This window comes from Ranitomeya variabilis, chromosome 2 (assembly GCF_051348905.1).
Source record: "Ranitomeya variabilis isolate aRanVar5 chromosome 2, aRanVar5.hap1, whole genome shotgun sequence".
Taxonomy (NCBI): Eukaryota; Metazoa; Chordata; class Amphibia; order Anura; family Dendrobatidae; genus Ranitomeya; species Ranitomeya variabilis.
Genome location: NC_135233.1, coordinates 245,729,121 through 245,801,209, shown reverse-complemented (window position 1 = coordinate 245,801,209; position 72,089 = coordinate 245,729,121). Strand labels below are relative to the sequence as shown.

The 72,089-nt window shown below is 43.2% G+C and overlaps 3 protein-coding genes across 5 annotated transcripts; 2 read left to right on the top strand and 1 right to left on the bottom strand.

Moving 5' to 3' along the window:
* The first annotated feature begins 3,157 nt into the window (after window positions 1–3,157).
* On the top strand, window positions 3,158–10,834 carry LOC143805282 (torsin-1A-like). Its single transcript, XM_077284407.1, has 5 exons — window positions 3,158–3,419; window positions 5,725–5,990; window positions 6,351–6,526; window positions 8,528–8,652; window positions 9,177–10,834. The coding sequence occupies exons 1-5, from the start codon at window positions 3,221–3,223 to the stop codon at window positions 9,419–9,421; spliced, it is 1,011 nt and encodes a 336-aa protein (XP_077140522.1). The 5' UTR covers window positions 3,158–3,220; the 3' UTR covers window positions 9,422–10,834.
* A 17,608-nt stretch (window positions 10,835–28,442) lies between these two features.
* LOC143805279 (torsin-1B-like) lies at window positions 28,443–42,260 on the top strand. Of its 2 annotated transcripts, XM_077284404.1 has the most exons (6): window positions 28,443–28,753; window positions 34,442–34,707; window positions 37,268–37,443; window positions 38,135–38,262; window positions 38,568–38,665; window positions 40,345–42,260. In XM_077284404.1, the coding sequence occupies exons 1-6, from the start codon at window positions 28,465–28,467 to the stop codon at window positions 40,381–40,383; spliced, it is 996 nt and encodes a 331-aa protein (XP_077140519.1). In that variant the 5' UTR covers window positions 28,443–28,464; the 3' UTR covers window positions 40,384–42,260. The 2 variants fall into 2 exon arrangements, with proteins under 2 accessions (XP_077140519.1, XP_077140518.1); XM_077284403.1 differs by lacking the exon at window positions 38,568–38,665.
* A 2,330-nt stretch (window positions 42,261–44,590) lies between these two features.
* On the bottom strand, window positions 44,591–69,575 carry LOC143805280 (uncharacterized). Of its 2 annotated transcripts, none has more exons than XM_077284406.1 (6): window positions 69,389–69,575; window positions 67,295–67,333; window positions 66,943–66,996; window positions 65,503–65,602; window positions 65,303–65,421; window positions 44,591–45,268 (listed from the first exon to the last, which is right to left on the bottom strand). In XM_077284406.1, the coding sequence occupies exons 1-6, from the start codon at window positions 69,477–69,479 to the stop codon at window positions 44,679–44,681; spliced, it is 993 nt and encodes a 330-aa protein (XP_077140521.1). In that variant the 5' UTR covers window positions 69,480–69,575; the 3' UTR covers window positions 44,591–44,678. The 2 variants fall into 2 exon arrangements, with proteins under 2 accessions (XP_077140521.1, XP_077140520.1); XM_077284405.1 differs by having other exon boundaries at window positions 44,591–45,271; window positions 69,389–69,572.
* Window positions 69,576–72,089: the final 2,514 nt, after the last annotated feature.

Here is a 72,089-nt window from a genome sequence, read left to right as displayed (position 1 = left end):
AAAACATGACCTGTTTGCAGCCCTTGAGGAATGCAGTTTGACACCCCTGCTCTAATCTGAGCAAAGATCCTTGTACAGGAGGAGGAGATGAGCTGTGTCATCACATTGTGAATGATGGATCCTGTGTTATCAGTCAGTGTACAGGAGGGAGGAGGAGGTGAGCTGTGACATCAGTCAGTGTACAGGAGGGAGGAGGAGGTGAGCTGTGACATCACCTACTGTGACTGTTGGATGCTTTACTTTCTACTGTATACAGAGGAAACATTTTATTGTAATCCTGTCTGTGATTCTGTACAGAATAGAAGGTATGAATCTCATATAAGGACTAGTGGCAAGTGTGAAGATTGCAAGATATATTGCTGAAACTGCAACACCTTTCTAAAAATCTATACAACATACTTCTAATAAGTTGCCCCTATCTGAACATATCAGTGACCAGCTCAACAAAGGACAAGGTTTCCTGTGTCTATATATCATCAGAGCTGTGTGTGAAGGGGGCTGGCTGACCACGCTGATGTATAGCCAGAGAAAAGTGCTGGCTGACTGCACATTTAAATGGAATCTGTCAGCAGGTTTTGTTAAGCAATCTGAGAGCAGCATGATGTAGTGGGTGAGACCTTGATTCCATCATTCATTCAAGGTCATTTACTAGGCTGTGTTGGTGTATCATTATAATCTGAGTTTTATCAGCAGGAGATTATCACTACAGAACAAGGTGTCTCCTGATCCGACCACAGATTAGTAGAGTTCTGTATAATGCATACACAGGCTGCTTTCTGTGTACAATCAGTAGTATGAGTGGGGTTATAACCCGGCTCAGCATTCAGAGCTCTGCTGGAGCTGTAGCAGAGAAAATGGAGATTCTAGCAGAACTGCTGCACCCAGTAACCTAAGTGATACATTACTAGAATCAGGGTCTCTGCACCTCCATTATGTTGTCAGATTATATAGCAAAGCCTGCTGACAGATTTCCTTTAAATAGTAAGCCAACCTCCCATTAAGGCCATGTTTAGTATTTGGTCAGTATTTTACATTACGCTTTTTCCCTCTGATTGTTCCTCTCCTGGTTTTTGCTTACAGATGTTGATGATGTAAAATACTGAACGTGTGAACATGGCCTTAAGCTGATGCACAGATTTGAAGGTGGCTGGTTTAGTTAATAAAATGAGCTGTCAGCCAGCCCCCTTCACACACAGCTCTGATGATTCTCTGGCACATGAAAGGAATTGCCAAAATCCCTTAGCCTGCTTGCTGATTGTTTCCAGGAAGTATGTATGGTTAATAAACTGCAAAGAGGAAAACCAAAAATATTAGGTTAGTAGGTTGGCAGTCACCTTGTATCCGGTGTTCATTAAAGGTTGGGCACCATTACTTTCTCGGCTTACATATGTCCTTCCCTCCTTGCTTTCATATTATTTTTAAAAATATATATATTTTTTTTTTTAATTTCTCCAGACCTTTCCAGATTTTTGTTTTGTATGTTATAAAAATAATTAAAAAAAAAATCTTTAAAAAAATGTAAGCTGTGAGTGCAACACAGTGTAATAATTTATTTCTTGTGAATGGGAAATCTTATGACAGCCGATCTTGTTACTCGGCCATTACGTACAGCCAGGCTGGATACAATAATGTGTACTCTGGCTATTATAAGAGCATACGTGGGCCTAGCTATAGGGTGTGGCCCATCTGCCCCACAGGAGAGCAGTGCTGTATACAGTACATGGGGCCGGCAGATTTATTTTTTTATTTGGGGTTCAGGCCTCGGCATGCAACACAGTGAAGCAATCATGTGACACTTGACCGCGTTAAGTCCGCCAGTCCTTTGTAGTGGCTCCATTGGTGGATCCCCACTTTATGGAAAACTGAGGGTTCTTGTAGTTTCCATACGTTCCATTTGAAAAATAATGTGTATATCACACAGGCACCGCTAAAGGAGGTCCTCGATCCCATCATGTGGGGGTTTAGATCCATTCCTCAGATCTCTTCTCCTCTTCTCCGTATGTACTGTATATACAGTATGGGGAAAATGTATTGGGCTGCACAACTTCACGGAGTCTAACCTCCGGCCCCTTGCCCTCTGTATATAACCTCCGGCCCCTCATCACCCCCCAGTGTATAACCTCTGGCCCCCGCCATGATGTCTGCCTCTACTAATATGTCAATATAAACTGTGCAGGAGGTGTGGGTTAAATCTGCACTGCCTTATGATGAAGTTCCAAGGATAATAAATTTAAAAGGTGGTTTATTCAACGCGTTTCAAGGTCAGTGCGACCTCTTCTTCAGGAAATTCCACATACAACATGTTGTATGTGGAATTTCCTGAAGAAGAGGTCGCACTGACCTTGAAACGCGTTGAATAAACCACCTTTTAAATTTATTATCCTTGGAACTTCATCATAAGGCAGTGCAGATTTAACCCACACCTCCTTCACAGTTTATATTGTCATACGGCCGTTGTTCGGCTTGTGGATCTGCAGCAGCTGAAATCGCTACATGCTCTTCATTCAACAAAATCAGGTGAGCAATTCTAAGAAAGCTCTCTTGGTTATCTAAAGGATAAGACCCTATTTTGCGCTTTGTGTCTCCATTTTTTTTCCTATATCTACTAACATGTGACAGAGCGGCCAGTGTTGCAGCGCGGTCCTGTAATAGGAGCCACCGGGGTAGCAAGTCCGTTCATGACGTTTCTTCCTCCTAAATCTTCCCCATCACCTGTGATTAATATTATTGAGAAGTGCAAGGAACCGCAGCGACTCGCCACAAAGTGGAGACCCCGTGACGTTACAGAGTGGGGGGCCGAGTGCTGAGGAGCAGAGGGCAGAAAAGTCACTAACGCTCTGCTGACTCCATAACTGCAGAGTCCAGACCTCTGGTATAAACATCAGCACAAACACAGCGCCCCCACCGGGAGCTTTATGACCAAGAAGGTATTTGATGAAATCAGCAATAGATGACTCCAGAAGTGCACCCCAAAAAATCACATGAAATAGATTTGTTTTTTTCTTTTATTGAAGCAGTGTAATGGTTAACTTGGTGCCATGACTCACATCATGATATATCCAAAATCAAAACTGAAACCACATAGTTCAGATTTCCCTCCTTTTACGTCAGGACCATAAATGTCTGGAGGTGGAAAGACAGGATCTATAGTGGGTGAAGGTTTGTATAAATACCGCAGTGCGAGCCTCACCCGTCCACAGAGCTCACCCGCGCTGCTCCCATGGCTGCTGTCAGGAGGTCCTGGCCCGGGACGTGGTTCCTCTTCTTGCTTCTGGCGTCTCCGTTCCTCCATGTCGCCGTGTCCCTGGAGCCCATCACCATAGGTCTTGCTATAGCAGCCGCCTCCGCTCTTACAGGCTACCTCTACTGCGGGCATCTGGTGGAGTTCTGCCAGGTGGACAAGCCCTTCAATAGCACAGGTTAGATGGGAGTAATGATGGGTTACAAGGGCTGCAGCTGCTGATCTGCTGGGATTTATAGTCCTCCAGCATATGGCATGCTTCACTGCAAGAGCCATAGGTCTGATGTGCAACATGATGGGGTATCTCCACCCCAGGGCAACCATTAGCACCAACCTGGCACCATTGTAATCATGGAGCCTTATAGGCCAGATCTGGCCCTTTGTTAGGGAAATTGAGGGGTTGTCCTAACCTTATAAGACCCCCATTGAAATGAGCACATTGGGTCATTTTTTTATGGAGACACCTTCCTGTGGCTAATAGAGGGGAACCCCTGGGATTAAGGGGGTTACACTGTGACTCAGCCCTATGTGTGGTGTAAGCATAAAACATATCTACAGGGCTCTATTTTCTAGTCCAAGGTTACAAGTGGTTTTTGGTTTTTTTGCACTATACCTGTTATTGTGTTTTATACTATGCAAGAGCAGTAGCAAGGGTATATAACAATAGAGAATGCAGCAGCAAGAGTATGTAACAATAGATAATGCAGCAGCAATGGTATGTAACAATAGAGAATGCAGCAGCAATGGTACGTAACAATAGATAATGCAGCAGCAAGGGCACGCAACAATAGAGAATGCAGCAGCAAGGGCACGCAACAATAGCGAATGCAGCAGCAAGGGCACGCAACAATAGAGAATGCAGCAGCAAGGGCACGCAACAATAGAGAATGCAGCAGCAAGGGCACGCAACAATAGAGAGTGCAGCAGCAAGGGCACGCAACAATAGAGAATGCAGCAGCAAGGGCACGCAACAATAGAGAATGCAGCAGCAAGGGCACGCAACAATAGAGAGTGCAGCAGCAAGGGCACGCAACATTAGAGTGCAGCAGCAAGGGCACGCAACAATAGAGTGCAGCAGCAAGGGCACGCAACAATAGAGAGTGCAGCAGCAAGGGCACGCAACAATAGAGAGTGCAGCAGCAAGGGCACGCAACAATAGAGAGTGCAGCAGCAAGGGCACGCAACAATAGAGAGTGCAGCAGCAAGGGCACGCAACAATAGAGAGTGCAGCAGCAAGGGCACATAACAATAGAGAATGCAGCAGCAAGGGTATTTAACAATTCCACTACTTTTTGTATTCGCTACAGCTAAATTGGTAGATGCCAGTCTAGTACCAAGACCAACTATTATGGCTGTTCATACATATTTAAAAATTAACCTTTAATAAATCCATTAAAATGAGAGCACAATAGACCCCCCAAAAAAAAGCACATAACCCAAAATGGCTAAAATCATGCGAACACAAACCATCAAACTATTGTACTTTTGTAACTTGGATATTAATGTTGCTTTAATCTCTCTGTGCATACGAATCCTACCAGACCGATACTTGACACAAATAGGCAATTAGCTGACAGGTCTCCTTTCTAAAGCCTTGGCAGACAGTATATATTATTCCTATTAACGAGTTTGAACACTCTCCCCATATTGCTGGGTGCACCCCCTCTGACGGATCCATTCATGTGGGTAAATACTCACATTTTTGGTTTGAGGTTCCATACAACGGGTGCTCTCAATTCCTCTCAACGCGTTTCATCGTGATCGGAATCATCCGGCACAGCCATACAGGCGAAACGTACCAGAGGTTCTGGAAGGAGATATGGAACGCCTTCCCGTGACTAAATTCTCCTGATGATTCCGGGTGCACCCAGTAATATGGTGAGTGTTCCAATCATCGTTACTAGGAATAATATATGCTGTCTGCTAAGGTTTTAGAAAGGAGACCTGTTTGCCTATTTGTGTTACTTACTTCGCGGAAAAAAACGCGTCGTGCACAAAAATTGCAGAATGCATTCTAAATGATAGGATGCATATGTATGCGTTTTTATCGTGAAAAAACCTGAACGTGTGCACATAGCCTTAAGGTTAATTTTTAATTATGTATGAACAGCCATAATAGTTGGTCTGGGTACTAGATTGGCATCTACCAATTTAGCTGTAGCTAATACAAAAAGTAGTGGAATTGTTCCATGCTCTTGCTATGGCATTGTGCTTTATACTATACAAAAGTGCATTGGACCCTCTGAGTGCTGCATGCCCCTCACCCTGAATGCTTATATTGTGCAATGCATTGGGAAATCTTCCCCAAATATACTGCAGAGGGTCTGGTACAGACTACATTTCCCAGAATACAATTGATCTGCAAAATAGCAAGCTGCACTGAGAGATTTCAGCTCTGAAGCCTCAAATATTGTGAATGCTGTTCTAGAATATGGTACAGGCTGCAAGACGGGATAAATTTAGGATTTTTCTTCCTCTTTCAGCCTTAGAAGATGACTTGACAGAGAAACTTTTTGGACAGCATCTGGCACATGAGATTATCTACAAGTCAGTGACCAGTTATATGAGCAATGAGAACCCCAGGAAGCCCCTGGCATTACTCCTGTATGGCTCCACTGGAACCGGCAAGAACCTTGTTACCAAAATTATCACCGAGAATGTTTATGATTTAGGAGAGGAAAGTAAATTCGTCCATCTCTTTGTTTCCACCCTGCACTTTCCCCATGACAGCCTGATCGCCCTGTATAAGGTATGCACACCGATCCTCCAGTCAAGGGGCATTTGTGGGCACTCGTTTTACTGCCTATAATTGTGGGCACTCGTTTTACTGCCTATAAAGTAGTTTTTAATTAAAAGTTGTTGTTTTTAATTAATAGACAAGTCTGAGATGCTAATACCCCTCTACCACTCCATTAATTTCTTATTGGGCTGCTGTGCCCCGCTTTTTCTTGGCAGCCCCATAAATAATAAATGTATTAGTGTTTGTGCATCTGACTTGTTGGTCCACTTTAGAATTGGGAAATAATTATCCCTTTCAACTGATCGGTCCTGTGTAGAGGTGATAACTTGTTTTAACTGGACAGCCCGTTTATTTGACATTCTCCCTCAGGACCAGCTGCAGTCATGGATTCGAGGAAACACCAGTAAATGTGCTCGCTCCATATTTATATTTGATGAAATGGAAAAACTCCACCCTGGTCTTATCGACGCCGTCAAGCCTTTCCTGGACTACTATCGGCAAATAGATGGCGTCTCTTATCGCAAAGCCATCTTTATATTTATCAGGTGCCCACCTCCACATATCACAAGTGCCATAGAAACGGCTGCATTTTCACGCACAAATTTATATATACTATATATATATATATATATATATATATATATATATATATATATATATATATATATATATATATATATACAAAAAATTGGAACAGCATCCAAAAAATACCTTAACGTAGTGCAAAGCTCTCACAGCCAGTAGTCCAATGACTTCCAACAATAAGAACAAAATAAGAAAAGCAGCACAAAAAAATATATAAAAAGTGGACTTTATTGCATGAACGGCGTGGCAACGGATACAAAAAAGGCTTGAAAAAGGATTTTTGTATCCGAAACATTGCCATGCCGCTCTGGCAATAAAGTCCACTTTTTATATATTTTTTTGTGCTGCTTTTCTTATTTTGATATATACGCACATATATATATATATATATATATATACACACACATATATGTGTATAATATACATGGTGGTCCAAAAGTAGGTGGACAGTATGTGTACTAGGGTTATGAAGGGGGAGATTTATCAAACATGGTTTGTTGGCTTCAAAGTGCTCACCACATATCTAGATAAGTTCCTTGGGGGGTCTAGTTTCCAAAATGCGGGTCACTTGTGGGGGGTTTCTACTGTTTAGGCACATCAGGGGCTCTGCAAACACAACATGATGCCCGAAGACCATTCCACCAAAGTCTGCATTCCAAATCGTCACTACTTCTCTTCCGAGCCGTGTCGTGTACCCAGACAGTGGTTCGCCCTCACATATGGGGTATCGGCGTACTCAGAACAAATTGCACAACAACTTTTGGGTTCCAGTTTCTCCATTTACCCTTGGGAAAATAAAAAAAATTGTTGCTAAAAGATCATTTTTGTGACTAAAAAGTTAAATGTTAATTTTTTCCTTCCACGTTGCTTCTGCTGCTGTGAAGCAAAGCACTTGAAGGGTTAATAAACGTCTTGAATGTGGTTTTAAGCACCTTGAGGGGTGCAGTTTTTAGAATGGTGTAACTTTTGGGTATTTTCAGCCATATAGACCCCTCAAACTAACTTCAAATGTGAGGTGGTCCTTAAAAAAATATGGTTTTGTAAATTTAGCTGTAAACATGAGAAATTGCTGGTCAACTTTTAACCCTTATAACTCCCTAACAAAAAAAAAAATTTGTTTTCAAAATTGTGCTGATGTAAAGTAGACATGTGGGAAATGTTGTTTATTAAGTATTTTGTGTCACATAACTCTGGTTTAGCAGAATAAAAATTCAAAATAAATAATGATGATAATTTAATAAATCAAAATAAATGTTAATATTTTCTATCCACCTACTTTTGGACCACTGTGTGTGTGTGTGTGTGTGTGTGTGTGTGTGTGTGTGTATATATACATAGATAGAGATATATATATCTATATATATCCCTGTCCCTCAAAGCAACCAATCAGATTGCAGCTTTGATGTGCTAAACTGCTCTGAAAAAATCAAAGCCGTGCTGTGATTGGTTGCTATGGGCAACAAGGCCTATCCCAAATTTGTAGTAAATAATGCCCCTGCACGGAGTCGATATCATGATGTGGGCACGTCATCGGCTGCTGTCTAGGAGCAGCATTTTTTTTCTTCACGCTCCTCCACTTCATTTAAAACAAGGCTTAATGGTTAAGGGGTAATTTGTAGTTTTGGTAAAACCAGTAAAAGTATTTTTTTTTTCTTCACCGTGTGGATTTTGGTGTGTATTCTGCACCAAATTCTGTGTGGAAAGAGCCTCCTATTGTTTGCAATGGCAAATCCACTTTTCTATTTTACTGGAAATGGTATCACCTGCGGACTGAGGTGTCTCCTGTTCTGTAATATGCCCCCACAGCCACTTCTTGTTTTGTATTATATCACGTACCTGATGATTGGTATTATTCTAGAACAGAGTGCCTCTATAACAGGGAGGTTTATGTAGATTTCAGCTTGGAATATAACCCCTATTGGACAATTTGTCAGTGTATGATCTGTGTTGTTTTCCCTCAGCAATGCTGGTGCTCACCTGATTGAGAGACTCATGCCGCTACTTATGCATAAGGGAAAAAGGAGAGAAGAACTGGAGCTGCAGGATGTGGAGGACGTGATGTCTGACGACCTGTATAATAGAAACGGTGAGAAACATTACCCCTTAGACCCACCTGTGAGACGCCTCTCACCCAGCCAAATCTGATCTCCTGTTTTGCACTGAGGAGAGGCAAACGCCACGAAACATGTCTGAAAATAATGTTTGGTTTGGCTTCATATGCAAAGTCATATGCCAAGGCTCGTGAAAGGGTTGATATTAATTCTTAGGTAGCATTAACACGCATTAGGTGGCTCTGGAGTTCCAGTTCTTTATCGGTTTAAAAAGACTAATTGCACATTTAAATTCTCAGAGGCATTGCCTATTAGTCTCCTTACACGAACTTGGTGCTCTCCACAAGGAGAAACCGTACCTCTTACTATATGCTATGTAGAAACTCTGTTTATGAAACTTGACCAACCACCTACATGTTACACTGTACAAGAGATCAGACATAATGGGGCGGCCCTGTTATTGAATCACAGTGATGCCCATATCCTGCATGGGCACATATTTTCACTGTACCGGGGTATCAGCGGGACTAATTATGTGTTTTCCTTCTTCCTTGCCCAGGTGGCTTTTGGCATAGTGGCCTCATTGAGAAGAACCTGATAGATTACTTTGTCCCGTTTCTGCCACTGGAGTTCCGTCATGTGAAGAAATGTGTCTTGGCGGAGCTCAGACATAGGGGCTTTTACGAAGATGAAACGTTGGCATTACAGGTCGCTAATGAAATGACGTATGTGCCAAAAGACACAAAGATCTTTTCAGACAAAGGCTGTAAAACTGTGGCTGCCAAGCTGGATCTTTTTCTGTAGCTGCACCGACATGATGTGGTGCCACAAACTGTGTGGACATTGACTGCGCCCCAGGACTTCTTCTCCTTCCTTTCCATTTATGGCAGGAATTAAGGAGCTTTCTTTTCACACCCACCAAATGACATTTATGAGTTATTGCATGACTTTAGGTGTCACTCCAATGGGATCATGTTATACTAAAATTATGATCGTTATTTGTGTTGATCAAATAGCTTTGGATAAGCAGTTATTCGAATAGCAGCCTTGGATACCTGGAGCGCTCCCTATAATCAGCTGTTCTGCGCCGAAGCTGCATGTGTCACGGCTGTGTGACAATCACGCTCTCCATGCATGTGTTGTGACAGTGACACCACCGTGACACATGCAGCTGTGGCGCCGAACAGTTGATTATCGGGAGCGCTCCAGGTATCCGTGTTCCCGAGGTGGCTATTCAGATAAGCACTTATCCAAAGCTATTCAATCAATGCAAATCGTTATAGCTGTATGTGATTTTATGCTGTTTTTATTAGTAATATGAAAATTTACATAATATTCTGATAATCGAGAAGACAAAATGATGTGGCATAGAAGATTGTTGTATTGAAAAATAGGAGAATCCTTGTATATGTGTCCCGACCTGCTCGAAAGTCCCAAAAATCATGGGACATATGGTATAATCCTTACATTAAAACATGTAACTTTGCATAACATATTTTAATCTAGAAGACAAAGACGGCAATGAACCATCTCTATCTTCTCTACGCGGAGTCTGGCTGTGTCTGACAGCTGGTCCCCCGAGCAGATGCCCCATCACATTCAGTTACTCTACTATGCACTGATATTTTAGAACATCACTGCAGAATAGAACGCAGAAAGCCCGGACTTTTATTGTGTGGCGGTCTTGCGAGTAGTCAATGGCTTTGGTGACTCCAATATTTGGGCCTAGATTTTTACAGAAATATACCGTAGGTATGTTTGATAGCAGGGCCTGTCTTACCTTCCAGGTTTCCTGGTCTTTAGTCAGTCCAGGTGTTGGGCTGATTCATTGCTGGGCACTGTGTGAATGCGGAGGAAAACTAACTGAAGACAAATGTTTGTTTAAGAGCCTGTGACTGAGGGCTGCTAGTCTCCAGCTAGAGCTTTGGTGAGAGGTAACACACATTTTGTTTCTTTTACAGGTGATTGGTATTAGGCTACCTCTATATTCAGGGTAGCATATGTCTATAGTGGGTGCTTGGATTGCAGTCGTACCCGTGCCCTGGATCATAGGGGTGCAAGAGGTCTTCATGGTCTATGATAGTTGAAGTCCTGTTGGCCATATTGTATTGGGGCCCACAAGTTACACAACTGGATTTCTACTTAATGTTCAGCTAGTAACTGCTTTACATTTATTTTGCACCCCGGCAATAAATAATAGGGGAAGCCCTCTCTGAACTTCTGTGCTGCCGACTCTGATTGCATTGGTCGCATATTGATAATATTGTTATTATTACACTTGCTACATAGTGGAATGGGATCTTTGAGATGCAAATAGCCCTTTAACGGTTAATTATGGGTTGACTCAGAGGGTCCCCTGCAGCTTTAGTAAAGTTTCAATGAGTACTTACTAGTGATAAGTGAGTATTATCGTTACTCGGGTTTTCCAAGCATGCTCAGGTGGTCTCCGGGTATCTTGGTGCGTGCTCGTAGATTATGTTTGTGTCCCCGCAGCTGCATGATTTGCGGCTGCTATACAGCCTGAACACATGCAGGGATTGCCTGTTGGTTAGGGAATCCCCACATGCATTCAAGCTGTCTAGCAGCCGCAAATCATAAAGCTGCGGGGGAAAAAAACATAATCTACGCCCAAGATACTCGGAAAACTCGAGTAACGAGCACACTCACTCATCATTAGTACGGTAATTACCTGAATGTCGGACATATTGGTATGGAAATGAAGGAACCAAATTGTTAAATTACTGTGACAATATCGCCAGATGTTACATGTGTAAACTACTAGAGCCTGACTATGGTAATCTTTATTCACCACAATTGGGGAGGGTACCGAGTTGTGAAAAATGCTGAACAACACTGGGGCCAGAACAGAGCCTTGTGGTACCCCACTTGAAACACTTTTCCAATTGGATGTGCAACCATTTATTACCACTCTTTGAGTACGATCACTGAGCCAGTTATGAATCCATCTATCCGTAGCCTTGTCCCACACTTGGTCATATTTTCAATAAGGATAGTATGAGATACTTTATCAAATGCTTTGCTGAAGGTGAGAGATGATCCTATAGCACATTGCTTGATGTAAAGACTACATTTCCCAAATGAAAATTACCAGAATAAGCTCTGCAAAAATAGCAAGCAGTGCAGAATTGTGTATGAGGCTGTAACACATGATCAGTTCAGTACAATATACAGTGGGTACGGAAAGTATTCAGACCCCTTTATGTTTTTCACTGTTTGTTTCATTGCAGCCATTTGGTAAATTCAAAAAAGTTCATTTTTTTTCTCATTAATGTACACTCTGCACCTCATCTTGACTGAAAAAAACCCCACAGAAATGTAGAAATTTTTGCAAATTTATTAAAAAAGAAAAACTGAAATATCACATGGTCATAAATATTCAGACCCTTTGCCCAGACACTCATATTTAAGTCACATGCTGTCCATTTCCTTGTGATCATCCTTGAGATGGTTTTACTCCTTCATTGGAGTCCTGCTGTGTTTAATTAAACTGATAGGACTTGATTTGGAAAGGCGCACACCTGTCTATATAAGACCTTACAGCTCACAGTGCATGTCAGACCAAGTGAGAATCATGAGGTCAAAGGAACTGGCCAAGGAGCTCAGAGACAGAATTGTGGCAAGGCACAGATCTGGCCAAGGTTACAACAGAATTTCTGCAGTTCTCAAGGTTCCTAAGAGCAGAGTGGCCTCCATAATCCTTAAATGGAAGAAGTTTGGGCCACCAGAAGTCTTCCTAGACCTGGCCGTCCAGCCAAACTGAGCAGTTGGGCCTTTATGGCAGAGTGGCCCGACGGAAGCCTCTCCTCAGTGCAAGACATATGAAAGTCCGCATAGAGTTTGCTAAAAAACACATGAAGGACTCCCAGACTATGAAAAATAAGATTCTCTGGTGTGATGAAATGAAGATAGGCCTTTTTGGCGATAATTCTAAGCGGTATGTGTGGAGAAAACTTCTAATCACCTGCACAATACAATCCCAACAGTGAAACATGGTGGCAGCATCATGCTATGGAGTTGTTTTTCAGCTGCAGGGACAGGACGACTGGTTGCCATTGAAGGAAACATGAATGCGGCCAAGTACAGAGATATCCTGAATGAAAACCTCTTCCAGAGTGCTCTGGACCTCAGACTTGGCCGAAGGTTCACCTTCCAACAAGACAATGACCCTAAGCACACAGCTAAAATAATAAAGGAGTGGCTTCAGAACAACTCTGTGACCATTCTTGACTGGCCCAGCCAGAGCCCTGACCTAAACCCAATTGAGCATCTCTTGAGAGACCTGAAAATGGCTGTCCACCAACGTTCACCATCCAACCTGACGGAACTGGAGAGGATCTGCAAGGAAGAATGGCAGAGGATCCCCAAATCCAGGTGTGAAAAACTTGTTGCATCATTCCCAAGAAGACTCATGGCTGTACTAGCTCAAAAGATGCTTCTCCTCAATACTGAGCAAAGGGCCTGAATACTTATGACCCTGTGATATTTCAGTTTTTCTTTTTAAATAAGTTTGCAAAAATTACTACATTTCTGTTTTTTTTCAGTCAAGATGGGGTGCAGAGTGTACATTAATGAGAAAAAAAAAGTGAACTTTTTTGAATGTACCAAATGGCTGCAATGAAACAGAGTGAAAAATTTGGTGGGTTCTGTATACTTTCCGTACCCACTGTATATCACAAAAATGTAACCTAGACAATGGGATACTGTATGGGTGAGTAATTTAACACAACAAAATGTTTGAAAGCTTTTTATGGAGTGATAGATATCACAGTAATCAAAATTATAATAATAATATTTATCTTTTTGTCTCAGCCCTAAAGTTTGATTTGATGCAGAAACTTTTCAGACACTACCTGGCACATGAAATCATCTAGAAGTCATTGACCAGACCTATGAACAATACTAAACCCCGGAAGCCCCTGGTGTTATCCCTGCACAGCTGACTGCCATTGGCAAGCAGCACATCATTCCTCCCAGCCCCTTCCACATACAATACCATCCTAAAGTGCATAACTCTTCTCAGCTCCTCTATATACAGCTTCATCCTGCAGTACATAATTTCTCTCATTCCCATCCTGCTATATATCACTCCTCAGCCCCTTTAGCCACAGCACCATCATGCTGAACAACACTTCTGTCAGCAGTCTACTGTATGTACAGCCCCATCAAGCAGTACATCACTATTCACAGCCCGATTGTGCAGTACATCAGTCCTGTCAGCCCCTCTTCACATATTTCCAACCTGAAGTCCGTTGTTTCTCTCACTGTCCCACTCGCCTCTCCAGCAAGTAGCAAGAAACATGTCTTTGACAGGCGTACACATTAACTGCATGGTTGGAGGAGTTTAGTGGAAGAACATGATCGAGCGCAGAGAATCGGGACCCCAACACCATCCAACACCTTTAGCATTAAAATTAACAACATTTCCAGATTCATTTTGGTGACTGATGTCAGTCACTAAGCGGTAGCATGTACTTCCATACACTACAGCAAATACTAATCAAGAGAAACAATGGAAGCTTTTTTTTTTTTTTTAAAGATTTTTATATAAACTTTATTAGTGACAATAACATACTTAAAAACACTAGGCACATGTCAATTAATGACAGTGCAGCACATACAAAAATGACAAAAAGACACCAGATAATTGGGTCTACTGCACAATGAATAGTATCAGCTGAAATAATGCACTGTGTTAAAAGATGCAGACATAGAGATCCCAACCCAACACTCCCAACACATGTGTCAGTATTATTGAGGATAAACCATAAGTCCTATGCATAGATAAATGTGGGGCTGAAACCCATAATGGGTGCCCCCTATCCAGTACATGGAAATGAAGGGATTCAGGAAAGCATGCCTCACCTCAGTGCAGTTAGACCTTTGCACGCACCCCGACGCGCGTTTCGCCGCCGTTTGGCATAGCTTCTTCATGGGGAAGTGTGTTTTCTTGCTGCCTAAAGGACCTTTAAATGGTCTAAGTAACAAGACACCTGACCGGTCACATGGTAATGCTGTGTGGACTCGGTGCATGTGCGCGCCGTTGTCCGGGTCCGCCCACCCCCGCCCGGTCATATCCAGCCTCGGGACCGGTGAGAACAAACTGTTCCCGCCCGCACCCGCTGCAGGACGTTGCCGGAGGTGAGGGGGCGGAGCCAAGAGGAAGACGCGCGCACGCGCACCGCAGCAGTGATCACTTCAAGTCTGTATCCACCCCTTTCTTACCTGTACAGCCAATGGGTGCGTATATACACCAAAAGGGAGGATCCCATACCCATATAGCCATAGTTTGCAGTATTATAATAAATGCACTCTGTCTACCATAAATATCTATGCAACAAATAAATAAATATACAGGATGACACGAGGGTATCCTCCCAACATGCCTGGCAGCATTATACTGAGTCCCATGTGTCTTCAAAGCAGATGTTGTACTCCGCTTGTAAACAATTGCCAGCACTTTCTTAGGAAGGGCCATATTTTTCGGAACAGGGGGAAAGAGACATCAGATCCCGGTCAGATTATGAAATCTAAACACAATACGAAGACATATTAAAAAAACAAACTTATGTACAATTAAAACACAGGAAACAAGGGAATACAAAGGGAGAGGAGACAAAACGATCATCAAAATAACCCCATCAAAAAGACATAGCTTTTACAAATATGGACCAAAATTCAGTGATTCATTAAGTCCAGCAGGCTTCATGGTCCCAAGCGTCACTATCCACTTTAGTTCCCGTTGTGCTAGTAATTTTTTTATATTTCCACCCCTAATGCCTACGTGTACCACATCAATACCTCTTACTTTAAACTCTTTGGGATCACTATTGTGCGCTAATCGAAAATGTTGGGGGATAGTCTTAAGGGTTGATATATCTTCCACCGTTTTGGCCGCATCAATATCTCTCACGTGTTCTCTAACACGAACCCTCAATTCACGTGACGTGAGTCCAACATATATAAGGAGACAGCTGCATGTCGCATAATAGACCACGTTCTTCATGCTACAGGAAATATATTCCCTGATATCAAATATTTTTAGATCTACTGAGCTGAATGTGGACGTTTGATGAGTATTGGCGCATGCCAGACAGTGGCCGCATTTGTAGAAACCCTTTCTGGGTTGTGTTAGACCAAAGAAATTAGGACTAGGTGCCACGCAGTGGCTTTTGACAAGTAAGTCTTTCAAATTTCTAGAACGACGGGGAGTCATCAGTGGTCTATCAGTCAGGAAAGGTCTCAGGGAGGGCTCCGCACTGAGGACAGGCCAGTATTTTGTCATAATGTTGCGCATAGTATCCCATTCATGATTAAATACTGAAATAAAACGTATCTTATCATCTTTTTTGTCTCTCGGTTTCTTGTGGTACAACAGTGAGTTCCGAGACACCGATTTAGCCCTATTATAGCCATTTTTAATACACCTTTGACTATAGGCACGTTGTTCAAACCTTCTTTTTAGATCCGTGGCTTGGACTTCAAATTTTTGGTCCGTGGAGCAGATCCACCTCACCCTTAGAAACTGTCCAACCGGGATGGCCCTAACTGTGGAATGGCTATGTGCAGTGGTAGCATGTATAAATGAATTGACTGATGTTTCTTTGCGGAAGACATCAGTCTGGACAGCAGAAGAAGAATCTACCTCCAGACTGATGTCCAAAAAGTCCATTTTAGTTACATGATGTCTATATGTAAGTTTGATGTTATAATTATTATTATTCAACATAGCCATGAACCCATCAAGCTGCCGCACCGTCCCCCGCCAAAAAAATAAAACGTCATCGATATAGCGTAGCCAGCACAGCACATGGTCAGCGGCCCCTGCCCCCGAATCGCCAAATACCAACCTCTCCCAAAAACCTAGGAAGAGGTTGGCGTACGCGGGGGCACAGGCCGCACCCATGGCCGCGCCACGCTTCTGATGGTAAAATAGATTTTTAAAGGTAAAAAAATTATGCGTGAGGACAAAGTGCAGCAGCTCCAAGATGAGTTCACACAGTAGGCCGTCCAGGTTGGAGGTCTCCAGGAAGAAGCGGACCGCCCGAATCCCATCCTCGTGGCTGATACATGTGTATAACGTTTCCACGTCAGCGGTCACGAGGATGGTTTCTTCGTCAACAAGGAGGCCGTCAACCCTTGCCAGGACATCCGTCGTGTCCTTCACATAAGAAGGTAATGTCTCTACAATGGGCTTCAGATAGAAGTCAATGAATTTACAAATAGGGTCACATAGACCATCTATCCCTGACACGATCGGACGTCCCGGAGGGTTGACGGCATCCTTGTGTATTTTAGGAAGTAAATAGAACGTCGGTGTCTTTGGAAACTGCACCGTTAGTCCATCAAGAACCTTTTTATTGATTATCCCCAAGTCAAAGGCTTTCATTAAGATTTTTTGAAGCTGCACAGAGAAAGACACCACCGGATTGTATCCCAATTTTGTATACACCTGACTATCCCGTAATTGTCGGAACGCCATATTTGACAATTGGCCAGACCACGATGTTCCCCCCCTTGTCAGCTGCTTTGAATACCACATCATCAAATGTTTGTAACTGCCGCTCTTTGTTTGTTGGTTAAATTATCATAACGACGGCATGAGGGTAACGTTTTTAATTCATCAGATACCAATTTCGTGAATACCTCAATTGCCGGGCAGAGTGACAAAGGGGGGAACCTCGTGGATCTGGGAAGGATGGACTTGGGGAACCCACCTTCATCATTTGTAGTTTGCTCATCAAGGAGTTCTTCCAAAATCCGTATAGTGTCTCTCTCTGTAGCACTCCAACCATCCAAGTCATTGACACCCTTGCAGTGGTTTTTTTAAAATCAACTTGCGTGAAAAAAGATGAAGATCCTTCAACGCTGTAAAATAATTGAAGCCATTAGTAGGGGAAAAAGACAGACCTTTACTCAGTACTTCCAATTGAATATCAGTTAATACATGATCGGACAGATTTATTACCTGCAGCCCTCCCTGAGATTTACTCTCCGACTGTTTCCCATCTGATCCTTTTTTAGTATTTTGTCTGGTGTTCATTTTTTTATTATTATAACTTCCACTTGTTGTGGGTCCCTCGTTATCTGTCTCAGACCGATTTTTACTTGTGGTTTGCTGTATTTCTCCTCTTCCTGATTTCACCGATGCCGACCGTGACTGAGACTCATTTCTATAAAATGGACGTGATCTCTCCCCTGGGTTTCTCCACTTGTACATCCTATTTTGCTGTTTATCATTAATATCTCTTTGGAATTTTTTTGATTTCATTTGATGTATTTCATCAGCCAATTTTTGTGTCTCATCTTGTACTTCAATATTGAACTTTTTTAAAACCTCAGCTGGCATCTCATTTTTAATATTCATTTGTAATTCTTCCATTTCCTTTTCAATAATTTGGAGAGATTCAGCATTCATCTCTTTTAATATTTCCATGAAACCAAATGAACATATATTGGCATGAGTCTCCCATTTCTCCCGTATCTCTAAATTTTCAACTGGAAATGAGGGAAACACTTGAACTCTTAATCCCCTTGGGATCAATCCTGTCTGCAGATATTTATTTAGGAACGCATGGTTCCACCATATTTTAGTCTTTTTTCTTGTAAGGTCCTTAAATTTGCTTATCATGTCCCCCAATCCCCTATCATTCCCCTCAACACCTGTGGAACTGGTGTCTTTGCATACATCATTCAATTGCGAGAGCCATGCTCTGTCGTGGGCTCTGAAATCCATTATAGTAATACTGGAACCTACTGTGAAAAACACAGAAAGCAATATAATTAACAAAATTTCCAGATTCATTTTGGTGACTGATGTCAGTCACCAAGCGGTAGCATGTACTTCCATACACTACAGCAAATACTTATCAAGAGAAACAATGGAAGCTTTTTTTTTTTCTTTAAAAGATTTTTATATAAACTTTATTAGTGACAATAACATACTTAAAAACACTAGGCACATGTCAATTAATGACAGTGCAGCACATACAAAAATGACAAAAAGACACCAGATAATTGGGTCTACTGCACAATGAATAGTATCAGCTGAAATAATGCACTGTGTTAAAAGATGCAGACATAGAGATCACAACCCAACACTCCCAACACATGTGTCAGTATTATTGAGGATAAACCATAAGTCCTATGCATAGATAAATGTGGGGCTGAAACCCATAATGGGTGCCCCCTATCCAGTACATGGAAATGAAGGGATTCAGGAAAGCATGCCTCACCTCAGTGCAGTTAGACCTTTGCACGCACCCGACGCGCGTTTCGCCGCCGTTTGGCATAGCTTCTTCAAGGGGAAGTGTGTTTTCTTGCTGCCTAAAGGACCTTTAAATGGTCTAAGTAACAAGACACCTGACCGGTCACATGGTAATGCTGTGTGGACTCGGCGCATGCGCGCGCCGTCGTCCGGGTCCGCCCACCCCCGCCCGGTCATATCCAGCCTCGGGACCGGCGAGAACAAACTGTTCCCGCCCGCACCCGCTGCAGGACGTTGCCGGAGGTGAGGGGGCGGAGCCAAGAGGAAGACGCGCGCACGCGCACCGCAGCAGTGATCAGTTTAAGTCTGTATCCACCCCTTTCTTACCCGTACAGCCAATGGGTGAGTATATACACCAAAAGGGAGGATCCCATACCCATATAGCCATAGTTTGCAGTATTATAATAAATGCACTCTGTCTACCATAAATATCTATGCAACAAATAAATAAATATACAGGATGACACGAGGGTATCCTCCCAACATGCCTGGCAGCATTATACTGAGTCCCATGTGTCTTCAAAGCAGATGTTGTACTCCGCTTGTAAACAATTGCCAGCACTTTCTTAGGAAGGGCCATATTTTTCGGAACAGGGGGAAAGAGACATCAGATCCCGGTCAGATTATGAAATCTAACACAATACGAAGACATATTAAAAAACAAACTTATGTACAATTAAAACACAGGAAACAAGGGAATACAAAGGGAGAGGAGACAAAACGATCATCAAAATAACCCCATCAAAAAGACATAGCTTTTACAAATATGGACCAAAATTCAGTGATTCATTAAGTCCAGCAGGCTTCATGGTCCCAAGCGTCACTATCCACTTTAGTTCCCGTTGTGCTAGTAATTTTTTTATATTTCCACCCCTAATGCCTACGTGTACCACATCAATACCTCTTACTTTAAACTCTTTGGGGTCACTATTGTGTACTAATCGAAAATTTTAACACAGTGCATTATTTCAGCTGATACTATTCATTGTGCAGTAGACCCAATTATCTGGTGTCTTTTTGTCATTTTTGTATGTGCTGCACTGTCATTAATTGACATGTGCCTAGTGTTTTTAAGTATGATATTGTCACTAATAAAGTTTATATAAAAATCTTTAAAAAAAAATAAAGCTTCCATTGTTTCTCTTGATTAGTACCTTTAGCATTAACTAGAGCAGAGATTGTGAGCCTAGCGTCTCCCCAAATTCCCACAGACGTCTCCAAAATCTTGTAGAAATCCTTCCCAGAAGAGCAGGAGCCGTAGTATCTGTAGAGGGGCGACTCCATATTATGTCTATGGATGTAGGAGAGGAGTATGTTGGATGTGGGGGACACATACTTTTCTCCATACAATTTGTCAGAAGCCTTTACTGCTATAGTTGACGACATTAGTGTCCATCATGTATTGTTTTTCTGTTTCTATAACAGAATTCCCAGTAAAGATGTGACAACTTTACTGGTGGAATCTGAGACCGACGAAGTGAATGCAAAAACTGTCACCTGATAAAATAGAGAACTTTGTAGGTGGGCCTGTTGGTTGGAATGATTACATAACTATGGGTTGTGTCATGGTTACATCGTGACTAGTGTTGAGCATTCCGATACCGCAAGTATCGGGTATCGGCCGATATTCGCTGTATCGGAATTCCGATACCGAGTTCCGATATTTTTGTGATATCGGAAATCGGAATCGGAAGTTCCCACTGTATGGTTCCCAGGGTCTGGAGGAGAGGAGACTCTCCTTCAGGCCCTGGGATCCATATTCATGTAAAAAATACAGAATTAAAATTAAAAATATGGATATACTCACCCCTCCGGCGGCCCCTGGACCTTACCGATGTAACCGGCAGCCTCCGTTCCTAAGAATGCAGTGAGCTTAGGACCTGCAATGACGTCGCGGCTTGTGATTGGTCGTGTGAGCGGTCACATGAGCGGTCACGCGACCAATCACAAGCCGCGATGTCATCGAAGGTCCATCACTCATCATTCTTAGGAACGGAGGCTGCCGGTTACATCGGTGAGGTCCAGGGGCCGCCGGAGGGGTGAGTATATCCATATTTTTTATTTTAATTCTTTATTTTTTACATGAATATTGATCCCAGGGCCTGAAGGAGAGTTTCCTCTCCTTCAGACCCTGGGAACCATCCAGGATACCTTCCGATACTTGTGTCCCATTGACTTGCATTGGTATCGGTATCGGCGATATCCGATATTTTTTGGATATCGGCCGATACCATCCGATACCGATACTTTTGAGTATCGGAAGGTATCGCTCAACACTAATCGTGACATGACTCTCACCATGTTAATTCCAGAATACAAACTGGAACTACACTGTTCAGATTCTCCTTTTATTACATCTAGAGATGAGCGAGCACTAAAATACTCGTTACTCGAACAGATCAATTCCTAAACGCATGCTCTTTTCAAGTAATGAGTATAATGGGAGTCAATGGGAATTCTGAGAATTTTTCTGTCAGACTCTAGAAGGAGGTCTGGGGCGGCAGTGAAAATGTTCAAATGGATCGGAAAAGTGCTGAATGGAAGGAGAACAGCATGGGGAAGACCCCTGGAAGCATCTGTGACTGCCAGATCACTGCTGAGAACAATGGTGTCACACTTTTACTCCACTTTAAGGAATGACAATAAAGCATTCAAAATCAACAAGAATCTGGAGTTTGCATGGAAAATATGTTAAGAAACATTCTTTCCAGTATAATGACTTTTATATAAGACAAAATAAAAAAAAAAAAAATTAAATAATTTAAGTGAACCAAAATTTAAATTTGTAGTAAAATTGTGGAAATTTCAGTGTTATTTATGAAGGAAGCAAGAACTGCCACAATGTGATGTAAGAGGGACTCGGATACACCCTGTGTTGGATATAAAGGAGGGCCTCATACACATTCTTTTCAAATTGTCATGTAGTGGTACTCCTAGACTCATAAACACTATGCACTAAGTGCAAAGCCTGCCAAAAATTACAAGCAGGGTCATCCCTACAACCTTGAAGGCACAAACTGTAGTGCCTCATTCAAATACTGTGAGCAACGTGTAGTTGTGGGACTACTACACTCTTAAAAGTTCTGCACAGTGCAAAGCATGTCAAGAAATTACAAGCCGGGTCATCCCTACAACCTTGAAAGCACCAACTGGATGGTCCGATTAAAATATTAAAGTGTACACATGTAGCAGGCCAATTTTGTTTTGTTTTATTTCAATTCAACAAGATTTCACACAAAGCAGGTTCTACAGTATATATTACAACAGCCAATTTTTTCACCAAAAATATTTTGTGAACTGTACCAGGTCAAGTGGTTTTTAAAAATTTTAACTCATTTAAGTAATTTTAACTTTGTGTAGTTTTATAAACTGTATGGATGAATTATTGAATACATAAACATTTTTCAAAGCTTTTTTTTTTTAGCGTTTAATATACCAGTAAAATGTAGCAAAAACCTTGTCAGGCTAGTTTCACACTAGCGTTTACCTGATCTGCAGCAGGCTGCGGACTTCCTCCGTGAAGCCCCGCCCTCGGCCGCACCTCCGCTGCTATCTCCGCCTACTTCTGCATGCGGCCCACATGCGACCTCCGTACCTATCTTAAACATTAGGTACACAGGTCATGCGGCAGTATGCAGATGCTGCCGCTGCCGCATGCGTCGTTTTGATGATGCGGAAAAAAAAAATGCTACAGGCTGCGTCCTACGCTGGTCGCCGCATCGTCAAAACGACACATGCGGCAGCATCTGCATACAGCCGCACGACCTGCGTACCTAATGTTAAAGATAGGTAAGGAGGTCGCATGCGGGCCGCATGCAGAAGTAGGCGGAGCTAGTGGCGGAGGTGCTGCTGAGGGCGGGGTTTCATGGAGGAAGTCCGCAGCCTGCCGCAGATCAGGTAAACGCTAGTGTGAAACTAGCCTTACAGTGTATGGATGAATCACTGAATACATAAAAATTTTTGGAAGTAATTTTGTGAGTTTAACCCCTTTCTGGCATCTGACGTACTATCCCGTCCATGTGGGCTGGGCCCGTATGACCATGGACGGGATAGTATGTCGAAGCCGATCGGCCGCACACATGGGTGGTGTGCGGCCGATCGGAGCCTGGTGTCAGCTGATAGTGCCGGGTGTCAGCTGTGACAAAGTGCCAGGAGCGGTCAAGGACCGCTTCCAGGACCTTAACCCCCGGAACACTGCGATCAAACAAGATCGCAGTGTTCCGGTGGCATAGAGAAGCATCGCGCAGGGAGGGGAGGCTCCCTACGTGCTTCCCTCAGTCCCTCAGAACAACGCGACATTAAAAAATTATATAAATGAGGTATCTCTGTCATCGTACTGACCCGAAGAATAAAACTGCCCTATCAATTTTACCACACAGTATAAACACCCCCACCCAAAAGAATTTGCTGGTTTTTGTTCATTCTACCTCCCAAAAATCGTAATAAAAAGCAATAAAAAAATGTCATGTGCCTGAAAATTTTACCAATAAAAATGTCAACTCGTCCCGCAAAAAAAAAAACCTCACATGACTCTGTGGGACAAAATCTGGAAAAATTATAGCTCACAAAATGTGGAGACGCAAAAACTATTTTTTTGCCATAAACGTCTTTTAGCATGTGACAGCTGCCAAACATAAAAACCTGATAACCCCCCCCACACACACTATAAATAGTAAATCAAACCCCTCTTCATCACCCCCTTAGTTAGGAAAAAATAATAAAATAAAACATTTATTTCTATTTTTCCATTAGGGTTAGGGTTGGGGCTAAAGTTAGGGTTAAGGTTTGGATTAGGGTTGGGATTACGTTTACGGTTGGGATTAGGGTTAGGGGTGTGGTTAGGGTTGGGATTTGGGTTAGGGGTGTGTTGGGCTTGGGTTGTGGTTAGGGTTGTGATTAGGATTAGGGGTGTGATTAGGGTTAGGGGTGTGTTAGGGTTGGAGTTAGAATTGGGGGGGTTTCCACTGTTTAGGCACATCAGGGGCTCTGCAAACGTGACATGGCGTCCGATATCAATTAGAGCCAATTCTGCTTTGAAAAGTCAAATGGCGCTCCTTCCCTTCCGATCTTTGCCGTGCTCCCAGTGGTTTACCCCCACATATGGGGTATCAGCGTACTCAGGACAAATTGCACAACAACTTTTGCAGTCCATATTCTCCTGTTACCCTTGGTAAAATAAAACAAATTGGATCTGAAGTAAATTTTTTGTGAAAAAAATGTAAATGTTATTTTTTTTAAACATTCCAAAAATTCCTGTGAAGCACCTGAAGGGTTAATAAACTTCTTGAATGTGGTTTTGAGCACCTTGAGGGGTGCAGTTTTTAGAATGGTGTCACACTTGGGTATTTTCTATCATATAGACCCCTCAAAATGACTTCAAATGAGATGTGGTCCCTACAAAAAAATGGTGTTGTAAAAATGAGAAATTGCTGATCAACTTTTAACCCTTATAACTCCCTAACAAAAAAAAATTTTGGTTCCAAATTGTTTTCTCGTGACATATTGTACTTCATGATAGTGGTAACATTTATTCGATATAACTTGCGTTTATTTGTGAAAAAAACGGAAATTTGGCAAAAATTTTGAAAATTTCAAAATTTTCCAACTTTGAATTTTTATGCCCTTAAATCACAGAGATATGTCACACAAAATACTTAATAAGTAACATTTCCCAGATGTCTACTTTACATCAGCATAATTTTGGAAACAACATTTTTTTTTGTTAGGGAGTTATAAGGGTTAAAAGTTGACCAGCAATTTCTCATTTTTACAACACCATTTTTTTTTTAGGGACCACATCTCATTTGAAGTCATTTTGAGGGGTCTATATGATAGAAAATACCCAAGTGTGACACCATTCTAAAAACTGCACCCCTCAAGGTGCTCAAAAGCACATTCAAGAAGTTTATTAACCCTTCAAGTGTTTCACAGGAATTTTTGGAATGTTTAAATAAAAATGAACATTTAACTTTTTTTCACACAAAATTTATTTCAGCTCCAATTTGTTTTATTTTACCAAGGGTAATAGGAGAAAATGGACCCCAAAAGTTGTTGTACAATTTGTCCTGAGTACGCTGATACCCCATATGTGGGTGTAAACCACTGTTTGGGCGCATGGCAGAGCTCGGAAGGGAAGGAGCGCCATTTGACTTTTCAATGCAAAATTGACTGGAATTGAGATGGGACGCCATGTTGCGTTTGGAGAGCCCCTGATGTGCCTAAACATTGAAACCCCCACAAGTGACACCATTTTGGAAAGTAGACCCCTTAAGGAACTTATCTAGATGTGTGGTGAGCACTTTGACCCAACAAGTGCTTCACAGAAGTTTATAATGCAGAGCCGTAAAAATAAAAAATCATATTTTTTCACAAAAATGATCTTTTCGCCCCCAATTTTTTATTTTCCCAAGGGTAAGAGAAGAAATTGGACCCCAAAAGTTATTGTGCAATGTGTCCTGAGTACGCTGATATTCCATATGTGGGGGTAAACGACTGTTTGGGCGCATGGCAGAGCTCGGAAGGGAAGGAGCGCCGTTTGACTTTTCAATGCAAAATTGACTGGAATTGAGATGGGACACCATGTCGCGTTTGGAGAGCCCCTGATGTGTCTAACATTAAAACCCCCCACAAGTGACACAATTTTGGAAAGTAGACCCCCTAAGGAACTTATCTAGATGTGTTTTGAGAGCTCTGAACCCCCAAGTGTTTCACTACAGTTTATAACGCAGAGCCGTGAAAATAAAAATTCTTTGTTTTTTTCACAAAAATGATTTTTTAGCCCCCAGTTTTGTATTTTCACAAGGGTAACAGGATAAATTGGACACCAAAAGTTGTTGTCCAATTTGTCCTGAGTACGCTGATACCCCATATGTGGGGGGGAACCACTGTTTGGGCGCATGGCAGAGCTCGGAAGGGAAGGAGCGCCAACCCTAACCCTATCTTTAGCCCCAACCCTAACTTTAGCCCTAACCCTAACTTTAGCCCCAACCCTAACCCTAACTTTAGCTCCAACCCTAGCCCCAACCCTAACCCTAGCCTTAACCCTAATGGGAAAATGGAAATAAATACATTTTTTTAATTTTATTATTTTTCCCTAAGGGGGTGATGAAGGGGGGTTTGATTTACTTTTATAGCGTGTTTTTTTATAGCGGATTTTTATGATTGGCAGCTGTCACACACTAAAAGACGCTTTTTATAGCAAAAAGTTTTTGCGTCTCCACATTTTGAGACCTATAATTTTTCCATATTTTGGTCCACAGAGTCATGTGAGGTCTTGTTTTTTGCGGGACGAGTTGACGTTTTTATTGGTAACATTTTCGGGCACGTGCCATTTTTTGATCGCTTTTTATTCTGATTTTTGGGAGGCAGAATGACCAAAAACTAGCTATTCATGAATTTCTTTTGGGGGTGGGGGTGGGGGGCGCTTATTCCGTTCCACGTTTGGTAAAATTGATAAAGCAGTTTTATTCTTCGGGTCAGTACGATTACAGCAATATCTCATTTATATCATTTTTTTATGTTTTGGCGCTTTTATACGATAAAAGCTATTTTATAGAAAAAATAATTATTTTGGCATCGCTTTATTCGGAGGACTATAACTTTTTATTTTTTTGCTGATGATGCTGTATGGCGGCTCATTTTTTTTGGGACAAGATGCCGTTTTCAGCGGTACCATGGTTATTTATATCCGTCTTTTTGATCGCGTGTTATTCCACTTTTTGTTCGGCGGTATGATAATAAAGCTTTGTTTTTTGCTTCGTTTTTTTTTTTCTTACGGTGTTCACTGAAGGGGTTAACTAGTGGGACAGTTTTATAGGTTGGGTCGTTACGGACGTGGCGATACTAAATATGTGTACTTTTATTGTTTTGTTTTTATTTAGATAAAGAAATGTATTTATATTTATTTATCACATTGCGTTGCTCCGGGGGTCTCAGGGAAGCACGCAGGGAGCCCCCTCCCTGCGTGATGCTTCCCTATACCGCCGGAACACTGCGATCATGTTTGATCGCAGTGTGCCGGGGGTTAATGTGCCAGGGCGGTCCGTGACTGCTCCTGGCACATAGTGCCGGATGTCAGCTGCGAAAATCAGCTGACACCTGGCCGCAATCGGCTGCGCTCCCCCCGTGAGCGCGGCCGATCGCATATGACGTACTATCCCGTCGGTGGGAATTAAGGCCCACCCCACCTCGACGGGATAGTACGTCATATGGGATTAAGGGGTTACAGTACTATGTAAATCAATAGGGAAAAAAAATTGCTGTGCTAATGGTACGGAAAATTCCATATGGAAAACGCTGCGGATCAAAAGAAGTAGCATGTCACTTCTTTTGTGCGGATCTGCAGTGTTTCTGCACCCTTCCATTTTAGAAATCCGCAGTGGTAAAAAACGCATAAAATCCACATAAAATCTGCAACAAAAACGCACAAAATCCGCATAAAAAACGCGTCAAATCTGCACCTGCACCTGCCAGGAGATGCAAAAAAAATTTGTTTCCAAAATTGTGCTGGTGTAAAGTAGACATGTGGGAAATTTTACTCATTCCTGAAGGGTATTTTTTTATGTCTTTGCTTTATTTATTTTTTTGTCGTTTTTGTTTTTAGCTATTATGTATAAAGTTGCCAGCAGCTTTGGATAATTTCTTTTAACTGCTTTGCATCATTCCAAACGTGAAGCGCTTAAAGGAAGCTCAAAAGATTGAACATATTTGGTCAGCACGTGGCTCAGTGGTTAGTACTGTAGCTTTGCAGCGCTGGGGTCCTGGGTTTAAATCCCACCAAGGACAATATCTGCAAGGAGCTCCAATGGGGACAGTGCTGATAATGTCTGTAAAGCTGTTAGCTGCCCCATAGAATAGCACTCGGCCATGTTCTACCGTAGTGTGATATGAATATACATTAAATTCTTCTTTTTTTCTTATTTTTTTGCAAAGCTCTGATTTTTTTCTTTAACCACTAAACTACATAAAAAGCGATACAAGTGTGTCCTTGCTGGAATCGTAAGGACCCCGATGATCATGTTTCCAGGTTCTTCTTACTGTGCTGCGAATGCCGTAAAATCAAAAGACAATGGCGGAATTGTTTTTTTTATAATTTCCCCCCCACAGAATTTTTTCCACCATTTTTCAGTACATTATATGGTAACATGGATGGTATCATTTAAAGCTAAAAAAAAAAACAAGCGCTCATACATCTGTCAATGAAAAAAAAATTCCGGCTCTTGGAAGAAGGGGAGGAAAAGACAAACGTGCGAAATCGGAATATCGTCCGGTCGGGAACGTTAGAAGAAAGCAAAAAAAAAGTCTCTTAAAAGTGTAGATAACTCTTTGTTGTTGGCTTTAGAGTGTTGGTTTTAATGAGTTAGTAACTATCACCATGGTACCGGGTTCTAAATATTTTTTTAGTGACAGGGTGAAACTAATTCTATAGTCCCATTTCCCAGGCAGAAGTAGTAGAAATGAAAGTGAAAGTGCACAGTTGAAGCGCCCTTCTATGACGTCACTCACACGTGGGCGTGGTAATAGCGGGTACACTGTGGTGGGCGTGGTTTTTGAATAAGAAAAAATGCCGATTGGTCAGTGCGGGCCGCTCAGTAGCAGCACAGGGCTCCTGTGCGCCTGCGCACTGCTCCCGGATCCCATGGCTGCTGTCAGGAGGTCGTGTCCCGGGACGTGGCTCCTCTTCTTGCTTCTGGCGTCTCCGCTCCTCCATGTCGCCGTGTCCCTGGAGCCCATCACCACGGGTCTCGCTATAGCAGCCGCCTCCGCTCTTACAGGCTACCTGTCCTCCCCAAAGTTCTACTGCGGGCGGCTGGTGGAGTGCTGCCTGGTGGACAAGCCCTTCAATAGCACAGGTTAGATGGGAGTAGTGATGGGTTACCTCCCTGCTGGGAGTTGTAGTCCTGCACTGTGGGCACCACATCTGACCCTCATATTGGGAAATGGGGGCCTGAGCACCAATGTCTACTGGTGCGGCACATAGCTGTACTGTGCTGATAGTTTGCTGCAATGTATCAGCTATGGACTTCAGAGAATAGTCTCAGCTGTGCACAGAGCCTCAGGCCACGCTCACACATGAGTAATCCGGGCTGCGGTGCGGGGGTCAGATCTGCAGCATGGCCGCTTGTCTTACGGGTCCGCTGAGCTTTATATGCGGATTGTCCCCATAGACTTGTGTTAGGTGCGGAAACTCCACAGGTAAAAAAAAATTCACAGTGTATTTCTGTGCGGAAACGCATCAAATACGTATGAACTCCACAACTAAGTGTATCAAAGATTTGTCAAAGCCTAACACTAGAGTTACAAGAAGTAAAGCGGCTTTGTTTAAAGCATACCCATGAGTAAAACCACGATAAAAACGCATGTTAATAAGCGCACCTAAAAATGTAAGTAATAAATGTAAGAAATTCTGCAACGTCAAACACGCGTCGTGGGAACGTAGCCGAAGACTTTCTACTCACTGATGGGACTTAGAGACCTTGATAACCCTCTATCTGACCTGGGGAATTGTCATTTTTGCGCTTTATTTTATTTTTGAATTACGTCATATAATGTACTGGAAAAACTGGAAAAATAATTCCCAATGGGTAGAACGGTGGAAAAATGCACCTAGTCCTCTACTGGGTTTTTGTTTTTTTTTCTTGGTGGGTGGTCCAGTTAGTTCTCAGTGCTCATTGTCCTGGTAACATGATTCTCTAGGTCATAGTTGCCAGCCGTCTGTAAAAGCCCGGTTCTTTTCTCTGCCATCTGTGAATCCCCCCCCCCCCCCCCCCCCGAAGTTTGTACTGTGCATGTGCTAAAAAGGCTGCCATGTACAGTACAAACAGGACTTGTCCCAGAAAGAGTCACGTCATGGCAGCCTGAAGGGATTCGGTGCACTACAGCCCCTTCGCCTGCTTCAGGTATTCACCTCCTGCCCATTCCCCAGCCCCGGTGCCAGTGCTCCGGGAATATGGAGCGATATATGGGGCCCATTATACTGTATGGAACAATATATGGGGCCCATTATACTGTATGGAGCAATATATGGGGCCCATTATACTGTTCTAGATGGTGGCCCGATTCTAACGTATCGGGTATTCTAGAATATGTAGGTAGTATATAGCACAGGCTACGTACTATATAACATAGCTACGTAGTATATAACATAGCTACGTAGTATATAACATAGCTACGTAGTATATAACAGCTACGTAGTATATAACATAGCTACGTAGTATATAACATAGCTACGTAGTATATAACATAGCTATGTAGTATATAACAGAGCTACGTAGTATATAACAGAGCTACGTAGTATATAACAGAGCTACGTAGTATATAACAGCTACGTAGTATATAACAGAGCTACGTAGTATATAACAGAGCTACGTAGTATATAACAGAGCTATGTAGTATATAACAGAGCTACGTAGTATATAACAGAGCTACGTAGTATATAACAGAGCTACATAGTATATAACAGAGCTACGTAGTATATAACAGAGCTACGTAGTATATAACAGAGCTACGTAGTATATAACAGAGCTACGTAGTATATTGCACAGGTATGTAGTATATTGGTCAGCGACGTAGTATATAGCATAGCCACATAGTATATAACATAGCCACGTAGTATATTGTAGAGCCACATAGTATATTGCACAGCCACGTAGTATATAGCAGAGCCACATAGTATATTGCACAGTTGATGTAGTATATAACAGAACTGACACAGCCACATAGTATATTGCACAGCTACGTAGTATATAACACAGAGCACGTAGTATATTGGACAGTCACGTTGTATATTGCCCAGCTACATAGTATATAGCACAGAGATGTAGTATATAACAGAGCGCACGCAGTATGTAACACAGCCCACGTAGTATATAGCAATGTGGGCACTATATGCGTGGTTAAAAAAGACTTAGAATAAAAAATAAACATATACTCACCTGCCGGAGGCCCATTGAAGTCCTGTGTGCGGTGCACGCGGCAGCTTCCGGTCCCAGGGTTGGTATGAGCACAGGACCTGTGATGACGTCGCGGTCACATGACCGTGACATCATGGCAGGTCCTTCTCGCATAGCATCCTTGGCACCGGAACCTGCCGCTTGCACTGCCGAGGACAGCGCGCGACGTCGGAGGGTGAGAATAACCTTTTTTTTTTTTAATTATTATTATTATTTGTAACATTAGATCTTTTTACTATTGATCACACAGGGTTAATAGCTGTGTTAACGGAGTGCGTTACACCGCGGTCCGTTAACGCTAGCATTAACCCTGTGTGAGCGCTCAGCGCTGACTGCAGGGCAGTAAAGCAGCGGCCATTTCGCTGCCAGACTATGGCCGTCGCTGATTGGTCGTGGCAATGGTCGTGGGCCTTTTGCCACGACCAATCAGCGACTTGGATTTCCATGACATACAGAGGCCATGACCAATGAATATCCGTGACAGACGGAAGTGACCCTTAGACAATTATATAGTAGATGGAGCAATATATGGGGCCCATTATACTGTATGGAGCAATATATGGGACCCATTATACTGTATGGAGCAACATATGGGGCCCAATATACTGTATGGTGCAATATATGGGGCCCATTATACTGTATGGAGCAATATATGGGCCCATTATACTGTATGGAGCAATATATGGGCACATTATACTGTATGGAGCAATATATGGGCCCATTATACTGTATGGAGCGATATATGGGACCCATTATACTGTATGGAGCAATATATGGGCTCATTATACTGTATGGAGCGATATATGGGACCCATTATACTGTATGGTGCAATATATGGGGCCCATTATACTGTATGGAGCAATATATGGGCCCATTATACTGTATGGAGCAATATATGGGGCCCATTATACTGTATGGAGCAATATATGGGGCCCATTATACTGTATGGAGCAATATATGGGGCCCATTATACTGTATGGAGCAATATATGGGGCCCATTATACTGTATGGAGCAATATATGGGGCCCATTATACTGTATGGAGCAATATATGGGGCCCATTATACTGTATGGAGCAATATATGGGGCCCATTATACTGTATGGAGCAATATATGGGGCCCATTATACTGTATGGAGCAATATATGGGGCCCATTATACTGTATGGAGCAATATATGGGGCCCATTATACTGTATGGAGCAATATATGGGGCCCATTATACTGTATGGAGCAATGTATGGGGCCCAATATACTGTACGGAGCAATATATGGGGCCCAATATACTGTATGGAGCAATATATGGGGCCCATTATACTGTATGGAGCAATATATGGGGCTCATTATACTGTATGGAGCAATATATGGGGCCGATTATACTGTATGGGGCCCATTATACTGTATGGAGAAATGTATGGGGCCCATTATACTGTATGGAGCAATATATGGGGCCCATTATACTGTATGGAGCAATATATGGGGCCCATTATACTGTATGGAGCAATATATGGGGCCCATTATACTGTATGGAGCAATATATGGGGCCCATTATACTGTATGGGGCCCATTATACTGTACGGAGCAATATATGGGGCCCATTATACTGTATGGGGCTCATTATACTGCATGGAGCAATATATGGGGCCCATTATACTGTATGGAACCACTATACTGTATGGAGTAATGTATGGGGCGCATTCTGTTTGGAGCAGTATATGGGGCCCATGTGGTGCCTATAATACTATATGTAGGACTATGTGGTGTATTTTGTTGTTCTTTGTGTTATATAAATTGTGCTTTGTTGCTTTTTATTGATGGATTCTTTTATGACATTTTAAACATTTGATCAGCTTTCTACATTGGTTATCTATGGATCACAGAAAGGTCAGGTATGATTTTCGTCCTCTGAGATCCCTTTCTTTGTCGGAGAGCACTCCTATTCTGATCTTTAGGGGGGGGGTTCAAATGTCCATAAAAATTTTAGGCCGTCCGTGAATTTGAGTAGTGGAATGTGTTGCAAGCAGTAAAACATAAAAATGATCAATGTAAATCAAAACGAATATCCCATGGAGGTCTGGATTTGGAATGTTGCTCAAAATCAAAGTGGAAAATCAAATTACAGGCTGATCCAACTTCAGTGGAAATGCTTCAAGACAAGGAAATGATGCTCAGTAGTGTGTGTGACCTCCTCATGCCTGTATGACCTCCCTACAATGCCTAGGCATGTTTTTGATGAGGCAATGGATGTTCTCCTGAGGGATCTTCTCCTAAACCTGAATTAAAGCATCCGCCAACTCCTGGACAGTCTGTGGTGCAATGTGACGTTGGTGGATGGTGCGAGACATTATGTCCCAGATGTGTTCAATCGGATTCAGGTCTGGGGGACTGGCCCGCCCGTTTCCCATAGCTTCAATGCCTTCATCTTGCAGGAACTGCTGACACACTCCAGCCACATGAGGTCTGGCATTGTCCTGCATTAGGTGGAACCCAGGGCCAACCAGCATATGGTCTCACAAGGGGTCTGAGGATCTCATCTCGGTACCTAATGGCAGTCAGACTACCTCTGGTGAGCACATGGAGGGCTGTGCGGCCCTCCAAAGAAATGTCCCACCCTCACCATTACTGACCTACTGCCAAACTGGTCATGCCGGAAGATGTTGCAGGCAGAAGATCGCTCTCCATGACATCTCCAGACTCTCACATGTGCTCATTGTGAACCTGCTCTCGCATGTGAAGCACACAGGGCACCATTGACAAATTTGACACTCGTTATGTTCTCTGTCAAATGTCAATGGCCCTACACAGTGTTGGGCTGTAAGCACAACAAAGACTTGTGGAATTCTGGCTCTCATACCACCCTCATGGAGTCTGGTTCTGACAGTTTGAGCAGACACATGGATGTTAGTGGCCTGCTGGAGGTCATTTTGCAGGGCTCTGGCACTTCTCGCACAAAGGTGGAGATAGTGGTCCTGCTGCTGGTTTGTTGCCCTCCTACGGTCCCCTCTAGGTCTCCTGGTGCATTGGCCTGTCTCCTGGTATCTGCTCCTTGCCTGGACACTGTGCTGACACACAGCTACCTGTCTTGCCATAGCTCGCATTGATGTGCCATCCTGGATGAGCTGCACTACATGAGCAACTTCTGAGGGTTGTAGACACCACCTCATGCTACTGTACAGTACCTCCAGGGGTGAGAGCAATGACAAAATGCAAAAGTGACCAAAACAGCCAAAAATAGTCTGTGGTCACCCTCCTGCAGAACCACTCCTGCATAGGGGTTTGTCTTGCTAACTTCTGCATGCGTCCTGCGTACCCAATCTTTAACATTGGGTACGCAGGACATGCGGATGCGTCGTTTTGACGCACCTGCCGACTGCATGGAAATGCATACATCCACATGTCCTGCGTAGCCAATGTTAATGATAGGTATGCAGGACGCATGTAGAAGTAGGCGGACTTGTGCGGAAGTGGGCGGAGCTTCAGGTAGGAAGTACGCAGCCGTGCGCAAAGCGCGGGTACGCAAGTGTGAACGTAGCCTTACAGGCAGAATGAGCTCAGGATAAGTTTTTTTTTTTTTTTTTCTTCTTTCTTTCAGCCCTAGATCTCAGCTTAGAGGAGAAACTTTTCGGACAGCACTTGGCACATCAAATCATCTACAAGGCACTGAATGGATTTATGAGCAATGAGAACCCCAGGAAGCCCCTGGCATTATCCCTGCACGGCTGGAGCGGCACCGGCAAGAACTTTATGAGCAAAATTATTGCAGAGAATATTTATGATTTGGGACTGAAAAGCAAATTTGTCCATCTCTTTGTGTCCACCCTGCACTTCCCACACAACAGCCAGATCCCCCAGTACAAGGTATGCAGACTGACCCTCCATTCATATGTGGGACGCTTTTTGGGGCACTCTTTAGCCCTTTTTTGTTTTGTTATGGAAAAATTATAATTTTGTTTGGGTGGAGTGGGGGACATTATTATTATTATTATTATTATTATTATTATTATGAAATATCAGTATTGTTTTGCTTTTACAGTGTTTTAAAGGGAACCTGTCAGCAGATTTGCCGCTATAAGATGCGACCACCGACTTTCAGGGCTTATCTACAGCATTCTATAATGCCCCCGGTCCGACCTGCAAGTGAAGAGAAATAAGTTTTATTATACTCACCCGGGGGAGGGGGTGGTCCGGTCCGATGGGTGTCGCTGGTCCGGGTCTGGCGCCTCCCATCTTCGTGACGCCGCCCTCCTCCTTCATTGCTCCCCGGCATCGGCACTCCTGCGCAGGTGTACATCTCCGCCCTGTTGAGGGCAGAGTAAAGTACTGTAGTGCGCAGGCGTTGGGAAAGGTCAGAGAGGCGGAGAAGTACGCCTGCGCAGGAGCGCGATGAAGCAGGAGGGAGGCGCCGGACCTGGACCTGCAACACCTATCGGACCTCCCCCGGGTGAGTATAATATAACTTATTTTTCTTCACTTGCATGTCGGACCGGGGACATTATAGAATGCTGTAGCTAAGCTCTGAAAGTCGGTGGCCGCATCTTGTAGCAGCAAATCTGCTGGCAGGTCCCCTTCAATAGACAGAGAAAATAATATAAACTTTTTTTGTGCAGGTCACTCTGAAAATGTAAGGGCAATTCTGAAGGTTTTTTTTTTTTTTTTTTTTTTAAGTAAGGGCACTCTGATATTGGCGACGACCATGGTAATACACCTATGAAGCTCGGCTACTTCTAATTGTGCATTACTGCAGTATTGCTGTGTATTATATAAATGATCAAATAAGGTGGATTAATAAAATAGAAGCTTAAATGATAATAAAAGACAATTAGTGAAATATAAAAGACAATTAGTGAAATATAAAAGACAATTAGTGAAATATAAAAAACAATTCCAATAAAAAACCCCATGGTATCAATGCATGTTTGGCTGAAGATAAAATATAAAAATTTGTAGCTTGTACAGTGAACACTAAGGCTAGGTTCTCATTGCGTTTTAGTGTGAGCGCTAACGGACAGCGTTGCACGGCGAAATTAACGCCGTGCAACGCGTCCGTTAGCGCTCCCATTGCCAGCAATGTTAAAGCGCATTGCTAGCGCGTGCCATTTTCGGCACGAGCTAGCGCTGTGCCGTTCTTTTGTGGCGCGCCTCGGACGCTGCTTGCAGCGTCCACGTCGCGCCCGAGGTCCGTTCCCCGCTCTGGCAGATCGGGGATCTGTGCTAGCGGGGACGTTTAACGCGACCCCGAAAAAGACATTGCGTTAGCGCAATCCGCTAGCGCTTAGCGCTAAATGGATTGCCCTAACGCAATCTGAACCTAGCCTAAGGGTCAGTGTCCAGTATCAGGAGTAGCAGCATTTTGGAAGCAGCTCACCTGCTCTCCGTTCAGAACGCTGAGTTGTACATTAGAAGCACGATGGATGGGATTTATAGAAATCTCCTGCCCACTGGGCTTCTATTTGACGCAGCGTAAACTAGCCGGCGGTGCAGGTTTACGAGCTGCAGCGGAGATCCCAGTCTCTGCAACAGAAATTTCCACAATGGCCATGTATTGGATGCACTAAATCCGCATGGTTCAGTGAACACATACGGATTTAACTGTGTGATTAGAACGCAGCGTTTTGGACGCCGCTAAAATATGTGGAGTCCAAAGAGCTGTCATTTCCTTATCGTGGGTTCGTACCCTGAAACGGGGAAAACAAATCACAAGGTCACCTTCCAAAAAATACATGTAAAAGGCATCAGAAAAATGAACGTACCCCAAAATGGTGAGGATAAAAACTACAGCCCGAAAAGGAAAAATAAGGCTTGATACAATGATATAGCTATCTGCTGAAAAAATAAAAATTGACTCTCAGAATAAGGCGGGCGAGAACTTTATTTTTATTTTTTAAATTCCGGTAGTTAAAAAAAAAAAACTACCGTATATTAATTTGGTGTTACAATTGCCAAGTCATTTTTTTCTACTGCAAAATGAATGTCATAACAAAACCTAAAAAAAGCAACTGACATTTTTTTCTTTTAAATTTTGCTGCAAATGGAATTTTTTTTACTCCATTTTTTTTTTATATTGTAAAATTAATGGTGTTTAATACTACAGCTCATCCTATAAAAAACAAACAAAAACACAATTGTATGTTAATATTGATAGGAAAATAAAAGAAAATTATGGCTCTAAAAGGGAAAAATGGCCATGTCTCCTAGAGGTTAAAGCCTTATATAATAGCCAAAGATAGGTGCCCTACATGGCAGGTGTAAAGGCCAATATTGGTCCCCTGGTGGCCACACCAACTCTTTGGCCTGCAATCATGGGGCCTAATGCCGGCCTTTAGGCCCACCATGTGTGGACGCCTGTTGTAGTTCTTAGTGGAGGGGATGCAGCGCTAAATCGGATGTGATAGATAGCGGATTATGTCTTCTCCCTCAGGACCAGCTTCAGTCATGGATTCGAGGAAACACCAGTAAATGTGCTCGCTCCATATTTATATTTGATGAAATGGACAAGCTCCACCCTGGTCTTATCGACGCCATCAAGCCTTTCCTGGACTACTATGAGCATCTAGACGGCGTCTCCTATCGCAAAGCCATCTTTATTTTTCTCAGGTACCCCCCCTGCTATCTTCACGTGTCACAAGTTACCATAGAAGCAACTAAAACTTTAACTTCCAAGAACAGTAAAGCAGACCCTGTTGCTCACAGCAACCAATCAGAACACAGATTTTATTTCTTAAACTGCTTTGAAAAAATGAAAGCTGTGTTGTGATTGGTTGCTATGGACAACGAGGCCTAGTTTTTATCTTTGACATTTGAGACCCACTGATAGTAGTGAAAAGGCCAGTTGTAAGGAATGCTGTTTCTTACTAATTTGTGGAGAATGGGCATGGTGGTCACTTGTAACTAAGGCCCTGTGCCCGCCTGCACCATGGTACTTGCTGTTTTGCCTGTACTAAAATTTGATGACAAACTCTGTGGACTGGCAGTTTTCCCGGAAATGGATATAATTGCTGAGTAGTATATAAAAATATTGACCAGTCAGGAGCGGCCCACCAATTGTTGTGAAATGGCAAGTCCTGGGAGCTGTCGACTGACAGGACATGCTGGGAGTTGTAGTGTCACACAAGTTAGAGGACCGCAGGTTAAACCCCACTGAACCTGACAAAAGGGGAAGAGTCGGGAATTGTATTCACTGGGAGATTGTCAAATGCCTATTTGTGTATATAAAAATGTAATAAATGTATAAATCGGATTGGAATATAACCCTCATCGGGGCTTTTTCTGTGTCGTTTTCCCTCAGCAATGCTGGTGGTGATCTCATCAATAGGCTGATGCTGCAATTTTGGCGTTCTGGAAAAAAGAGAGAAGATCTGGAGCTGAAGGATGTGGAGAATGTGCTGTCAGTCGAGCTGTTCAATAATAAAAACAGTGAGTGACTGCGTCCATGCAAGATCTTAGAGAAGTCCCCCTCTTCCTCCCTTCAACATTTGTATCCTCTTAATATATTGCAGTCACCATATTATATAGCATTGTGTACTTACAATTGCTCATTTTGCCGTTCTACCCAGCTAATTCTTCTAGTTTCTCTGTAGAAACAGGAAGTCTTTTGTCCCTGCATTTATCATTCTCCTCTACAACTTCTGACCCAACTGCCCCCCACTCTGCCTGCCATAGAATTTTGCAGTGACTCATGACTCATACAGGGAAAATTGACCTCCTGTTTCTGCATACAGCTTACAAGGATTCAGCTTGTCAGTTTTTAATCACGAGATGTTATAGACCTAATGGAAGATGGAAGAATTATCTGGATATAAAGGGAAAATCAGCAGTTGTAAGTACACAGTGCTATATAATATGATGACCGCAATATATTAAGAGGATAAAAACTTTGATGGGGGAGGAGGAGGAGGGCTTCCTTAAATGGTTGCTGTAAATTGTCAGTAAACTTTACATAAATCAATAGTCCAAATGAACATACAAAGCTATGTTATACCGTATTTTTCGCTTTGTAAGACACTCCGGATTATAAGATGCACCCTAAATTTTGAGGAGAAAAAATAGGAAAAAACTTTTTTTAATAAATTGGTGGGGCGTCTTATAATCCATGCGTCTTATTACTTACCAGGGGTTGTGGCTGCGGTGGATCAGGGTCCCAGGGTCGTTGCTGGAGGCAGGAGTGGATCATTGCTGCAGGCTGGGATGAGGAGGTCTGCAGGGGGGCTCCTGTGCAGCAGGCTGGGATGAGGGGGTCTGCAGGGGGGGCTCCTGTGCAGCAGGCTGGGATGAGGGGGTCTGCATGGGGGGCTCCTGTGCTACAGGCTGGGATGAGGCGGTCTGCAGGGGGGGCTCCTGTGCTGCAGGCGGGGCTCCTGTGCTGCAGGCTGGGATGAGGCGGTCTACAGGGGGGCTCCGGGGCTGCAGGGCTGTCTCCGGGGCTGCGGGGGCTCTGCCGACATATTGTGAAAGGCCAGAGCCCCCCGGCAGTTCGTCCATGTGTTCCTGTACGACTGACTCCGGGAAAATGGCCGCCGGAATCTCGAGAGATGAGATCTCAGCGCTGAAATCTCATCTCCCGAGATTCCGGCGGCCATTTTCCCGGAGTCAGTCATACAGGAAGGAACGCATGGACAAACTGCCGGGGGGGGCTCTGGTCTTTCACAAAATGTCGCCAGAGCCCCCCGCAGCACCGGAGTTTCCAGCATCACCCCGGGCAGCAGCGGACAACCGCGGTGGCGGGCGGCAGCAGCAGCGGTGGTGGGCGGCAGCGGACACCCCCTCATCCCAGCCTGTAACGGTAAGTGGTATATCCGCTTTGTAAGACGCACCCCCATTTCCCCCCCCAAATTTGGGGGAAATAAAGTGCGTCTTACAAAGCGGAAAATACGGTATATCTTATCAGACAAATCTGCTTCTTTCTACACTTATGAGCCACTTCTCCATCACCACCTTCTTTTAAAATAATCAATCACTCAAAAAAACTGTTACTTGGTCAAAAGCAAGATGGACTTCCAACTCGCTGAAGGTCCACATTACAGTGAGGAGGAGAATAGTGAGTCAACATGCAGAGAAAGACCTGGTAAATGTTTTGACTTCAACAGACACGCTCTATTAAAAAAAAAAAAATCTAACAAAATCAGATACTGCTGCAGTGGTGACTTCATGACTGTAGCAGGTGACCGCTGCTGCTAATCGGAAGCAGACGGCACGAGACGTCTACCTTGGTATCACCGCTATATATATATAATTTTTAACAGAGCATGCCTGTGCAATTAAAAGCTGAAAGAAGAAAACCCCATTGACCTTCTGGTGCACCTCAAAGCTATTGTTGACCTGTCTACAATATGACCAGTGCCTGACATTAAATCTGTATGTAACCTGACCACCTGTGTCATGGTGTACAAGACCACTGACCTAATGGGGGTCTTCAGTAATGCCATGCATGGACCCAGATCTCTACTGTACCGGGGTATCAGCGGGACTAATTATGTGTTTTCCTTCTTCCTTGCCCAGGTGGCTTCTGGCATAGTGGCCTCATTGAGAAGAACCTGATAGATTACTTTGTCCCGTTTCTGCCACTGGAGTTCCGTCATGTGAAGAAATGTGTCTTGGCGGAGCTCAGACTTCGGGGCTTTCACGAGGATGAAACGTTGGCATCTCGGGTTGCTAATGAAATGACGTATTTACCGAAAGAAACAAAACTGTTTTCTGACAAAGGCTGTAAAACCGTGTCGACCAAGCTGGACTTCATTATTTAGCTGCACTGACATGATGCCATGCATGGTGCCACAAACTTTGCAGAACTTTACTGCGGCCCAACACTTCACCTCCCTCCACTCTATTTATGAATGGCAGGAATTGAGGTTTCTGTTCACATTGAATGGCATTTTATACCTACAGATCTCAGGAAACACTACACTTGTTGTGGGTATCATTAGTTACCGTTTGCTTGTTTTTTTTATCAGCGATTCAATGAGTTAATGAAGGCTCCTCCGTTGCCCCTTTGGATTGGCAGCAGAAGGATTCTGGTACCCTGGTGAATGCCACCTAGCTACAGCGTTGAAGAAGCAGAAGAGCGATCACTGGACGACTTCCCCTTTCCTTGCCCAGCTCATGTGCAGGACATGCAAGGACCACCCTACCAGTGCTTCAAGGGGTGTTCCTGTCATATTTATTGCATAACCATCGGATATGCCATGAATGTATAATAGATGGGGTCACCTCCCAGCGGCTGTGAATGGAGAGGTGGTCGTGCATATGAGGCTCTCTATTCACTCCTGTTAGAGCTGCAAAAATAGAGCTTGACATTTTTTTTTTTTTTGGGGGGGGGGGAGACTCCCATAGAAGTGAACAGAGAGAGCAGTTCTGTGCTGCCACTTCTCCATTCACATCAGCTGCAGAACCAGTCTGAACGAAGGGGTGAAGGCTTCCCCCGTTCTGGAGATAGGTGGGATCAGCACTGACTTATGACTGTAGATCTGCAATGGCTGGGTGGGCATGATTGGCATTCCCTGGACCCTTATCCTGGATCCCTCTACAGCACCTCTGGGCATTGGGGGTAGGCATCGATAACCACTTATGTACACCACTACCATTTATTGGATAGTTTGCTTCGTACCCAACATGATCTTCTTATCCATGGCTTGACCTCTGCCATCCGTACTTGTGATGCCGAGTTCTAGGGGGTAGTTCAGCTTGATTTTTATTAAATGGTTCCTTGCGCTTTTTATCTTACACCCCCCCCACCACCAGTAATGAGTGGGGTGGTATTAATATAGAAGCATTACAAGATGCCCCCTAAAATGAACTCATGAACAGGCCAGGTCTATTGAAGCTGTATAACAGTCATAATGGGGCGCCCCTCCATCCTTTAATAACTCTGTATTTCCCAGTAGGAACCAGAGGACAGCCCCTCTAAGTTGCACTCCTAGTGGCATGACCGAATCCTGCCCTGTGCGGATCAGTACATTGCTATAGATGCGATTATCACATGACTTCGGGTGTCACTACATTTTAGATCATGTTCTACAAAAATGTTGTAATCAGGACCTTTTTAAATGTATATAAAATTTTGATGTAGGCTTAAAATAATGGATTTTTATGGATTTTTACGGATTATTGGATGCTGCACATTTCCACTGAAAAGCAAGAGAATGTAGAATATGGCACTTTTTCTGCAGGGTAAACTTGTTTTGGGGACTTTTTTTTTTTCTCCTACATTTCAATCACTACTACAGGTAATATATATGTGTTCTTAATAATGCCGTGGGGTTTTTTAAATCTTTTTTATGGCTGCAGACAGGACGGTGCTTTTTTTTAAACAGGGTTTCCTAACAGGGTTATCAATCAAGTGATTTGTTAGCATCTCTTTTGTATTAAAAATCAAAATTAAATATTTTTATTTTTTTAAATAAATTTATTCTGATTTTTCCTTATTTCATTTTGCTGTAATTTTATCTACAGGTATTCGCTTTCCTACATGTTTAGATCAGGATTTTCATCAGTGATTACAAAGAATGTCTCTTAAGGTACCTTCACACTGAACAACTTAACAACGATATCGCTAGCGATCCGTGACGTTGCAGCGTCCTGGATAGCGATATCGTTGTGTTTGACACGCAGCAGCGATCAGGATCCTGCTGTGACATCGCCGGTCCGAGCTAGAAGGCCAGCACCTTATTTCGTCGCTGGATCTCCCGCAGACATCGCTGAGTCGGCATGTGTGACACCGATCCAGCGATGTCTTCACTGGTAACCAGGGTAAACATCGGGTTACTAAGCGCAGGGCCGCGCTTAGTAACCCGATATTTACCCTGGTTACCAGTGTAAATGTAAAAAAAACCAAACACTACATACTTACATTCCGGTGTCTGGCGGGTCCCCCGGCGTTCTGCTTCCCTGCACTGTGTCAGCGCCGGCTGGCCGTAAAGCAAAGCACAGCGGTGACGTCACCGCTCTGCTTTACGGCCGGCGCTTACAGTGCAGGGAAGCAGAACGCCGGGGGACCCGACAGACACCGGAATGTAAGTAGGTAGTGTTTGTGTTTTTTTTACATTTACACTGGCAACCAGGGTAAACATCGGGTTACTAAGCGCGGCCCTGCGCTTAGTAACCCGATGTTTAACCTGGTTACCCGGGGACTTCGGCATCGTTGGTCGCTGGAGAGCTGTCTGTGTGACAGCTCCCCAGCGACCACACAGCGACGCTGCAGCGATCGGCATAGTTGTCTAGATCGCTGCAGCGTCGCTAAATGTGACGGTACCCTTACTCTGGAGGACTCATGAGGTTTATACATTACATGGATCGTCCATTGATTTCTAATAAGAATTGTGCAATTCTTCCTGTACCCTGTGGGGGTGCTATAGGTTTAACTAATTATCACAGGTGATTGCTGGGAGTCCCAGTAGTGATCACCTTACCATTAGGTGACCCTTCTGACAAAAAGGGATTGTCCGAAGCAGACAGTCCCCATTTTAATTATGGAAATAACCGGTGACTACTCCATTCCTGCTGTGATGATGTTAGGGAGGGTGATGGAGTTTTGCAGTGATGCATGAATGTGGTGATTTTTACTATAGAAGTTCATACTACCTTTCTGAAGATTACAGCTTTGGATTGATCTGTTGTGCTAGGCAAGTGTAATGTTTGTGTTGGGACATCATACTGTGCGTGTGCAGGGGCTTAGGGGGCTTCACACTGTGTGTGGGGGACTGTACTATGGCAATAAACATATTAGCTCACCATGCAAAAGAAAACCACAACTCCATTGGCGAGAAAATGCAAAAGCTACTGGTCTCAGAAAATGACACATTTGAGTTACATAGTGTTTAAATTGTTTTTCTTTATTGCTTTTTTGAAGGCAAGAGCGACCGAAAACACTTGTTTTCTTATGGGAGTGATTTTGCATTTTTTTGTTATACTTTTTTTTTTTTTTTTGCATCTCTTTAGGGTACTTTAATCTGGGGATGGCTTTATCAACCTCTACTGTGTTTATGAAAATAATGAACTTCAATGCAGCAAAGCAACTCTCTTCTAGTTATTCCTGTACTAAGCCAGCCAGGATGGAATTGCTGTATGGAAAACTTCTGTATCAAAATCATGAGAGTCCATACATCATCTCCATTGTACTCCATACTGAGACAGCTCCACTGGAGTTGCTGTATGGAGGGCGTCCTATAGACACAACTGTGTGCACAGAAATCCTGAGCCTCCATACATCCTCTCCATTCTAGTAATTACTGAGACTGCTAAATTGGAGCAATCGTCTTTTCTCTTTTTTCATGGAGCTTGACGTTCTGCTTCTTCCATCGCACACCATATTCTAGACATGTTTGCCTACAAAAGCATTGCTTCATGTGTAGAAATCCGTGCCTCCTGTCCGGTACCAGATATCTGTGGTTTTGTAATGAGCCTGGATGGGCTCCACTGATATTATGTATCTTACCATCTCCACATTGATATCTATTTGGTAAACTACAGTGTACTACACCAGTAGAGGAGAGACCCCCTTGTTTGGACTCCAATTAAGAAGAGGGTGTTAACGATTACAAAAACTTAGATGCTCGGTTCCGTTCAGCGTGTGGCTTCTGCTGTGGCTGGCTACCTGCTATGTTGTAGTTCCCCTGCACAGTACTTGGCTAGCATTGTCTTTGTGAATGAGTCAAGCGCTGCTGCCATAATCTGGAAGTGATTGTATATTCTAGCTGCCCCACAGAAATAACTATGACCTCTCCATAAACATGCACAGAGTAAAATGATGTAACCTTTCTTAGGTTGTTATGGACCAGAGCCACTTTTATTGAAATGGTTACCAAAGAAAACAGAAATTAATAAAAGCAGAGGAAGCCTCATCTTTTCTTCTTGCGAACTGTGGGCGTTTTAGTTTTCTTCGGCTTTGTGATCTTCTCTTTCTTCAGTTTGGAACTCTTGACCGTCTTTACTTCCTTTAGAATTTTCTTCTTCCTTTCTTTTTGTGCCGGTTTTGCTTGCGTATACGCTTTTGACTTTTTCACATTTTTATCCTCTCTTTTGGATGTCCCTTCAGTTGTCTTCTGAAGTTTCTCGGTCTTTTGTGCAGATTTATTGTCTTTTTTCAAAGTCTTGCCATCTTTCTTCTTGAGGTCTCCTTTATCTTTCTTTTTTAATGGAACTGACATGTCGGAACTTCTCTCCTGTTCTGTTGTTTTCGGTTTTTCCTTAACTTTCTTCATATTCTGATCTTTGCCCGGCTTTCTTAGGTCTCTATCACCGACTTGCCTATCGTTTTCATCATCATCTCTCATTTTTGATTTCATCTTCCTACCCAACATGTTGGACAGGCTTTGAAATGACTTTTCACTTTGAGTATACCCATCATCATCCTCACGGTCATCACCATCCTCATCCTCTTTTTTGGTTCTCCAAAATATTCTCGGTTGTACTCTTCTCATGAAAGGAACTGCTATACAAAGTACAGTGGTTAGTTTTACAGGTATATGTAAAGCAGAACCCCCACCTTTCTTTTAAAGGGTTGGTCCATAATTACAACTTAAGATAAGTGTCTAATAACTGGGGATCCACTGATTACGGGAGATTGGGGTCCTGTGTGACCTGTTTGAATTTGGTTGCTGCTCCATTACAGCCTTTGTGATGGATGAAGATAGCTGAGCGATGTACGTGACTGACAAGGATCGCAGCCTGGGAGGTCACGCAGATCCACCCGCTGTTCTCTTTGGAGCAAACAGCTCTATGCTGCCCCCTATCGCCAGGACAATTATGCGATTGACCGGTGATCAACAGAGGAGGCCGCAGGCTGTTTCCACTAATGAGGCGGGTTATTGGGAAGCTAACATTGACCATATGGTATATATACCTCCGACTTATGAAATATATGTATTTACACCTGTTACGGTCACTATGAACTCCACGACTACTCGCTGCCACCATCAGTCATGTTTTACAGGATGACTGGAGGCCTAGTTCTGGTAGCGTATGGCTTTGGTAAGCGGGTTACAGAACAAAAGGAACAGAATTATTAAAATTTATATTTAATCCAAAATTATAGGCAGTGTTTGTAAAATCTTTTATATATTTTTTTTTTAAATAATGGGACAAAACAATACTGTTACATAAAATAAAATGAATAAAACATAAGACCCTTACTGCGCCCATGAAAGATATGATTTGGCCTAGCGAAGGAGATTGCTTCAATTGAAAAAGTCCAGCGAACAAGAATCACGCATGCACTGATATGTACAGTTGAAACCAGATGTTTACATATACTATATAATAAAACACAGCTGCATGTTTTTCTCAATATCTGACATGAAATCAGAATAAACCTTTTCCATTTTAGGTCAACTAGGATTACTATAATTATTTTTAGTCAAATGCCAGACTAATGAGAGAATGTTTTAAGCAATTTTTATTATTTAGGCCAGGTTCATACTGCGTTAAAGCAGCCGTCGCGTTATGCTATACCGCTAGCACAGATGATTCATCTGTGCTAGCGGTGACGGAGCCTCAGACGCTGCAGCCTGTATCCGAGGCTCCGTCACTGAATGACGGCACATCACTAGTGCATACCGATTATGGCATGCGTTGGCGATGCTCCCGATAATAAGGCTTAATGGCAGCGTTAACGGACTTCGTTATGCCGCGGTGTAATGCAGTCCGTCGGACTGCCATAACGCAGTGTGACCTTAGCCTTACTGCAAAGTCAAAAGTTTACATACACTAAGATTACTATGCCTTTAAACAATTCTGTACTGCCCATATGATGATATCTTGTGTTCGGAAGCTTCTGAGATTTTTTGGCAACATCTGAGTTAATTAGAGACATTTTTTGATGTATTTTAATGCACACCTGAAACACACTGCTTTGTGTAGCATCATGGGAAAGTCTCAAGAAATCAGCCAAGATATCAGAAAGAGAATTGTGCACTTGCTGAAGTCTGGCTCATCCTTGGGTACAATTTGAAGGTGCCTAGTTCATCTGTGCAAACAATTATACGCAAGTACAAGCAAGATGGGAATGTCCAGCCATCATCCGCTCAGGAAGGAGATGGGTTCTGTGTCCCAGAGATGAACCTGCTTTGGTCCGACATGTGCATATCAACCCAAGGACAAAAGCAAAAGACCTTGTGAAGATGATGGCGGAAGCTGGTAAGATTGTGTCAATATCCACAGTGAAATGAGTACTGTATCAACATGGACTGAAAGGCCACTCTGCCAGGAAGAAACCATTACTCCAAAAGAAACATAAAAAGCCAGATTAATGTTTGCAAATGCACACAGGAACAAAGACCTTAATTTTTGGAGGTATGTCCTATGGTCTGATGAAACTAAAATGAAACTTTTTGGGCATAATTATTATTATTATACATTTTTATAGTGCCATTTATTCCACGGCGCTTTACATGTGAAATACGGGGCAAATATAGACAAATACATTAAACATGAGCAAAAAACAAGGCATACGGGTACATAAGGAGGGAGGACCCTGCCCGCGAGGGCTCACAGTCTGCAGGGGACGGGTGATGATACACTAGCAGAGGGTAGAGCTGGTTGTGCGGCGGTTTAGTAGGTTCAGGATCACTGCAGGCTGTAGGCTTGTCGGAAGAGGTGAGTCTTCGGGTTCTTTTTGAAGGCTTCTATGGTAGGCGAGAGTCTGATGTGCTGGGGTAGAGAGTTCCAGAGTATGGGGGAAGCACGGGAGAAGTCTTGGATGCGGTTGTGGGAAGAAGAGATGAGAGGGGAGTAGAGAAGGAGGTCTTGAGAGGATCGGAGGTTGCGTGTTGGTAGGTACCGGGAGATCATGTCACAGATGTATGGAGGAGATAGGTTGTGGATGGCTTTGTAGGTCATTGTGAGGGTTTTGAACTGGAGTCTCTGGGCGATAGGAAGCCAGTGAAGGGCTTGGCATAGGGGAGAGGCTGGAGAATAGCGGGGAGACAGGTAGATTAGTCGGGCAGCAGAGTGTAGGATGGATTGGAGTGGAGCCAGAGTGCTAGAGGTGAGTTCAGAGAGTAGGAGGTTGCAGTAGTCGAGGCGGGAGATAAGGGCATGCACTAATGTTTTTGCGGTGTCGCGGTCAAGGAATGCGCGGATCCGGGAAATGTTTTTGAGTTTGAGGCGGCAGAAGGAGGCAAGGGCTTGGATATATGACGATCGTCACGTTTGGAGGAAAAATGGAGAAGCTTGGAAGCCTAAGAACAGTGTATACAGCAAGGTAAAACAAGTTTAAAACATAGCTTTTAATATGAACCATAAAAATGTCCTGAAGACCCTTATTACACCAACACAAATACCAAATTATAACCACACACAATTCACATACTATCAGACACTCACCCAGAGCGCTGCAAATCCACGTAGCATGGTGGGAAAAAAAGGGGGAACCTTTTTCAAAAATATATACACCACCAAAAAACAATACACTATTAGCAGTTGCCTCACAATCTGCACATAACATATTCAGCATTTGGCAGAAAAAGGCAAACAATCAATTTGAAACTTATTGCCTACGTATATAAAAGGAACAATCTCACCCAAACGTAGTTCCATCCTTCACAAAAGGGGGTGGGTCGGTCCAAAGATATCCATATTCATAGGGGGAGGCCTCCAAACATCCGTACAGTACCCCGTTATTTGGATTCATACCTGACCATGTTCAAATCATCCCTCACAAATATATCTCCCGACGCATTTCTCTAGGCTTGGTAATCAGGGGAGAAGCCGTTTGTTACAAAGTGAAGACAAGGTGTGTGATATCCATCACACACCGAAGTGAAGGAGCGGACTTACCGCATGTGGATGGATAGCTTTAAATCGGGCGCCATGTGAAATTCACATCCGGTGCGTCCTGTGGAGCGCTAAATAGAGCTTCTGGCTTTGGGGAGACAGCATGTCACGCGATTCCTAACTATCTTCACATCCAAAAGAGACCGGAGTGAAGCGCACGATGAACAGCAGAAATCACTTCCGGCCGGAGTGAAAAATCAACGTCACTTCCGGTCAGGAAGGAATACATGAAATTGTGCTGGATAAAAAGGAGCATGTATAAATAAGATGCCCAAAAGGTGCCGCAAAAAAAACATCCCCTATAGGTAACAGGTAACGTTTTTGTTTTTTTTAAAATTCGTTTATTAATTCCAGAATAAAACAAACATTGCACACATTTGCATTTATCATTATCAATTATTAGTCCATGAGCCAAGAACCAAATTTGACGATATCGGTACCAAGCGGAGTGACTAATTCTCTTTGGTATTTTTAGGTAGATGCATGTCTGTAGTTTATTTTTTGATATGATAGCCCTTACATATACGTAGCTTATTAACCCCTTCAGCCCTAGGCCTATTTGTACCCAAGTGCCTAAGCCAATCTGACCTGTGCCACTTCATGGGCTAATAACTTTGGAACGCTTTCACCTATCCAAGCCATTCTGAGATTGTTTTCTCGTGACATATTGTACTTCACGTCAGTGCTAAATGGGAGTCAATATATTTTACCTTTCTATATAAAAAAATGCTAAATATTCGGAAATTTTGGAAAAATCGGCAATTTTTTAACTTTGAAATTCTCTGCTTTTTACAAAAATACTGATACCCCCCATAATAGTTATTAATTTACACTCCCCACATGTTTACTTCATATTGGCATCATTTTGAAAATGAAACCTTATTGTTTTACGACGTAATAGGGCTTATAGTTTTATGCGCAATTTTTCACATTTACAGCAAAACCCACTTTTCAAAGGACCAAGTCACTTCTGAAGTCACTTTAAGGGGCTTACATAACAGAAACCACCCATAAATTACCCCATTTTGCAAACTACACCCCTCAAGCTGTTCAAAACTCATTTTTAAAAACTGTTAACCCTTTAGGTGTTCCACAGGAATTTTAGCATGAGCCAAGAACCAAATATGACGATATCGGTACCACCCGGAGTGACTAGATGTAGTATTTGTAACAAAATTTAATCCAAGTTATGTAAATACACACTGAACATGTCATGTGCATATATATATATATATATATATATATATATATATATATATATATATATATATATATATATATGTTACTCCATAATATCTTCAACATCGGACTCTGAATCTGACTGTTGTTCTACTGGCTCGTCTTCAGTACCCTTGTTCTGGCATGTCTGTAATCTGCACATGTCTGTGCACTTCAGGCCATTGCTGAGGCAAGTACACTGAGGAAGTTCACATGACCGCACACACTTGCAGGACAGTAGCTGTATAATAGCTTCTGGTGCTGGTGCCCCTTGCATCCACTTGACAACAAGCTTTCCGTCGTTATCTATCATCCAACCGCAGTCTGTTGGGTTTGCAACCCATGGCTGGCTCTGCAGACTTCTCCTCCAGATCGCAGCCTGGTAGTTTGCACGCAGTGCATGCATGAAAAGGCAGTCCTGGCAAGGAGGGAGTTGACTTGACTCTACCACTCCACGTCTGGCACAGAACAGCTGATAACGGAGCCTGTTTACCTCAGTTGTTTGGGTAGTTGGCAGGTACATGTGGCAGGTGATTTCCTGTAACTTCTCAAAAAGTTCGGTAGACACTTCCCATGAACGACCAACTTCCTGAAAGGCATCCTGGTATGTCTTGTTCATCTTCAACTGCTTGAGTGTCGTCATCTTCCCACGGCCAGCGAATGCACTGACGGTGTCACAGCCTGTAAATGCATGCATACCAATCAATGAATCACATACGCTGCCTCCCAATGTTCGGCTCAGAGTGGTGATATCCAGGAATCTTGTCCGGTTCTGTGTACCGCATTTCTGGAACAGGTGGGATGGGATTTTGTGGCACATGCCCAGACACAGGACCATGACATCAGTATCCTCCGAAGTGATGATGACCGACTTGTAACCAGATTCTGCTGCATGAAGAGCATGGAGAAGGAGGCGTGTGTCTGCTTCTTCTTGATTTGACTTAAGGTCAGCAGCCTCTTCCCACTGTTCTTTGGTGATCTTAAAGCAGAGCTGCTCACATGTGACATACAGCTCCTTCTCCTCAAGCTTCTCCCTGTGGTGTTTCGCCTTCCATTCTTCTACCAGAAACTTTATGAGACTTGCCTTGTTGGAGGAACTACTTAGAAGCTTTTTCCACTGCTGGATGTTGTGCCCATGTTGAATGTTCTTGAAATGGATCCCTGTGCCTTCATATCTGTTGACTCTTTCTGTATCTTTGATGGATGTCTCCTTGTAGACGTCAAAGACAATATCAATGCGCTTGCTCTTAGCACCCTCATGGATAGCGCGACTCATTGCTGTGCCTGCTAGCTGGCCAAATGTTGCATTGTTTCCCTTCAGTTTCTGAACCAGGCTCATCCCATCAATGATGGTTGCAGAGGGCTCGGGGATCACTTCTGCAGGACGAGCATTCCTCTCCAACTCCCTTGCGAGGGCAGCCTTGTTGGTCTTGCGGATAGACCCATCACCATTGGCAAGTGCCCATGGCAATGGACCCAGGGGATGAGTCAAGACATCACTCATTTGTAGCTTTCTGTTCTCAGCTACAAGTATCATCTGGCCAAATAGGTTTCTGTCAGCCTTCAAAATTACCTCCTTGCCAAGACCTTGTCTGCGTGTCTTCATTTGGATGTTAGAGAACGTTTTAAGTTTGTTCTTCGTCATCTTGTCATGAAACAATGTAGTTGGCTTATCGGTACCCAAACGCTCATCCTTGAATGTTTGATATGCATCCTCTCCTATACTGTATGCCCCTTGAAGGTCTTTGGCTACATCTGGTGGTGCTACAGTCGCTGTTGACAAACTGATAAGTTCACCATTATGCTCTTTGTTGAAGGGGTTCACCCAACCTGTCTCCAGCAGTTGAACGAAAGATTGGACATCGGCTTCATCTCTTCTAATCCTAGACACCTGTAGGTCTGAATGGCTGAAGTCAGTATATTGTTGGCCTACCAGGGCCCTCAGCTGCCTCAAGTACATACTGCGGTACTCTGATGTCAGGTAGAACCTGGAAACAGCTCCAACTTTGAGGCTGAAGCCTTTTGTGCCCCCTGGTGTCTGGGTGTCTTTGTTGATTGTCTCTTCAATGGTCTGGTCCACAGGAATTCGTCCAAAAGGATTCTTGCTACCGATCTGGACCGAAAAGCCACCTTGCATGAAGTATTCATGGACCTCTGGGTGTTCTATGGGCAGCCGAGACATTGTGGCATAGTAATAGGTTAGGTATCGGGCATAGTTGACCTTGTCATAGGCAAAACACCATGGTATCATCTGTCGGATTGCTCCTAGGTGAAGCATCCAGTTGCCTTCTCTTGAAGCTCGAACCAGGGCCAGCATGGTCTCGACCATGTATGTGTCAGTGTGTACGTGTATGTGTCAGTGTGTGTGCGTGTGTTGGGGCACCTCAGGGTGTCTTCAAATGTGACATAGCCCCCTAGATTTCTTCCAGTAAAATTTGCACTCCAAAAGTCATTTGGCGCTCCTTCCCTTCCGAGGCCTGCCGTTCCCCAATACTGCAGTGTACGACAACATATCGGGTGTTGTTGTGTTCGGGAGAGATTGGTGAACAAATAGTGGGGTGCATTTTTTGCTGGTACACCTCTTAAAAATAAAAAAATGAGCCTAAAATGACACCTTCATGTAAAAAATGCACTTTTTCCATTTTCTCAACCAAGTGTTTCCAACTACTGTGAAACACTGGTTGGGTCAAAGTGGTCACTATACCCCCTAAAAGATTCCTTGGGGGTGTAGTTTCCAAAATAGGGTCACTTTTTGGTGTTTCCACTGTGGGGGTACCTCAGGCAGCCTTCAAATGTGACATGGCCCCCTAGATTTCTTCCAGTGAATCCGCCACCCAAAAACCACATAGCGCTCCTTCCGTGTTGAGCTGTGCTGTGTGCCCATACTTTAGTTTACGAGTACATGTGGGGTGTTTCTATAAACTGCAGAATTAGGGTAACCAAGTTTGGGTTTGCCGTTAACCCTTGCTAGGTTGCAGGTAAAATTGGATTACAATGTAATATCTGGAAAAAAAATGAAATTTTGAAATTTCGCCTTCATTCTGCTAAAATTCCTGTGGAACACCTAAAGGGTTAACAGTTTTTAAAAATGAGTTTTGAACAGCTTGAGGGGTGTAGTTTGCAAAATGGGGTAATTTATGGGTGGTTTCTGTTATGTAAGCCCCTTAAAGTGACTTCAGAAGTGACTTGGTCCTTTGAAAAGTGGGTTTTGCTGTAAATGTGAAAAATTGCGCATAAAACTATAAGCCCTATTACGTCGTAAAACAATAAGGTTTCATTTTCAAAATGATGCCAATATGAAGTAAACATGTGGGGAGTGTAAATTAATAACTATTATGGGGGGTATCAGTATTTTTGTAAAAAGCAGAGAATTTCAAAGTTAAAAAATTGCCGATTTTTCCAAAATTTCCGAATATTTAGCATTTTTTTATATAGAAAGGTAAAATATATTGACTCCCATTTAGCACTGACGTGAAGTACAATATGTCACGAGAAAACAATCTCAGAATGGCTTGGATAGGTGAAAGCGTTCCAAAGTTATTAGCCCATGAAGTGGCACAGGTCAGATTGGCTTAGGCACTTGGGTACAAATAGGCCTAGGGCTGAAGGGGTTAATAAGCTACGTATATGTAAGGGCTATCATATCAAAAAATAAACTACAGACATGCATCTACCTAAAAATACCAAAGAAAATTAGTCACTCCGGGTGGTACCGATATCTGGCCCGGCTCATGGACTATATACCATAGAATACAAATAATTGCAGAGTATCATCATATCCAAAGTTTACAGGTGTAATAATATGTGCATGTTAAATCACTAGTACCTTATAAATACCTATTGTACAACTTTAACTACATTAACCATCAATAGTAAGTCGCCAAAAGGAAAATCATACTTAAATCCTGCTCTCTAAGTGATGCCCCCAAAACCACAAGCCCACCCTCCTGTGTAAGTATCTAGTCAGTGTAGACTATAGAGTATGATAAGAGGAATTCCATCTACCCCAAATCTTTTCGAATTTACCTGGACATCCTCTATTTTGGTACGGTGTTCTTTCATATGGGATAATCGAATTCACAAAATCGATCCAAGCTCTAAGAGATGGGGGAGAACCACCCATCCACCTTAACGCCAGCACCTTCTATGCCAGAAAGAGCGTCTCTTGAAGAAAGATCCCAGTATAGTGATCCCAGGTCTCCGTATCCCACACCCCGAATAAGCAGGTCAATGGCTCAAGTGGGACAGGGATCGACAATAAAGATGTTAGTAATATCGTCACCTCTTTCAAGTAATGAAGAACTACCAGGCACCTCCAAATCATATGAATAAAATCTGCATCAGGTGTATGACACCGTAAGCAATCTGACGAGTGAAGGCAACCCATTTTGAAGAGTCGTGTCGGGGGTTAAATAAGTCTGGTATATAATATATAACTGGGTCATCCTATTATTAACTGAAGGAGAAACTTTAGTTGGAGATTCCAGAATATCTTCCCATTCCTCTCCCAGTACATCGGGAAGAAGTCTCTCCCACTTCCCTTTGATAGAATTGATGGTAGACCTAACTCCCACGGATAATAAATATGTATATAAAGAGGAAATGAGTCCTTGAGGACCTGTGAGTTGAGGATGCCTATCAAAGGTAAAGATGAGATCGCTCGACCTGTACCCACATTTCGTATGCGATTGGAAAGCTGACCTTAGCTGTAAATAACGGAAGAATTGAGATCTCGGGATGTTGTAAGTATTCTGTAGTTGTTCGAAGGATACAAAAAACCCCTGGTCATGTACGTCGCCTACCGAGAGAACACCACACAAGGTCCAAAAATCAGTAGATGGGTGATTCAGTAGCTCTGGGAAACAACTATTATTCCACAATGGCATTTCGGCTATTATATCTACAAATTTAATAACTCTTTTAATTTGTCTACATATTAATCTCGCCAGTCGGAGTAAAGGCAGCAGATGATGAGCACTAACTTTCTCCATCTCCAAGAATCCCAATGGACAATCAATCCGGGCAGAATGAAATAAATGACTCTCAGAATTAGGTAGGGAGTTATTGGGCATCCATTTGTTTATCGCCTTAGCTTGCCCGGCAAGGTAGTACAAATAAAAGTCTGGCAGGGCCGCCCCACCCCCCTTTTTTGGTCTCTGTAGAGCAGATAACTTAAGTTTGGGCTTGGTCTTCCCCCATATAAAGGATGTAATTAAGGAGTTTAAATTCGCAAAGAAAGACTTGGGTATTGGCACAGCACTATGTTGAAAGCAGTAATTAGGTTTGGGAAGCAATATCATTTCAATTAGATTAATGCGACCTGCAACAGAGAGAGGGAGTTTGCTCCAGGTTATAAATTTAGATTTGACCAAATCCAGTATTGGATAAATGTTAAGCTGAAGGTCCAGCCGACTATATTGAGACATATGGATACCTAGATATTTGAAATTAGAGACTATAGGTAGTGACAAGAGAGTTATGAGACAGGGCATCGGAGTATGAGATAGAGGCATCAGGGCAGACTTATCCCAATTTATATAAAGACCGGAGAATTTACTAAATTTATCTATGGTCGCTATTACTTGTGGTAATGTTTCTTCTATTTTATCCATAAATATTATCATGTCATCGGCATAGAGACCGATGGTATCCACACGGTCCGCAATATTTATTCCCTTAATATCCATATAGGACCTTATGTGTATTGCCAAGGCCTCTATCGCAAGGGCAAAGAGAGCCGGGGACAGAGGACATCCCTGACGGGTTCCCCTATGCAAGGCAAAAGAATCAGAGATGGAGTTATTCACAATTATACGCGCCTTGGGATTTCTATATAGTGTGTCTATCCCTCTAATAAATTTATCCCCAAAACCGTATTTCTGTAGACATGCAGAGAGGAAAGGCCACTCGAGAGAGTCGAACGCCTTGACCGTGTCTAGCGATGCTAGTGCCCAATTATTATCCGACTCTAGAGAACTATATTGAATCACTGATTGGACCCGCCTGATATTGATGGAAGTAGTTTTCCCAGGCATAAAGCCGGTTTGGTCTGGGTGTATAAGGTCTAGCATGATCGCGTTTAGCCTAGTAGCCAAAATTTTGGTGAAAATTTTATAGTCTACGTTCACCAGTGATATGGGGCGATACGATCCACATTCCAAAGGGTCCTTCCCCTCCTTCTTGAGTACAATAATATTTGCATCGTAAAATGTTTCAGGCATGGATTCTCCCTCCCATATACCCCGGAGCACCTTCAATAAAAGTGGTGCCAGGTGATCTGGATATTTTCTATATAGCTCAACAGGAAACCCGTCAGTCCCAGTGGCCATATCTGCTCTACTTCCTCCAAAGTAAACTCAGCCTCCATAAAGGCTTGCTGGGTTGGACAGGGGAATGCTATGTCCGATAAATAGTCTAAACATTCAGGGACACCAAGACCACTACCAGACTTGTATAATGATTTATAGTAATCATGAAAACACCAGAGAATTCCCTCAGTAGAAGATACCAATGAACCATCAAGTGCCCGGATCTGTAGTATTGTATTAGAGGTGTTATGTTGGCGTACTAAAAAAAGCTAGAAGTGTACTGGCCTGATTCCCCAATTCGAAATAGGATTGACGGGTAAAGAATAATTTGCGTTTTGATTTAGTGTCTATATGTTGAGTATATAACCTCTGGGAAGTAAGCCATTCTACCCTGTTGCCACTGGTTTGATTAGTTACACAAGCAGCCTCCGAGTCCCTCAGCCGTTGCTCCATCTCATCATCTTCCCCTGCCGTCATCCTTTTGATATAAGAAATTGTGGAGGACAGACATCCCCTTAGGTATGCTTTTAGAGTATCCCAAAACAAACTAAGATTCGGAGGGTCTGGATGGGTAGAGATAAAGCAGTTCAGCTGATCCACCGTTCTATCACTAGAGTCTATTAATTTCAACCAGAAGGAATTCAATTTCCAGGGTATATTATTATTTGATTGACCGTATTTAAGTTTAAGAATAACTGGACTGTGGTCCGATATCCCCCTATTGCCATGCTCAACACTATCCACCCATAATGCCAGGCCACTAGATCCAAATATGTAGTCTATACGAGATAGAGACCGCCTAGTTGATGAGTGGCAAGTGTATTCCCTTATCTCAGGGTGACGTGTTCTCCACAGGTCCAGCCATCCGCTACCACCCATAAACAGTGCCAATTGGGACGGGGATTGAGGAGGAGGCCCCCCAGATATCACGTCGTCTAGTCTCAATCTATCCATGGAATTATCCATGACTAAGTTAAAATCTCCTATACAAATAACACTAGCAGCAGGATAATTTGGGGAGAAACCCATTGCCATGCGGAGAACCGATATATTGGCCGGGGGGGGTTATAGACACATAGTATCACGTATTCCCGCGTGTTAATAAAGGCGTGCACAAAAACAAAGCGACCCTTGGGATCCCGTCGTGCCTCCCTGGCCTCCCATCTAACATTCCTGTGTATCAGCAGAGACCCCTCTTGAATAGCTGGTATGGAATGCGTGAAGGGACCACTGCACCCACGGCTTTTGTGTACATTTAGCTGTGTCTCTGGTCAGATGTGTCTCTACAAGTGCTACAACATGGGGGTGATAACGTTTAATCTGCGAAAATACCTTGCTTTTCTTTCGGGGAGTCCCAATACCCCGTATATTCCACGTCATGCATATAATCTCAGACCCCATATCCACACTTAAGAAAAGGAATAATATACACCATAACCTGAGCAGGGATCAGGGACATCACGCAGAGCACAAAATTACCAATGGCGAATAACGAACATATCAAACAATCAAAACTGGTGTAAAAACCCAAACAGAACAGAGCTTGAACAGTGGAGGAGTATAATCCTACACTCCTACAGTCAGATAGAAAAGGGGATACCCTCACTGGAACCAGCGTCCGGTATTGTTGATAAGCTCAGCACCTATACGGAGAGCTCCAATTTGTGTTGCCATTAGACAAGGAGAACAACTTAGGAGTCCGGCACACTAGACACCTTGTATGACCGTAACCATTCGGCTACCTCCGCCGGATCTGTAAAGAACAAAGAAGAGCCTTCATGGACAATGCGGAGCCGAGCTGGGTAAAGCATGGAATAAATGATGTTTTTATCTCTGAGCTGCTTCTTAACTTCCATAAATCGAACCCGCTGTTTTTGGAGCTCCATGGAGAAATCCGGGAAAATTGATATAGTAGCATTATTGAACTTAATAGGGCCCTTCTGCCGTGCCAAGCGAAGAATCGCATCCCTGTCTCTACAATTGAGGAGACGCGCCAAAAAAGGCCGGGGTGGAGTTCCGGGGGGAAGAGGTCTCGTTGGAACCCTATGGGCCCTCTCCACAGAAAATGTTGAGGAGAATCCATCTCCCAGGGAGGTTTTAAGCCAGTCCTCCAGAAATTGCTCAGGTTGCTGACCCTCCGAGCGCTCTGGCAGGCCGATAATTCAAATGTTATTGCGGCGCAATCTGTTTTCCAGGTCATCTGCTTTTTGTTTCCAGGCATTCACAGAGCCGGCGGCCTTTGACAGCTTAGCTTCCATAGGGGTAATGGTGTCCTCTATATGAGACACTCTTGTTTCAACCTCCGAGATACGCCCTCTCATAGCTTGCATATCATGTCGCAAATGACCCACTTCAGTATGTACGTCCTCTATTTTTTCAGTAAGAGAAGATCTAGTGAGGGATATAGCCTGCATCAATTGCTCAGACGCTTGTTTAAGAGTCAGTTCGTCTTGTTCTCCCTCCTCATTACTGTCAGAAAGACGATTTTTACGTTGGTTCTGCGTGGGATTATTTCTGAGAGTGCGTACATTATCAGGGGCATCCTCTCTGGCATATTTCTTTAATTTGTCAGCAGCCCCCACTCCTTTGGAATGATGCATGGCGATCAACAGAAGGACCCCACAAAAAGACCACACTTGTAGTTATGGCTGGTCTACTCCCCAACAACAGACCCGGCAGAGTAAAACACTGGAGTAGATCCCAGAAAGGTTACTGGCCAGGCAAAAAGAATGTCAGAGGTTTATAAAAGCAGCAACTGAGGATTCACCCAGGCACTGCGCCTTAGAGCAGCCTCACAGCCCCCTCAGGCAGAGCAGCAGGGAGGGGGTTAATCCCTCCAGAGTTATGGCGCCGGCAGGAGTTTGTCTGGTAAGGGGGTGCAGGGCCCAATCTTCCAGGGCACACACCGCACCACCTCTCTACTATCTCAGGCTACTAGCTCACCTCCTGAGCTGCACTGCAGTTATACTGTAAAGCGCCGCTCTCCTTACTGCTGGAGTGCGCGCTACAATGATGGCCGCTGCCTCCCCAGGCACCGCCGACCGCTCCAGACCCCAGCACCTGTATTCCTGTGTTCCACAGCGCTCCCCCGCTGCAGTGTAGGCATCTGCCGTGTCTCAGGGGAAGACACCCGGCTTCGGCAAACGCCGGCGCTGTGTCCTGTTCGTCGGAGCGCGCTCAAAGATGGCCGCCGCAGCTCAGGGATTCTGCCGCCCATCCAAGCCGCCTCAGTGTCCGACGTCCCAGGGCTCCAAAACTGCCGTCCACGGAGATCACCGGGCTCCTGAGGTCCCGAGGGCACCGTTCCAGCCAGTACAATCGGTGAGTCGGGGGTTTAATGAGGTATTGGTGGTTATGATTTCAGGCAGAAAAACGAACATTATAAGTACTAAGAACATAATCTGACCCCCCATGTACATATCACATTCTATTTCATGAGGTATAAGATATACAGGTAAATAGACATTGCATGTTAAAACAGCCCGCTAGAATCATGACTTTTTAATTTATCTTTCAATCCATTCAGTTTGTTCCATATTCTGATCACTAGGTATAGAAAAATGATCAGTGATCATATTTTAATCCCAAAGGGTAGGTGATAAACCAAATAGGCAAGCAAATAAACATTGTAAGCTAACAACTTTTCATTTCATCCTTTACTCCATTCAATTTATGCAATATTCTGGTCACTAAATATAGGATAGTAACTGGTGATCATATTTCAATTCCATGAGACGGGCAATGGACCAATAAACAGATGGTCAATCATTGTATGCTAACAGCATGCTGAGAAAATGACTTTTAATTTCATGTTTACATCCCAAAAGTAAACTCAATATTCTGGTCACAAAGTATATGGGAATAACAGTTACATAGGAATAACAGATGATTGGGGACGTAAGCATTCCTAACTGACCCTATTAAATACTCTATAAAGCCCCTACCTGGCCAGTGGGGGTTGGCACCCTAGAATAGAAACGAGAGTTGGCGCCCCCAACTCCACAGTGGCTGCCCCTAGAGGCCCTAGTACACCCTATCTTAAACAAAATATCTAGCTAAGTGCAAGAAAAAAAGGGGGAGTACAAAAGGCATAGAGTATAGGATATAGATAGAGGGGGTTTTCTGCAGACAGGAAGGCACAAGCAATTGCAGCCTAAGAATACCATCCCAACTGTGAAACATGGAGGTGGCCGCATTATGTTGTGGGGTTGTTTTGCTGCAGGAGGGACTGATGCACTTCACAAAATAGATGGCATCATGAGAAGAGAAGATTATGTGGTAATACTGAAGCAACATCTCAAGAAATCAGCCAGGAAGTTAAAGCTTGGGTGGAAATGGGTCTTCCAAATGGACAGTGACCCAAAGCATACTGCCAAAATGGCTTCAGGATGACAAAGTCAATGTTTTGGAGCTGCCATCACAAAGTCCTGATCTCAATCCTATTAAAAATGTATGGGCAAAGCTGAAAAGGCCGGTGTGAGCAAGACGACCAACACACCTGGATCAGGTACTCCAGTTTTGTAAGGCGGAATTGACCCAAATTCCGACCAACTATTGTGAGACGCTTGTGGAAGGAAATCCCAAATGTTTGACCCAAGTCATTCAGTTTAAGGGCAATGGTACCAAATACTAATGAAATGTATGGAAACTTCTGACTTTGCAGTAAGTAATGAAAATGTCTTAAAACATTCTCTCATTATTCTGGCATTTGGCAAATATTAATAATTATGGTAATCCTAATTGGCCTAAAACGGGAAAGGTTTACCTGATTTCATAGATATTGACAAAAACATGCAGATGTGTCTTTTTATATAGTGGAGGAATCAGGAGAGGTATCTCTCCAACTAACAACCAATAATACAATGTAATTAGCTCAAAACAATTAATAGAACAAGTGGTTTCTCTAAAATTCAGTATAAAATTCCACTTTTACTGACTACTCCAGTTTCAAGATTATTCATCCCTTTACTACATAGCAAAGACCCACTGGCTGTTATGACCTGCTGCAGACATGTTACAAGTGCTTCTCAATAAATTAGAATATCATAAAAAAGTTAAATTATTTCAGTTCTTCAATACAAAAAAGTTAAACTGATATATAGAATCATTGCAAACAGAGTGATCTATTTCAAGTGCTTATTTCTGTTAATGTTGATGATTATGGCTTACAGCCAATGACAACCCAAAAGTCATTATCTCAGTAAATTTGAATACTTTATAACACCAGATTGAAAAAATTATTTTAAAATCTGAAATGTTGGCCTACTGAAATGTATGCTCAGTAAATGCACTTAATACCACAACAGTTGGCAGTAGATGCAGTGAAAGAAATTCTGTCTCACACAGATACGGATGACAACACAGTGAGGTTTATTAGCCATGGCTTGTATTTTGTATTAGCACACAATGCTTTCCGGTTTGACTCCAGGTGGTACCTTCAAACTGAGGGTACCGCTATGGGGACACCGGTCGCATGTACATTAGCTAATTTATTCCTGGCGTTTTTTGAAAACTGGTATGTGTATTCAGAAAATAACCCCTTCCTAAAACATATAAAGCTATACCTCAGATTTGTGTAGGATGTATTCATAATCTGGGATGGGGACCGAAATTCTTTCAAGTTGTTTGTTGATTATTTGTGACGGGTCAATACGATGAACATGAAATTCACTTCAGTATTCGGGGAGTAAAATTTAGAATTTTTGGATGTCAAGGTAAGCGCTGAGGAGGGGAGGTTACATACAGAGATTTTTCGGAAGAGCACAGCCACCAACTCCCTATTACATTTTGGGAGTGCACATCCATATTATATGAAGAATTCCCTCCCCTTTAGTCAATTTCTAAGGGTTAAACGAGTGAATAGCAATCAGGATAAGTGTAAGCAACAGTCATGTGAGTTGTACGATAGATTCAGAGCTAGAGGCTATCCTCGGTCGATATTGGACAAAGCCCTGGCTAGGGTTGATAGAACGGCAGTTCAAACTCCTCAGAGAGCAGAAAGGGTAAAAGAAAAAAACGCAGAAGAGATTTACCTTTAGCTTTACTTTTGGACCTCTAGATCCTTTAATCAGAGCAGCGGTCAGGAAAAACTGGCACATATTGGAAAGAGACCCAGATTTAACAGAACCGACCAGTAGGGGTCCCCTGTTTGCGTGTTGTCGGGGGAGAAATCTAAAAGATGTTTTAGTACACAATAATATCGGTACTATTCGCTCCAAGAGGGGACACCTCAAGGTAACTACAGATGCGGTCACTGCAATTATTGCAGGTACCATGTGATTGATAAAATAATAAAATTGGTCTCCGTTACTCATAGGGTGAGAGACTTTATATCATGCAGGACCACTCATACAGTATATGCCCTATTCTGTCCTTGTGGTTTCTATTATATTGGGAAAACTATCAGACCACTGTTCGTGAGGTTTAGAGAACATTTCAATTCCATCAATACTGGCAAGGGAGTCCCCCGATTAATATCACATATGCGTTCACACCATGGAGGTGATGCGTCAACATTGCCGTTTGCCGGATTAGAAAGAGTAAATTTACCTGATGGAGGAGGGGATCATAATAAGATTCTCCTAAGGAAGGAAGGGAGGTGGATCATCAGGGTTAATGCTACAGGACCTTTGGGGTTAAATGAAAGACTAGAAATGTCAATTTACCTGTGATATGATTTTTTGTAATGTGGTGTTAGCTCCATGACACTGTGCTCTAGTTTTGCATATTCAGAAGTTATGTTTTAATTTGTTTTTAAACTATTAGGTTTTAATTGATTAGTAGGTTTATGTGATGATGCAGGTGAAGGGGTGGTAACCTGATGGTGGAAACCGCTAAATGGAGTCCACCCACTCACAGTTTGCATCAAGACCCATGGAAGCGCGGCAGCGCGAAACGGCCGTCGTCTTGTGGAATCACGTTTCTCCCTGCTGTTCCTGCTTTTTACATGTTGTCATAATAAAGACTGAAAAATAGCAGATGGTGAGTGCCCACTCTCTTTCTACAAACCTCGTCATATTAGTTGGATTTGCTTCCAGTGTGAGCACCCGATATCTCCAATTGGCATACACGCTATACAGAGAGACATTCGATTGTGTGCAGGTGTATTTACCAGCTGATGGTGCGGCAATCTGTTTTTTTCTTCTGATTTTTGCACTTAATACTTGGTCGGGGCTTCTTTTCAATCAATAAGGGTATGTGCACACGTTACCGATTTGCCTGCGGATTCGCAGCAGTTTTCCATGCGGTGTACAGTACCATGTAAACCTATGAAAAACAAAATCCGCTGTGCACATGCTGCTGAAAATACCACTCAGAAACGCTGCGGTTTATTTTCTGCAGCATGTCAATTCTTTGTGCAGATTCCGCAGCGTTTTACATCTGCTGCTCAATATGAATCCGCAGGTGTTAATACGCAGGTGAAATCCGCACAAAAAACACAGTGCATTTTACCTGCGGATTTTTCAAAATCTGCACGGAAAAATCCACACACGAATCCTCAACGTTGGCACATAGCCTTACTGCATCAATGCGGCGTGGCATGGAGGTGATCAGCCTGTGGTACTGCTGAGGTGTTATGGAAGCCCAGGTTGCTTTGATAGCAGCCTTCAGCTCGTCTGCATTGTTGGGTCTGATGTCTCTCATCTTCCTCTTGACAATACTCCATAGATTCTCTATGGGGTTAAGGTCAGGCGAGTTTGCTGCCAATCAAGCACAGTGATACTGTTGTTTGTAAACCAGGTATTGGTACTTTTGGCAGTGTGGACAGGTGCCAAGTTCTGCTGGAGAATGAAATTTCCATCTCCAAAAAGCTTGTCGGCAGAGGGAAGCATGAAGTGCTCTAAAATCTCCTGTGCTGACTTTGGTCTTGATAAAACACAGTGGACCTACACCAGCAGATGACATGGCTCCCCAAACCATCACTGATTGTGGAAACTTCACACTTGACCTGCAGCAGCTTGGATTGTGGCCTCTCCACTCTTCCTCCAGACTCTGGGACCTTGATTTCCAAATGAAATGCAAAATTTACTTTCATCTGAAAACAACACCTTGGACCACTGAGCAACAATCCAGTTCTTTTTCTCCTTGGCCCAGGTAAGACGCTTCTGGCATTGTCTATTGGTCATGAGTGACTTGACACAAGGAATGCGACACTTGTAGCCCATGTCCTGGATACGTCTGTGTGTGGTGGCTCTTGAAGCAATGACTCCAGCAGCAGTCCACTCTTTGTCAATCTCCCCCACGTTTTTGAATGGCCTTTTCTTAACAATCCTTTCAAGGCTCTGGTTATGCCGGTTGCTTGTGCACCTTTTTCTACCACACTTTTTCTTAAACTCAACTTTCCATTAATATGCTTGGATACAGCACTCTGTGAGCAGCCAGCTTCTTTAGCAATGAGCTTTTGTGGCTTACCCTCCTTGTGGAGTGTGTCAGTGACTGCCTTCTGAACATCTGTCAAGTCAGCAGTCTTCCCCATGATTGTGGAGCCTACTGAAACAGACTAAGGGACCTTTTTAAAAGCTTATGAAGTCTTTGCAGGTGTTTTTTTTTTGTTATTTTAATTTACTGAGATAATGACATTTGGGTTTTCATTGCCTGTAAGCCATAATCATCAACATTAACAGAAATAAACACTTGAAAGAGATCACTCTGTAATGACTCTATATAATATCTGAGTTTCACTTCTTGTATTGAAGGACTGAAATAAATTAACTTTTTTGATGATATTCTAATTTAGTGAGAAGCAATTGCACATAGCAAGACTCCAGCTTCTGGCAGCGTTCCAGAGGAATCTAATTCCTCATGGGCAATGGCCTCCTGATTGTTGTATCTGCTGTGGCTCTTCATCTTTCATCACTGTCAGTTCATTGGGTTCAGCTTGATTTATTTTAAATGAAAATCAAGCTGCTTTTACTGGACTGATTTGGGGGTGACCAGTGTCCCACCACGTCCCCTTCTCCCTTTACAGACAGAAGAATCATCATTCCTATGACAATCCCGAGCCCACAAGCCTTACTGTTCCTCTTCTATATTTTGTATAGCAAAAGTAGAATTGTGCAAAATAAAATTGAATCAAATTAATTTGCTTAATCACCCAGTTCTATATGGAATTGTTTTTCTAATTTCACACAACCGTTTTGAGAACCATGTTGTCCTAGTATTACCTAGAGTTGTCATGTATCTTGATAAACCAGCCTCCACATCTTCTAAGTGTGGCTTAAAACATCGTCTTCGTGACAACAGACCTTCTTCGAAGTCGGCATATTCGTCTTTGTGTCTGAAACTGGATTGTAAAAGTGGTGAGATGACCCTTCATAAAACGTGATGGCTAATGTCATCAGACACTGCGCTGAGAAGAACTTACTAGATATAAAAGAAAAGACACAGTCCAGCAATCACAGCTGCCAATATGAAGAACGTTCCTGCCACAACCACTCGGGCCAAGGTGGGACGTCCGGGGATCACTGCAAGGGAAAAACCGTGTAATTGGGGTAAGAGAAGAAACAGAAGCCATGACCTGGGAAACCGTCTTTGGCCACATACACACATTCAGTATTTGGTGAGTTTTTTACCTCAGTATTTGTAAGCCAAAACCAGGAGTGGGTGATAATACAGAAGTGGTGCATATGTTTCTATTATACTTTTCCTCTGACTGTTCCTCTCCTGGTTTTGGCTTACAAATACTGGGGTAAAAAACTTACCAAATACTCAATGTGTGCATGTGGCCTTTCATGAATTCTACATGTCCCCTCAGGGATATATACAAAAATCAGACTAACCCCAAGCTTGGTGAAATGTGCATTGGGTGTGGTGGACACTCCTGGTCACCAGCATCATAATTGTTATATCAGTGTCTTACCTCTTTCTTTGTTTTGTTTTGCTTTTTTTCAAAGAGGACCTGTCACAAGGTCAAAAGTGACCACTTTTTGTTTCTTATGTTCCCCTGAGTATATCGTTGATTCTTTTTCTGTAAATCTACCATATGACCTTTTGTAGTCTTTAGAAAAAAAGTGTTTTACATGGTCCTCAGGGGCGTGTCTTTAGGCTGCTCTGCATTATTACCCTGTGAACCACGCCCCCTTGTAAAGACCATAAAAACTAATATTAAAATTAAAAGCCCATATAAACTTATGCACTCAGTCAGAGATGCCAAATATACTAAACTATTTGTTTTCTTTAGATTTTATCTGTTTTATGGAAAAAACGGCTATAAATGAACTTTTCAGTATTTTTCTTTTTACATTTTTATTGGTCCTCATTGAGGAATTGAACCGGTGATCACTTGTACTTTATTGTTGTAATATTGCATTGTATTGTAAAATCCACCAATCTACTATAAAGCCCAGACACAAGCTAGGAAGACATGGGTGTACAAACATGGCCGACATAGGTGTCTTCAGTGCCATCTGCACTCCACAATCACCTTCCCATCATTTCCAACATCTTAAGTTTAAACTGCGGTGATCAGAACTTGCTGCAATCCCAGAAATTAGACTCAGGAGGCGGCTGTATAACACAGCCGACAGCCATCAGGATACAAATGCAGAGCACATATCCCCCAAACATGTACAGTATGTCGGATGCTGCAAACTGAGACTTGGGCAGACATAGCTCCCCAGGCGCAGTGGCCCTAGCACTTGCCTCAACTTGCCATGTGCTGCCCTGGTCTAGAACTTCCCTTTCTGTTGTAAGCTGGGCGAGGAAGTTTCAACAATAGTCGGCCATATTGGATGCAATGACATAATAAATCATTGAATTTATGGCACTGTAAAAAGATGGAAATTGCAGACAAAAAAAATTATACCTTTATTCCAGCATCGCTTGATCAGTTTGTGATAATGGGAAGTTGCTGTAGACCCTTTGAAAATATATAAGTATTAGTTAATTAAAGGGATTGTGCAGGATTACAAAAACATAGCTGTTTTTTTTCTTTCATTTTTATACTAGAAACGGCGCCATCCATCTCTAGGGGTTGTTTGTGGAATTGCAGCTCTTCAGCTTTTAAGTGCAATACCATAATCAGCCCATAAATACGTTTGCCGATGTTTTGAAGAAAGCAGCCATGTAAATTCCTTTAAGAAAAGGTCAGTAGTAACACATGACTTGAACGCGATCACTTTGCTGAACGGTATATTTCATGACCAGGATGCACTCACCATTTACTTGTATGGCGGATTGATTTTCCCTCTTTGTATCTGGAAATAAAAATAGATTATAATATTGGTGATATCTTTGTAAGAAGCGGAAGTCAATTTTTATTTTTTGTGTTTTCGTTCTTTCTTTCCCTTCTGTCGAGACTTTTTTTTTTCTATATTTTGCCATCTACATCGACTTGTTATTTTGCAAGATGACTTGTAGTTATGAAGGACGCCATTCACTTTACTATGTAATGTCATGATAAACAGGAAAAAAATTCAAAGTGAAGTGAACCGATAAAAAAACTATTCTGCCACTGTTTTTTTTTTTTTTTTAGATTTTGTATTTACAGCGTTTATTGTGGGGTGAAGATGACCTGGTAACGTGTTTCTACAGGTCTGTGTGATTACAGCGGTACCAAACTTTTATTGTAGCGGTTAAAAGATAAATCAGAACTAAAAAAAATATATATTATTTGTGAGGGCTTGTTATTTGCATGGCCAGCTGTCATTTTAATTGATAACATTTTGGAAGACAAAAAAGGCTTTGATCAATTTTTCTGAAAAAAAAAAAAAAAAATTGTGGCGTATTTGTTTTTCTTTTGTATTTTATTACCTTTATATTTTATGAATGTGGCAAAAGCAATTTTTTTTTTTACATTATTTTTGTATTGGGAAGAGAGGGTAAATCAGACTTTTTTTCTTTTTTACTATTTTTTAATGACCTTTTCCTTTTTTATTTTTTATTTTTTGAGCCTACAATGGTTTGATCATTTATACTATATACTGTAATAATATTCACACTGTCAGAATATTGTGACATTATCGATTTCCTGTGAAGCCCAGTCAAAGGCATGACTTCATAGGAATATAAAAATGGCGTCGGGGAACCAGGTTGGGAGTGACGGTCACCTAAACCAAAGGCTCAATGGGTAAACGCTACTAAATGCAGTTGTCAGATATCGACAATGGCACGTAAGTGGTAAAACAGCAGCGAGGCAGGTGGCCGGCAGCATAACGCAGCGGGCACCAGCCTTTTATGATGCAGCCTCCGCTCCTGAGCCTGTTCCATACACGACATGTATGGCGGATGTCAGGAAGGGGTTAAGATAGTCTACTGAGCAAGTTATAAAAATTTTCTAAAGATTGCCAAGAGGAAAGAGTGTATTTGTTGCCCATAGCAACCAATCACGGCTCAGCTTTTATGTTCTCTACTACTCTTCAAAAATGAAAGCTGGGTTGTGATTGGTTGCTATGGGTAACCACTATGGTCTTTCCTTTAAGCAAATTTTGTAAGTCTCCCCCATACGTAGAGACTATTCACTTTAACATTGGGGGCTGAAATTTTGGTAATTGTCCATGTTCTCCTACAAATGCTAACCTCTTTAGTTTTATGGGTTCACAATGGGAATTTAAGAAGGGCTTTAGGCCCCATTTACATGGTTACCAGCCTTGACGTGGGCAATTTGGGTACGCTTTAGTCCCACTCCCACCCAAAAAAAACATTTATGTATGATGTTTATGTTCTGGACATCACTAAATTACCAATGTTTCCAAAATTCCTGGACAGTTTAAATAAAATACGGGCTGTGGCCCACCAATGGTTGGCAGGACACTAAGCTGCTATGGGGTCCATGAGCTGAGGAAGCCCCTTATCCACCAGCAGGAGGGGTTTATGGAGAAGGCTCACGATCTGACGCCACTTCATACACGGCGGGTGCCGGCTGTTTGTCGCAGCAGTCACCCGTCAGTAATGGGTGGTAGCCATCATCATAGAAACGAAAACCCTTAGATGGCGTGATGAACAGCCGCCATGGCATCTAAATGGCTTTGCAATGGGTTGTTACCATGGCACCCAGATCGGACCTTCACTATGGCGCAGTGGGAATACTATGATTGGCATTTATGTGTTTATAACGTCACAAAATAGCTATTTCCAATACACACTTTGTGCGCAAAAATGTCTGACTTTTTACCCCACGTAATAATTTGGTAAATGGGAAGGACGCGGCCAGCCATGGTGTAACAGATTACTCTATGTTTGTCAGAAATTATTCAAATCTGTGGATCACGAACAGCAAATGATGCGCCAAGTTTATAATGTGACAGTTTAACCTGTTGTTATATTATTTGCAGTTATTGGCATCCAGACTGTAAAAATCACGAGGACGACGGCAATCTCGGCACAGATGAGGCTCATTTTCATCCGGATTGGTACATTTCTCCTCCATAACCTATCATTGTGAGCAGGAAGCAGAAATGTGCGGAGTAGAATGCTAGCATCATCAAGGGGATGTGATGTCATACTGTACCTGTGATGTCACCTGCTTCCGAGCAACCCACAAAAAAGATGAAGTGTTACTTATAGTCCAGGATACACTATATAGATAAAAGTATGTGCCCCCCACATCCCACCTCCAGGAGCTTTTCTCACCTCCCCTCCTATATCCATAGACATAATATGGAGTCGCCCCTCTGCAGATATAGCGGCTCCCGCTCTTCTGGGAAGGATTTCTTTCACAATCTCTGCTCTTGGATGGGGCTGAGGTCCTGGCTCTGTGCGGCCGCTCATGTTCTTCCACTAAACTCCCCTCCATGCCTGTATGGTCCTTGTGCGCTGGGCACAGTCATGGGGACAGAAAAGGGTCTTCCCCAAACTGTTCCCACAAAGCTGGAAGCTACAATTATCCACAATGTCTTTTGCGGAAGAATTAAGGCTTCTTTCACACTAGCGTCGGGCTCGGCCCGTCGCCGTGCGTCGGGCCGAGGTCCCCGACGCTAGCGTTGTCCCCGCCACACAACGGGGGCAGCGGATGCATTTTTCCAGCGCATCCGCTGCCCCATTGTGAGGTGCGGGGAAGTGCGGGGAGGTGGGGGCGGAGTTCCGGTCGCGCATGCGCGGTCGGAAAAAGCGGACCGTCGTGAGCAAAAAACGTTACATGTAGCGTTTTTTGCTCCCGACGGTCCGCCACTGCACGACGCATTCGTCGCACGACGGGTGCGACGTGTAGCAATCCGTCACAATGCGTCGCTTCATGTTAATCAATGGCGAAAAAACGCATCCTGCAAACACTTTTGCAGGATGCGTTTTTTCGGCAAAACGACGCATTGTGACGGAATGCAGTTAACGCTAGTGTGAAAGTAGCCTTAGATTTCCCATCACTGGGACTAAGAGTCCGAGGCCGCCCCCTGATAACAGCCACATAGCGCTATCCTCCTCCACCATCTGTACAGCGGCACAATGCAGTCAGGGGGTAACGTTCTCCTGGAATCACCAAACCCAGACTCCTCCATCAGACACGAGATACAGTGCTGCTCACCATTATTGGCACCCCTTAATTTTTTTTCATAGACTGTGCAATATCTTCAGAAATAAATGGAAATGTACCATAGCTATATCCTCAGGATTTTTTAATTAGTGGTCCAAAGTAATCCAACAATAAAAACATTTTTCCACTTGCTGCAATTTCAAAGAAGAAACAGAATAGACGGCATGTGCAGCAATAAAGGCACCCCTAATTACCGTATATACTCGAGTATAAGCCGACCCGAGTATAAGCCGACCCCCCTAATTTTGCCACAAAAAACTGGGAAAACTTATTGACTCGAGTATAAGCCTAGGGTGGAAAATGCAGCAGGTACCGGTGAATTTTAAAATTAGAAATAGATGCTCCATACCGTTCATTATGGCCCCATAGATGCTCCACATAAAGCTGTGCCATATATACAATGCTCTGCACTGTTCATTATGGCCCCATAGATGCTCCACATAAAGCTGTGCCATATATACAATGCTCTGCACCGTTGCCCCATAGCTGTGCCATGTATACAATGCTCTGCACCGTTGCCCCATAGATACTCCACATAAAGCTGTGCCATATATACAATGCTCTGCACCGTTGCCCCATAGCTGTGCCATATATAGTGCTCTGCACCGTTGCCCCATAGCTGTGCCATATATGCTCTGCACCGTTGCCCCATAGCTGTGCCATATATATAATGCTCTGCACCGTTGCCCCATAGCTGTGCCATATAGTGCTCTGCATCGTTGCCCCATAGCTGTGCCATATAGTGCTCTGCATCGTTGCCCCATAGCTGTGCCATATAGTGCTCTGCACCGTTGCCCCATAGCTGTGCCATATAGTGCTCTGCACCGTTGCCCCATAGCTGTGCCATATATGCTCTGTACCGTTGCCCCATAGCTGTGCCATATAGTGCTCTGCACCGTTGCCCCATAGCTGTGCCATATAGTGCTCTGCACCGTTGCCCCCATAGCTGTGCCATATAGTGCTCTGCACCGTTGCCCCATAGCTGTGCCATATAGTGCTCTGCACCGTTGCCCCATAGCTGTGCCATATAGTGCTCTGCACCGTTGCCCCATAGCTGTGCCATATATATAATGCTCTGCAACCTTGCCCCATAGCTGTGCCATATATGCTCTGCACCGTTGCCCCATAGCTGTGCCATATAGTGCTCTGCACCGTTGCCCCATAGCTGTGCCATATAGGGCTCTGCACCGTTGCCCCATAGCTGTGCCATATAGTGCTCTGCAACCTTGCCCCATAGCTGTGCCATATATGCTCTGCACCATTATTGCCCCATAGCTGTGCCATATAGTGCTCTGCACCGTTGCCCCATAGCTGTGCCATATATATAATGATCTGCACCGTTGCCCCATAGCTGTGCCATATAGTGCTCTGCACCATTGCCCCATAGCTGTGCCATATAGTGCTCTGCACCGTTGCCCCATAGCTGTGCCATATAGTGCTCTGCACCGTTGCCCCATAGCTGTGCCATATAGGGCTCTGCACCGTTG

What these genes read in the sequence shown, in the direction of transcription:
- LOC143805282 (XM_077284407.1), top strand. Translation starts at nt 3,221, where the DNA reads ATGGCTGCTGTCAGGAGGTCCTGGCCCGGGACGTGGTTCCTCTTCTTG. An exon ending in GCCATCTTTATATTTATCAG is followed by an intron (nt 6,527 to 8,527) that starts GTGCCCACCTCC and finishes GTTTTCCCTCAG; the next exon opens with CAATGCTGGTGCTCACCTGA. An exon ending in CGACCTGTATAATAGAAACG is followed by an intron (nt 8,653 to 9,176) that starts GTGAGAAACATT and finishes TTCCTTGCCCAG; the next exon opens with GTGGCTTTTGGCATAGTGGC.
- LOC143805279 (XM_077284403.1), top strand. Translation starts at nt 28,465, where the DNA reads ATGCCGATTGGTCAGTGCGGGCCGCTCAGTAGCAGCACAGGGCTCCTG. An exon ending in CAAGCCCTTCAATAGCACAG is followed by an intron (nt 28,754 to 34,441) that starts GTTAGATGGGAG and finishes TCTTTCTTTCAG; the next exon opens with CCCTAGATCTCAGCTTAGAG. An exon ending in GCCATCTTTATTTTTCTCAG is followed by an intron (nt 37,444 to 38,134) that starts GTACCCCCCCTG and finishes GTTTTCCCTCAG; the next exon opens with CAATGCTGGTGGTGATCTCA.
- LOC143805280 (XM_077284405.1), bottom strand. Translation starts at nt 69,479, where the DNA reads ATGAAAATGAGCCTCATCTGTGCCGAGATTGCCGTCGTCCTCGTGATT. An exon ending in TGCAAATAATATAACAACAG is followed by an intron (nt 67,334 to 69,388) that starts GTTAAACTGTCA and finishes TTTTATTTCCAG; the next exon opens with ATACAAAGAGGGAAAATCAA. An exon ending in CAAGCGATGCTGGAATAAAG is followed by an intron (nt 65,603 to 66,942) that starts GTATAATTTTTT and finishes TTTCCCTTGCAG; the next exon opens with TGATCCCCGGACGTCCCACC.